This window comes from Vigna umbellata, chromosome 1 (genome assembly GCF_029865625.1).
Source record: "Vigna umbellata cultivar VRB3 chromosome 1, Vumbellata_1.0, whole genome shotgun sequence".
Lineage (NCBI taxonomy): Eukaryota > Viridiplantae > Streptophyta > Magnoliopsida > Fabales > Fabaceae > Vigna > Vigna umbellata.
The window spans coordinates 19,241,483-19,311,830 of NC_142165.1; the positions used below are offsets into that span (position 1 = coordinate 19,241,483).

Here is a 70,348-nt window from a genome sequence, read left to right on the forward strand (position 1 = left end):
TATTTTAAAGGTTAAGCACATGTGTGATCGTACGCATCGTCCTTGTGCTAAAAACCTTTTCTGTTTATTTTATAAAAAAAAACCGAAAAAATATTTTTAAAGGTTAAGTACATGTGTGATCGCTCGCATCGTCCTTGTGCTAAAAAACCTTTTCTCTTTCTTTTATAAAAATACAAAAATATATTTTAAGGCTTAGGCACGTGTGTGATCGCTCGCATCGTCCTCGTGCTAAAAACCTTTTCCCTTTCTTTTATAAAAAAATACAAAAAAATATATTTTAAGGGTTAGGCACGTGTGTGATCGCTCGCATCGTCCTCGTGCTAAAAACCTTTCCTTCGTGCTTTATAAAAAATACAAAAATATATTTTAAAGGTTAGGCACGTGTGTGATCGCTCGATCGTCCTCGTGCTAAAAACATTTTCTCCTTTTTATATAAAATATAAAAAAAATACAAAAATATATTTTGAAGGTTAAGTACATGTGTGATCGCTCGCATCGTCCTTGTGCTAACAACCTTTTTCTTCTTTCTCAAATAAAATTATAAAAATATGTTTTAAAGGTTAAGCACATGTGTGATCGCTCGCATCGTCCTTGTGCTAAAAACCTTTTCTTCTTTCTCAAATAAAATTACAAAAATATGCTTTTAAGGTTAAGCGCATGTGTGATCGCTCGCATCGTCCTTGTGCTAAAAACCTTTTCACCTTTTTCTCAAAAGATACAAAAAACTGTAAAATCTTCAAAAACTAAAAACATCAACACTTTCAAGCAAACAAACAGTCTTTCTGCCAGAACTACGTTATCCTTGATTCTCCATCAAAAGTGGAGATACGTAGGAGCAAGGCTAGTCCTTGTCAGGTTCACTTCCCAAAAATCCAAAATCATTTCAGAACAACTTTTCAAACAACTTCCAAACAAACATCTCAAACAGTTTCAAAAGAACTACGTAACCCTGATTTCTCGTTCTGAATGAGAATACGTAGGAGCAAGGTCAATCCTTGTCGGGCCCAAAAAACTAAAAAATATATTTTGTTTTTTTTATAATTTTATTTTAGGGGATAGTTAAACATTTGGAAAACCACATCATATTCGTGCATTTAGTTAAAGGTACTGCCTTAGGGCAGGCGTTGTGGGGTGCTAACACCTTCCCCACGCGTAACCGACTCCCGAACCCAATCTTTGGTTTTCGTGGACCGTGCTTTATCGTTTTATGGTTTTTCCATAGTTTTCCAGAATAAACTATGGTGGCGACTCCAAAATCTCTTTTCAAAACCCGTTTCCTTATTTGGATCGTCGTCCCGTCGCGATTCCGATTGCGACAGCCACATTCGACAATCAACCATTCGGTCATAAGACCTCTTCCATCCGGCCTCAAGTACTTAGCCAAAACTGGCATCAAGTGTCCAGCCTCACAAATACTCAGCCAACCATTCGGCCCCAATCGTTCGGCCATTCGGCCTCTCTACCATTCAAATACTTAACCAAATTAGTCAATTATACGGCTATTCGGCCTTGTATATGGCCATTCGGCCTTCAATATATGCTCATTCGGCCTCTACCATACGGTCATCCGTCCTCCTTGGCCATCAATCTCTGGTCGTTCGACCTCTACTACTCGGCCTTTGATGGCCTCGAACTTCACGGAATTAGGTATCGAGCGTTCAGTCTCGGCAGTTTGTCCTTAAGGCACGACCCGTTTCATCCTTCTAGCCAGTCATCTTAATCAACGAACAACGAAGACAGAAAAAAGGCCAATAGAAGATCCCTTCCGTAGCAGGAAGGCCGTAAACATAACCCCTTTGCATAATAAAATCATGCTTGGGCTTGTGGGGGCTTATATGTACTGTACGATCCTCCCTACCCCACATGTCGAACGGTCCTTAGGTCGTACGGTCCTCCCTACCCCACATGCCGAACGGTCCTTAGGCCGTACGGTCCTTAGGCCGTACAGTCCTCCCTACCTCATATGTCGAACGATCCTTAGGCCGACCACCAGGCCAACAACCCTGGCCAGCCAACCACCAGGCCGACTGTATGGTTGGATTATAAACAGTAATAACTCATTAAAGCTTCTAATGAAGATTAAGGCGTGATTGGGTCGTCATTAGGCCGGCGAAAGGTAAAAACCTATTACAACAAGTATAATTAAGGCGTCATTGGGTCGTCATTATTTTTATTTTAATTGATTATATTACTTCTTATAGGTTAATTAATTTTTTACTCAAATTTTATTTGGATAAAATACAAAAGTTCTTATAATTTATTTTTTAAAATATAAAATTAATAATACGAATTAAAACACTACATTTTCCAATTCTTACATTTAATAAAGCAATGACACTTTAAATAAAAAATCTAATTATTTAAAAGTAAGAATGCTACGAACGGTTGATATTTACGTATCTTCGTTTCTAAATTGAGGAACTCTGAAGAAACTGTTGAGGGACTTAACAGGTACATTATAAAAAAGAGTAAAAAAAAGTTGGTTTAAGTCTAATCTATTGAAAACTTTCAATTTAAGACTTAATAGATTGAGATATATCAAAACATTATCTTAACTTTACTCATGATAACTAGGGAAAAAAATGTCTTAAAAATATGATCACTTATATCATGATATCATAAGATTTGAGAAATAAGTGACAAAATCAGTACCTCACGTTTCACTTTAGGATCTTCTTAGATAATTACCAACCATTGATTAAATAGGTGCAAGAAAAAGAGAGCCTTATGATATTCGAAAAAAAGAATTTACCGAAAAGATACATCAATAATTAAATTTTATATTTTAATTCATATAAAAGATTAACACTAAGTCTAATTTAAAATTTTGAAACAAAAATGATTTCTCAATAAAAAAATATTTCTTTTATACTATCATTTATATGTATTTATATAAATTGATCAAAACTAATCATCACACTTCTAATATTTTCAATGAGTTTTTTTTATAGAAATAATTAATCAGAAAACACAATAACAATAAAAACCGAACCCAAAATCTTAAAATAGTTTATAAATTTTGATAAAATATTTAACTTTCTTGTATCTATCAAATGTTAGAAGTGCAGTCAAACTTAAATACCAACAGCCCACCTACATGATGTGTTGATAGAATCATTAGATTAAAAGTTCCAGATGAGGAAGAAAAACACCGCTTAAAATCATTTAAAAATAGGTTGAATTATTAAGAAGCAAAACTTTAAACCTAACTTAATCACATAAGATAAATTGATTTTATATCTAATAATCCACGACGTGTGACTTTCAACGTGAATGTAACTCAGTGATTGGTTATAAATGGTTGCAGATATATTTTGGTGTGTTGAATTCCTAATCACGAATAAAAACAAAACATTGATGATGTTATGTCAGAGAGGCTCATCATGCGAAACTTGTTTGAAACATTTTGTGTTGGGGCCACAGCGCAATATCTATCACCTCCAAGAGAAGATAATCATGAGAGAGCCACACCAGAGTGATCCAAAAAACTCAGAAAGAATGCTTAAAACTGAGAATCATTCATGCCCTTCTCATCACCATGAGTTCCATTTCTAGTCCAGCCATAGACACACCAACAACAAAACACATCATGACCTCGGATTCCCATGTAAGTTTTTCATCTAATCACCAAGGTTGGTCCATGTTTTGGAATCGTTAATGATATATCTTAATGTATTTTCTCTTTAAGTTGTCTGAAAAATCTTGTTCTAAATACATTATTTCATTCGTTTTCATTTTGTATATGAGTCACCATTTTCATGGTGGTTGTAACTTGGAATAGGGTTTGTCAGATTCAAGGACAATAGGGGAACGTGTGTGTGCAGCGTTGACGCCATTGATGGTGGCTGTCGCAGGTTGTTTGGGTTATTGCTCAAACAGCGTTGTGCAGGAGAACAAACGTTGTCCCTACACTGCTGAGGATTTCGCAACCCTTGCTGCTTCAACAAGATGTAAATAATTAACCTTTATTTGTATGGCTTTACTAAAAGTTTATCTAAATAGATCGTTCATCGAAAATAGTAAACGTTTTTATTTTAAAAATAATATTTTCACCTGATAATTAATCAATTAGCTAAATGATTAGTACACTCATACATTGAATTGCTTTAGGTTACTCTCTCAAACTAATTTCTCTATTTAAATTCCACTGTATTGGTACATATATTTGTGTGAAGGTTTCCCTCAAAGTTTCAATCACCATTTCATCCCTAATTTTTCTTTTTAATTGTGATACATAACTTTAAACTATATAATTAGTGTTTATTTACTACATGCATTATGATAGGTTTTCCAACAGAAAAAAAAGGTGAAATAACTTTAAATTTTTTAATTTAAAATCAATTTAGATATGCTAATTTTTGAAGAAATAATTAAATAAAATACTTGTCGTAATAATGTTGATAATGCAGTCACAATTAAGGAAGTGGAGGCATTGCATGTGTTGTTTAAAAGGTTAAGCAGCACCCTAATCGATGATGGTTTTATTCACAAGGTAACTTTCATTTTCTATTTTCTTGCTTCTTCTTTCTAATATTTTGCTTCTTTTTCAATAATGTTTCTATTTGAGATACACTGTATTTCATTTATTTTTAACATCAATTTTGCATGGACTTCTTGTGTTTTTGGTATTACTTTGTAGATGGAATGGAGGAAAATTTATCAATGTATTTTTCCAATGATTTTTAAGATAAATAATAAAATTCTAAAATATAATAATGTGAAAAACCTTAGATTATTGTAATTGTACCCCTCCCCAATGGGAACCAAAATTATAATAAATTTATTTCTTACAAAAAATCATTAAATAGGAGGGAGGATATTGCATAAACTATCATCTACCAAACATTTATGTTGAGGATTTCATTTTGGTCAATGATGCAATAATATTGATCTTAGTATGATTTTTCTATTGTAGGAGGAGCTTCAATTGGCATTGTTTCAGACACCAAATGGAAAATATTTTTTCTTTGATCGAGTAAGCAATATCTGTGTTAACAAAAATATGTTTAATCTTATACTTAAATTCTTAACAAAAATAAACATAAGAGAATACTTACATTACTATCGAAACCTCATGCTTAATACTAAAATAAAATATTAACATAATCCAGTTATTGTAACCATGAAATTGTACAATTTAAAATCTTAAATTATGTAATCTGAAATATTACATTACATAATTTTGAATAAAAATTCATTTTTCAGGTTTTTGATGTTTTTGACCAAAAAAGAAATGGTGTAATTGAGTTTGACGAATTTGTCCTTGCTCTCAGTGTTTTCCATCCATATGCCCCCATAGGTGAAAAGATTGATTGTATGTTCAAACTGAAGAGATTTTTTTCATTAAATGAAATTAAATTTTTCTTCACATCTAATCTTTGTCCCTTCATGACTTCTTGTAGTTGCATTTAAGCTCTATGACCTCAACCAAACTGGATTTATCGGAAGAGAGGAAGTAAGTGTACTTTTGTGGTATAAGTTTTATTGTTCATGCATTTCCTTAATTAATATGGTGATCTTTAATTAGAACAAAAAAATAATTTTCTACATAATTTTCCTTGATAAATTTGTTTTTATTAAGAGTAGATTATATTTCTGTCTTTTTTTTATATTATTCACATATTTTTTTAAGGGTGTTAAAGTGAGTCATTTTAATTTATAGGAATTGGTCTACTATAGGTTGAATTCAGTTTTATTTTTTTAGTGAGTTAGAAATTTTGTAATCCAATTTAACCCATCATATGTTATGAATTGACTCACTTGAAATTGTTCATTTAATTTATCTTATATATTTATCATAATATAATCATAGCGTATTAACTTGATTTATTTTATTATATCAGTACAATAGAAGTCTTCACGTATTTTACCAAACATTATTATAAAGATAATGGTTGAAAAATTAAAGTGTCAACCTACCTAATTTGTAAATAAAAAAAATTAAAAGTTTAACTACTATTTTGGTTTCTATATTGTGGGCTTTGATTCATTTTGGTCTCAATATTTGTTTTTTTTTCAAGTCTCATTATGTGTTAAATCAACTCAATGTGATCCTTTCCGTTAAATTGGGTTAACACAAATTGAAAGGCGATCATGTTTCAGTCTAATAAAAAATTTAGTTAATAATTTTGTTCCTATATTCTTTTTTGGACTCAATTGAGTTCTTATATTATTTAAATATAGACAATGTGGTCCCATTTTCTTCATTTTCATCCTTAACAAAATTTGGGAATAAATTCAAAAGCCATAATTAGATTCATGTGTCTATCTTCAACGATGTAGTGGACAAAAATAAAGATATTAGATATAAAATAGTCGATCTTAGATCTAAAGGAGATGATTTTAGTGAGATTGTGTCACTAGAGAAGGAGTTAAAAAGAGAACAAAGAATTTGGACTCATACATGATTACCTCCTAACAACGTTAATGTTAATTTCACAAAAGAGGTCACATTGTCTCCTTTTACTATTTAACCTACAAATTAAGTAAATCAAGATTCAATTTGACCCATATTTAAAAATTTTTGAAATTTTTACTACTTAACACGATTTAAATCTTGTCGGTTGAAACCCATTTTGGAGACTTAAAAAAATTCTTTTATTATTTTGACATCACCCCTTTATAAACTATATTAACCTCTCTTAATTACTTTCAAAAATATTATAATGGTAATTATTATAAACGAGTGTAATCCAAAACCATATACTTTATTAATTATTTATGGTTAGAAATAACTATTGTAACATCTTATAGGAGGTCTTTAACAAATACAAGGTGAGATTAACATATACTACTATTATTATAACTATAACTGAAAACTACATGAAATATAATCAAGAAACTACGTATTGATTGGTTATTTGGTTATATGGTTTCCTTGGTTTTTAGGTGAAGCAAATGGTTGTAGCCATTTTGATTGAATCAGACGTGAATCTTCCTGATGATCTTCTTGATGCTATTGTGGACAAGGTTATTACTTTCTAACCAAACATGAAAAGGTAGCTTCAATATGAAACATGCTCATTATAGGACATTCACAACTCTCTTTTTTTCAGACAATTGCTGATGTGGATAAGGACAGTGATGGTAAAATCAGTAAAGAAGATTGGAAAGCTTTTGTGAGTGAAAATCCATCCCTCTTGATGAACATGACACTTCCTTACTTGAAGTATGATTTATAAAACATTGTGATCCTTCTTTTTTTTGTGATTACTCTCACCTAATTCTTTGGATGTTTTTTGAAAGTGTAACTAACTATGTCACTTTGTTATTTGTCAGGGATATCACCATTGTGTTTCCAAGTTTTCTTTTCAAATAAAGGAGGCAGAAATTTAAAGGCCATGCTTTTGTTATCTTGGCATCAATGTTAATAAATGTTAATTAGAAATAAATTCTACAATAGAAACTGTATGTGGATAATTATATGTATTAGTTATGTATTAGAAAGTGGTTTTTGTATTATAATGTATAGGGAATAAGTTAGTGAAGTAATGTGTTCACATTATAATATGATTTTTAAAAGATACAATAGATATTATAATTATTTAAAAGTGTGATGAAAGATTTTAGAAATTTTCTTGTAATAATTATTTTAGTGTTAGACTTCATTTTACATTGAGATTGACATATCATGATAAGTTCAGAAATATAACTCGGTACAGCTTAACAGTATAGCTTGACAAAGTTTAGTATACAACTCGGCAAAACTTGACAACACAATTTGATTACATATCACTCAGAGCTTTTATAGTCGTTATCCTTGTTTTCTATATTTTCTTCTTGTTCTATATAAGTTTACATAGAATTAGATACTATATACAATATACCCTTTTAGTTTTTTTCAATAATATTCAAGTTTTTTGCTTTCTTCTCCCTTTGTTTCTTTTTTCCTTCTTCACCTTTCGTTTTACCATGGTAGCCTGATACTTCATGATGAACTTAGAGTTCTTATAGAAGAGCTTTGTTACGCTTGCTCTATTTGTTTCTTTTCTTCTTGTCTTCTTTTTCTTGATCGTTGTTCTTTTTCTTTATTTGTCTTAATATCATGGCTATGGAACAAACATAAGTAACTAAAGCTATTGCACCAAGTTACCTACATTTACATCCCAATGAAAACCCAACTATTTCTCTTGTTTCTCATGTTCTTGATACAAGTAACTACCACTATTGGAGTTGTTCCATAGTCATCGCACTCTCAGCAAAGAATAAGGTTGAATTCATTCTTGACATGACCCCCCAACATGACAAAACACATGTTCTTTTTCCTGCTTGGTATTGCTGCAATAACATGGTGATTTGCTGATTCATTCTGTCTCACCTTTGATATGTGAAAGCATTGTATGGATGGACCAAACTCTCAATATATGGAACGACCTCAAGAACAAATTTTCATAGAGAGATCTTGCAAGAATTTTAGACCTTCAGATGGCGACTACCACTCTTTCTTAAGGAGATCTCTTGGTTACATATTACTTCACTCGTTTACAGGTTTTATAAGATGAGATGAACAATTTTTGCCTAGATCCTACGTGTGTATGCAAAAAATGTACATGTAATACTTCCTCAATTGTCACACAATGCAAATGTGAAGATAGAGTTATACAATTGTTAAAAGGATTGAATTATCAATTCTCAAATATTAAGTCTCATGTTCTTCTTCTAAAGCATATCCACCTATTTCAAAGATTTTTTTTCTCTTATTCTTCAACAAGAACGTCAACTCATGGCAGGACACATCTTGACTATTATTTAGCATAATAGTTCTTCCAACTCATGGCAGGACACATCTTGACTATTATTTACTCATGTTGGTCACTCTGAAAATACATGCATTAAAAAGGATGAGTTTTCTAACCAAGAAAACAAATATTTGAAAAGCAACAACACACCTTCTTCCTCACATAAAATTTGCACCTATTGATACAAGATGTTCAAACCAAAGAGAGGATTGATTTGATTAAACCTCAAGGCGACTTATACATATTGTTTTGCATGTTTTATTATATTTGTCAATACTTGCAACAATAATTCTTGTAAATTAATAACCTATGGCATTTTGACCTAGGACATCCCTCTAGCACTAGATTACACATTTTGCAATCTAAATACTCGTACATTACAACTCATCACGTTGATGTTTGTGATGCTTACCATCGTGCAAAACAAAAAAAAACTACCATATTATTTCAGTACATTTAATTCTAAACAACCTCTTGAATTGCTTCATATAGACATATGAGACCTTGTGTTCCTTCTTTGAATGGTTCAAAATATATCTCAAGTATAATTGATGATTTCATTCATTTTACTTGGATGATCCCTGTTCCTAACAAAGCCTTAGTTAAGAAACATCTCATTATTAACAATGTTGAAAATCAATTTGATTCCAATATCAAAATCATACATACTGATAATGGTGTTGAATTCTTAACCTCACAACATGTAAAATTTACGTTTCTTGTAAAATAGTTTTCCATGAACATAATTTCCAATATAAATAAAAACATGATACCAATAACTCTCTATCTCTTATCTCTTCCTGTACCAACTCATTATAACCATAATTATGATGACATTTTTCACCCTTCTAACATCACTGATAACCCTCCTTTGCATGACACATCTAATACTACTACTATTTGTCCTCATGAACAACTTACCTTTAATAATTCGTCAATTAACCCACCTATTGACATTTATAGTGATAACAATTCAAATCCTTTTGTTGATCTACTAGACAATTTAAAACACCTACACACCTTCATGATTTTCACACAAATGTTATTTCTCGATAGCCAATAACAAATTATATATCATATGATAATCTTTTGATCCCTTCAAACATACTATCATGAATATTTCTTCTATCATGGAACCACAAACCTATATTGAAGCATTTATACACCCTAAATAGGTTGCTACTTTGAAAGCCAAGCTTAATGCTTTACATGCCAGCAAAACTTGGATTTTAACAACTCTTTTAGACAACAAGGTTGTTCTAGGATGTCGTTGGATCTATAAAGTTATCAGTTGATGGTTCACTTGACCGATACAAAGCAAGGCACGTAGCCAAAGGCTACAACCAACTTGTAGGAATCAACTTCATAACACCTTTGCCTAAGTTACTAAACTCACCACTATGTGTTTACTTTTAGCTCTTATTACCTCTCAAAATTGGTTCCTTAAGCAACTAGATGTAAATAACGCCTTCTTGCATGGCAATCTTGCCAATGACATATACATGAAACTTCCTCCTGGCATGCGTGCTACTTCACCTAACCAAATTTTCAAGTTAGTGATCTTTCTACGACCTTAAACAAGCAGGACTTCAATTGTACACCAAACTACACCTTTTTTCTTTCTCATAATTATAAATGTTCTTCTATTGATCATTCTCTTTTCCTAAAACATGATGGTCATCTAATTACCACCTTTCTCATCTATGTTGATAATATCATTGTTACGAGCAACAATATTAAGGAACTTCAATGCATCATTACTCTTCTATATTTCGCCTTTCACATAAAGAATCTTGGCGACTTAACGTACTTCCTCGACCTCAAAGTTGCTTGAAACTTAAATGGTATACACCTAAGTCAAGGAAAGTATGTTCTAGACTTGCTTCATGACACTGACATGCTCGATAGTGCTCTTATTAATACTCTTATGGTTCTAAAACCATCATTGTCTTCAACTAACCAACCTTTTGATGATACTGCCTCCATTCCATATCATCGACTCATCGAGAAATTAATTTATCTCACTACTATTTGTCCTGACATCATCTTCATCGTTCACTATCTTAGCCAGTTCATCTCAAATCCAACCACCTTTCATCAACAAGCAGCACACCAAATTTTACTTATCTAAATAGTTGTTCTGGCTCTGACATTTTCTTTCATAGTAAATCAATTCTTCAGTTTAAAACTTTCAATGATTTTGACTGGGCAACATGCCCCGACACTCGCAAATCTATTACAAGTGTTTTTTTGTGACTCTCTTATCTCCAAGAGATCAAAGAAGCAACAAATTATTTCTCAAAGTTCATCTAAGGCTAAATATCGAGCCCTCACAACCACCACCTACGAGCTTCAATGACTGGTCTTTCTTCATCAAGATTTTTTAGTTTATCTTCAAACTCTTGCTCTTCTCTAGTGTGACAATCAATCAACCTTCAAATAGCCTCAAGCTTGGTATTCCACGAACGCATTAAGCATAATAAGATAGATGGTCTCATTGTACGTGATAAAGTCATCAATGGCTTCCTTAAATTACTTCTCATATCATCCACCCTTCAAATTGCCAACATCTTTACAAAACCTCTCCACCATACCACTTTTCACGGTCTTCGTTTCAAACTGGGCATGTATAATATATATATATATATATATATATATATATATATATATATATATATATATATATATATATATATATATATATGCCCAACTTGAGGAGGCTGATAAGCTCATAAACACATATCATCAACATAGTCTAACAAATAGCTAGGCAAAGCTAGATGCACAACTCAACAAAGCTCGACAGCACAACCTGACACAGCTCAACAACTCAACCCGACACAGCTTGACAATACAACCTGACTACGTACTGCTGAAAACTTTTATAATTGTCACCCTCATTTTTCCCATTTATGTTTTTTCTTCCTATTCTATGTTCACATAAAATTAGATATTGTATATACATGCACGCTTTTAATTCTTTTCAAATATTAAAGTTTTTGGCTTTCTCTTTTTTTTTTTTTCTTTTCTCTTCGGTTTTTTTACCATGATAACATGGTACTCATGATACCATTTCATTGTATCAATTTAATAATAAAAAAAATCTCTCAAATAGATTGACATTTTTCAAGTTTGACATTAGAGTTTTGTATATTTTGAAAGATTTGTTTAAGCATTTCTTCATTCTTGTCTTAGTTGTGGTTTTTCATAATTTTAGAATTTTCTTAGGGTGGTCAAAAGTGTACCCAAACTTGCGATTTATAATCATTGTCATAAAACGTTAGCTTAAGATGAAAATATTATTTATAACATATGTCCTACAACATAGTATATAAAATATTTTACTACCATAAAATTATTAAATAAATAAAAAATTAGAGACACTCCTTATATAATAATATAGAGACACCCCTTGCACAATACTCCTTATATAAAAAATGTAGTGAATATTTTCGTATAAAAGTTTTATGCCTTATTTTTTTATAATAAAAACTAAATATATAATAATACAGAGACACTCCTTGCAATACTCATTCCTCATTTCACTTTATTCTCTCTGTGCATCTGATTCCAAAAATTGTGAAGAACTGAGAAGCAGGAGAAACGATGGCAGACAAGCCAAGTCGATCGCTGGTCTTATTCGGCGATGGATTTGCTCGTTTCGTTGATTCATCGCACTCCCACCTTCACTCTCTCGCTTCTGTATCTTCCTGCGGTTTCTTGAGTCTCCCGAATTCTCCACCATCAGGTTCCCTTATTCTCAATCCACACCCTCCATGTGTTTGTTATATGCCCAACATACTTTTCAATTTCTTTTCTCCCATTTTTGCTCCTGCCACATTCAAATTCACTTGGATATGTAGTTTTCAGAAAGCGGGGATGAGAGGGCAGTTAGAGAATTTGCAGTGCTGCTGGATGCATGTCATACTTATTCTAATATGGTGAGACCCATTTGCTCAAGTTTTGGTTTTCTCTTTCATCGTTGTGATATTCTTTCATTCCTTTTTAGAAGGGGGAAATCAGTGATGGTGATAGCCATGAGGATCCACCAAAACAAACCTTGTCTGACAGGTATTTTCTTTATTTGTTTTCTATTTTCAATTTTTTGTTTGTAAATGTTAAATTAATCCATTTTTGTTCTGTGGATAAACTTCCCTATAGTATTTATAATTGCTTGGGTCATGTATGGATTTTTAAAAGAAGAAAATAACAAGGTATTTGAATTAAGTTTTTCCGGTAAGTTAGAATTAGTTCGTGAGCAAGTTAAAATGAGTTTTTGAAAAAAAGTTAAATGAGATAGTTTCTATAAAAGATGAAGTTAATGAGATGGTTTTAGCTTATATGAGAAACTCAGCTTATTTTACCTTTTTTATTTTCTTCTTTTGCAAGTGTTTACTGAGAAGATATCCAAACAGGGTCTTGATCTATAGGTGACACTCATTTAAATATAAAAAAAAGGTTAGAATTTTGTCCTTAGAAGTTAAGGACTAAAAATTTAGTTTTTAAGGGTCTAAGACGTAAGAAACATAAGAACAACAAGGAACCATTTATACTAAATAAGGGACTTGTATTACAGGTACTAAAACTTCAGTTTTTTCAGAGGGACTGATTCTTAAATGTGTCATCTCTAAGAATCAAATGATTGTTTTAAATAGATCAAATAAATGGTTTCTTTTTCCAAATACAGGTTTATGGGAATGAAAGCTGCTATTTTGACCAACAATTCAAGCTTGAAGTCTTTTAGTGCCAAACTTGGATTTAGTGTGCTCCAACTGAACGAGTTACTGGGAGGTCGTTCTGCTGAGGTTGTGGCCCTTGAGCTGCTCAAGTTGCTTGGCCTTGAAGAAGGGAAGGTGCTGGACAATGACCATTATGATCTTGTTTTCTTTCACGTTGGAGCTGGTGAACAGGAAGTGGTTGCTGCTGATGTGGGGTATTTGGATGCTTTGGTTGGAGGGATAATGAGTCAAGCACAGCCCGGATCTGACATCGGTTCACGTCTGCATTTGTCCGCTGTCATGAGCTATGGCAGTGTCTTGGAGGGTGACGATTCTAAGTTTCCTGTTTCAAAGAGGGTTGATGAGAAGAACTCTCATCTTTCCGTGCTTTATCCTCTACAAAGTTACGGTATGAAAGGAGGGATTCCTCGAAAGGATGTAAGGTAATTAAAGCAACATTTAGCACATGGACAGAATGAAATAGATATTTCATTTTTCCTTGGTTCTATGCTTTTAGGTGGAACCAAAATGGATAAATTTTTTACCTTTACTGTGTTCTTTTATATTTTCAAAATATGCTAAACATAAATAGAACTCATCTTATGATATGCACATGTCAACCAAATACTACCTAAGTTATAGTAATTGAAGATTAGGAATATTTGCTTTCTCTTTGGATTGGTTTGATTATTATCTCATATGAAATGATACAGGTCATTTTCTCCCATGTTAATTGCCCAATGGCAATATGCTGTGACTCGCAAGGATAATGCAGAGAGATTTTCTTTTGAAGACTTTATGGAGGTGTGCTTAAAGATTTTTCTTCATGTTTTATTCACAATTGAGGAATGATTTTTCCCTATTAATGTTTCTATTTTTGCTCTGCCTGTTCGTGATCTATTTCTTGATCTTAAAGATGTCCTGTCCTATCTACACAACCTAACAGACTTCAATCTTTAAAACTTTCGTGTTTACTTGAGTGTTCCCTCTAGTATACCATAATTTTTTTTTATTCGGCAAGTGTTTACACTTTTTGTGAAGTATCATGGTTTGAGTTCTAACCATTATGGAATACACTTTTTGTGAAGTATCATGGTTTGAGTTCTATCCATTATGCAATTTTCGTAGGCTTGTCACTCGTTTAAGCTACCATGTAATTCATGTTACTCAATAATGTTTGCTTCACTATTTCTCTCTTTTCTTGCCATGCAGCGGGGTGGAAACCTTACAATACCGGCAGATAGGTTCTTGCATGAGATAGCCTTTAAGCTTTGGAAAGCTCCCAAGTATGGAGCTTGATTTCTTTTTTTGTGTTCCTTTCTAACTTTTTTGTTGCCCACTTGTCACAACAGTATAGCTATTTAAAAGTTCTGATTAACATGTATACTTCGGGCTCTAAAGTCCAGACTCTGTTGCATGATGCAAAAACTAATAAGATCTCGATGATTGAACTATACACATATCCACTCATTATTTTGTTGTGTATGTTTCTTTTTAGTAAATATAAAAAGATTATTGTTGGCAATCTTTTTTTTTTCTAATGAAATGTAGTTTTAAACGTTTTACTGAATGATTTGAATATAAGAGGCAGTGACTTGAGTATAAGTACTGTAGAAGCACTGGTAGAGATGACAATGGATATTGTTTTGATTTGATAATATACAAATAGAATTGCCTTCTTATTGGTGTGATAAAATAGTAGAAAAATAGGTGACATACTGTGGTTTACAATTTTGCCTTCAACTGAATCATCACAAACTTCGCAAAATAATCTAAAAGATGATAATATAAATTTTCTAATGCACCCCTCCAATATTAGGTTGTAATTATTAATTAGGATTGTCAAGATGGTTCATATGAAGAATCTTTCACAATATAGGAGGTCTTGCGGGGTTTATGATATTTTTCATGATTTTCTTTCCTTCTCATTTTCTTGTAATGATAATAGTGAGTCTAATCAAGTTGATTAAACAATTAACTGTAACTTTCTTTTTTGAGTGAAATAATATAAATCTTTGACTATTTTTTTCTTCTCTTTACTATTCACTCTTTAAGTTTGGTTTATAATTATGTTTTGATAAAATGGAAGTGTAAAGAACAATATGTTGTTGACATTTTTAAAATTTTGAATATTTGGTTTTAGTTTTAATGTCTAATTGTGAAAAACTTTTGAAATTCAATTTACTATCTCTTGAAGTCAACCATTCTTTCCAACAAAGATGTCATTCTATATATAATAATATTAGGCATTAAGAATAATATCACTTTAGTAATGGATAAGTACATTAACATTAAGCACTAATGTATATATGGTTTCAACTAAAATTTGTTGTTCCTTTGTCATATTATTTGCTATGGTGTGAGAATAAGTAGATTGATATATAAAAATGTCATGTGAGCTTAATAAGGAAGAAAATTATTCTTTTAGTATTATCACTTCTAAATATTCTAAAATGGAGTTTTGATTTCATTAAGAAAATACATGAAAATAGATAAAAAAAAGATTAATTTGATCGTTTATTGAATAAGTCCAAATACATCTAAAATATTCAATAATTAATGTAACAAAATGGTTGAACCTAAAAGATGAATACGACTTTAATCTCAAATATATAGTAATGAAGATATAACATGTTTTCTTAGTTCACATAATTTGCCTCGTAAGATTTGAAGTTTTTTAAGCTTGTAATAATTTTTTTTTCAAAATTTTGATAAATGTGAGTGTGTAACATCCCACTAAAATAAATATATACAAAATATTAATACATGTTAAGAATATTTAAGTTATTAAGGATAACTTTGCTTAAATGATATAAACTAGATAAATAAATTAGAATGAGACAAATTAGAGGATTAGAATATGAGATAAATTATTTCTAAACAGACAAAAATATTAAAATCATATATTAGATGTGAAAAATCCAATTTGGAAGAGTAATGAGAGACGCAAATTAATAAGCAAAAGGTTATATTAGACTCAATTCTACATTTATATTTTTGACCTAAGAGAAAAGAAGATGATGGAAAAAGGAAAAAAAAAATAAGGTATGGATAGGATCTAAGTAAATCTAACGACAATAATATGTTTTTCTTTCCTCTTCCGTATATTCTATGAATTGTTTCTTCTAATATATTTATACGTCCGTTGAAATTAATCATGAATTCAAAATTTAGAGTGATTTTGGGTTTGTCCTCCAAATTAAAAAGAATATTTTAGTCTGTTAAAATTGATAAAATATAATTTTAATCTCTAAATATTAAATTTGAGTGACTAAAATGAGTTTTTTTAAACTCTATTTTAAAAAAAAATATTGTTTAGGAACTAAATCCATTTTTACTAAATTTGAATTATTAGAATGAACCATTTTTTAACTTGAGGAACAAAAAGGATTTATTTCAATTTTCAGAAACTAAAAATATAATTATACCAAATAAATCTGTGCTAATTTTATAATTATTAATTGATGATTGATTCAGATGATAAATATGTCCTTTGATGATATGAATATGATATGTCTAATAGTTTGATTATTTTTAACCAAATTTATCAAAAGAAACAAAGAAAAAAAAAGACCATGCCCAACTCACTCTTAAAACGGTAAATAAAAGAAAGAACCAGTTTATACTTTATAAAACGTCCCACAATATAGTTTTCATATAATAATTAACATAAAAAACCATTAAGGTTATTGTATGAATATTTTAAAACAATAACCGTAAAATTAATAAACTTAATGCGCACAGTAATACATTATTAGATATTTGTGTTAAAATATTTTACACGAATAGAAGTTCACAACGTGTAAATTATTTATGTATAAAATTTTAAACTATTTAATATCTCGTTAACATATTTTAAGATAAAGATAATATACTTTTTTTTTGTAAATAATAATATGTTTTCTATATCATTTAATTTTTATAGAATCAACACAAACAATTTGGATAATTTATATTTATAATTCAATTATTGAATTAATGAAAATTATGAATGAATTTCTTATAACTTTTATATTAGCATCAATTATCCATCCTAATTGCATAAACATACTTACTCCTCTTTTCATTCTTTAGTTTTAATTTTCCAAACAACAACAAATATTATTAGAATATAATGGTAACACTAGAATTGATATCATGAACTTGAAATCTAATTTAATTTTACAAAATCAATTTATAAAGTGAGATTTACGTTTATTTATATATTCTAAACCGACTTTATACTAATAGACATGAAACTTTAATATAATTTGTTTTTCACAAAAGACATTCCATCTTGCTATAAACAATAAATCTGTCAATACTTAAAAGAGATGAGAATCCGAAACTTGAAACAGCATCCTCATAGGTTGCATAACATCCTCATAGTTTAAAGTCTAACAAACAGCAAATACGCTTTCAAAAACTACTTGATGAACTTTCCAAAAGAGATAACTACTTCTTATTCCAAAATCAGATCTAAAACTGTTACTTGGTGAAGAGAGAACAAGCAAATCATAACCATTTAACAGTGTGATAGGTTTCCAACAACGTAAGTGCCGACCACAAACCAGAACATCAAAAGCAGAGACACCGATAGTAGTCCAAGTAAGAAGGGCCATCCAATCATCACAACTCCTAAGAAAGCAACCATAAAAAAAGGCATGAAAGATCTTACAATTGCCCAGAAACCAACCCAGTGACCTTTCAACATAATCAAAGCTGCTACATTCACGATGTTCCAATCCATTGATCCGCCGTAACAAACACGATTCAGACAGTTAGCCACAAACGAGTGGCAGTTGCAAGTGAAAATATTGTGAGTTTTGGTCTCGTAATCCCGCAGACTGGCTTGTAATGCATCATCCCATGCTATTGCAGTGCCATAATCACCATGTCGGTAACGTTGCTTGCATTTGTGTGCAGATAGGTTAGGAGGGAAGCAACACTGCAACAAAAGATAGTTAACTGAATTTGGTATGATGTTATGTTGCAAAACATGAATATATTTATAAATGAGAACAAACTGTGTAGAATTGGATATTGTATTTAAGAAACTACCTGTTGACGATCGAGTTGCAAGTATCTTGCCACCGAACCAAATGCAAAATTATCGACATGGACTTCGTGTGATCCTGAAAAATCTATAATAACTCCATCCTCCCTACAAATGCCAACGTGACCAAAGAAGGGAGCCAACCATGAGACTACCGGAAATGGATTCCAAACCAAACAACATGGAAATTTTGCATTGGTTGGATCAATTTGATCTAGAGGCCACAACTCATGCTGTGTTCTTTCTTCAATTTGTGAAAGTTCAATGTCGTAACTTGTATTTAACTCCATAGTAAAAGTCTATAGCACAACAAACTAGTCCTCTGCACATCCCAATTCTGCACAGTGAAAAAAGGATAAAGTGAAACAACTCTTTTGTAGTTTGATATACTTAATCCTGTATCAGGAAACCTTATGACACAAATACCTAGATTATAATTGAGTGTATGACTAACTACCTGTTCAAATGTCAAAGGTAAATACAGGAGGGAATCACAAATTTAATTTAGGACTTCCATGTAAAATATTGCAACATCACAGCACAAAAACCAACCACATGTATCCTTGCACAGAATAAATGTTTAAGATTAGTCAGAAGTATTCACAAGGACAAAGTAAATTTGGCTAAACATTTGTAATGGTTAAAAAATGAACTTTAAACCTAAGTTAACTTCACAAAACCAGTTTGTAATGTGAAGTTTGAACCAACTTATATATTATAAATTCGTTTTATCTCCAGTCAATGTGGGATCTCCAACACATCTCCCGAGATATTTACATCTCAAGTCTGAAACTAGACATTAATGAATGGTTCAATAACGAGTGACATAATAGGTCCAACAAATAACAAATCTCGCTTAAATAGGTTTTAACTCATGACTCTGATACCATGCTAAGAAGTGGACCTAACTCAATTATACAAAATTTGGTTTGTAAGTTGAGGTTTGCACCCATTAATATATTATAAACTCGCTTATCTCTAATTGATATAGGATATCCAACAGAGTAACTTGGTCATTCCACCACATTGCACAAGTCACTTGGTTGATCTAGTTTCAACACTTCAACTATCTCCATCTATTTTACCAACCGATTTATCTACTTATTTGTTTATTTAAAGTCTGCAATGAGATGTGATTGCAATATTATATGGTACTACAATATTGCCGATTGCTTTTAGATCAATCAAATTTGCAAGAACCAAATTGCATGCTAGTTCACATGGATCAATTCCCTAATAAACAGCTGTCTACAGCAACCTTCTTATTATGGACCAACAGCCAAGTGAAAAGACAGATAAGATCTTTAAAAATACAGGTGCACTTTACCATATTATCAATTTTGTAATCACTTTACCTTAATAAGCTAAACAATTCTCATGCTTCATGCATTTTTAGGTTATCAGCAGCATATATGATGTCCATCAAATTTTGACACTTCATCTCTAAGATGCACCAAAAAATAATAAATTTGGTTTTCTCATAAATTTAATATTACAATCTTAAAAGAAAACTTTCATCCCTGCACAATGCACATTCCTACATCTGGTTTAAACTTGTTCATATAACATGAAAAATTGACATAATTTTTAGTCCTATTACATAAACAAACCTTACTTGAATAGGTTTCTCTTTCCTTCCCACATTCGATCTAGCAACTCAAGAGTAGACAATGAGTATTGATAACACAGAAAAGTACACAGTTTTTAGAATAGTGCTTTTCTTACACCTATCATTCTCCTAAACAGCACAGAATAATAAACTATTACCATAACCGTAACCAAAGTGTAATTGAGATGAAATGTCTATATATATCAACAATAAAAAAAAAAACATTGGTGTAAATTCCGCCAAATGCTGGAAACCCCACCGAATGGAAAACACAAAACCAACAGTGTGCAATGTCAAACTAAAGACTCAAGCAGAAAGTCAATCATAACACCAACAGAAAAGACCATAGAAAAAGGGACAAAGTCAATCACCCATCTTTACCACAAAATCCCTCAACCATGAAAGCAATCAACTTTAACCCCTCAAAAACAACCCAGAAAAAGAAAACGAAACAGAAAAGCAAAAAAGAGCTTACCTTTCCCTGTGGGAATAGTTCTCCACTGTCCTCATTATATAGGCATGAATCCCCACATTGGAGATATCGATGAACACTTCAAACCGTTCATCAATGTGCATAACATGTCAGAAGAAGGAGAGAAGTTGAGAACAGAACATATGCGGTAAGGAAATCAGGGCTCAAAGGAAAATCACAAAGGGGTGTGATGAAATTGAGCAGGGGAAGTTGTTGGGAGTTATTACACTTTGATATGCGATTTATGTATGTTGGAGATGAAACCAACCACTTATGAAAAAAATCACAACACAGATTCACAAAGTCCACAAGCTATTATTCTCTTTCTAGAAATATAAATTTTAATTTCGATTTAATTATTATTGTTTGTTTCATTTAGGAAAATGTTTCTCGGGTTGTTCTGAAACCGAAGCGAAAGACGATATATGGGAAAGGTGCATGAACCTTTCGTCACTTTTCAAATTTTCTATCTTTCATGGTGGGTCCCTGTGATGTCTACAGAGTTCTTGCGTTTTTCGTTTCAACCCCAAGTTGTAAAAACCGGAACTTTTAGTAGTAATAATTGTGTTTTTTCGATAAAGATGTGTTCTTTAATAACATGGTTAATTTGGTTTTAGTCTTTTAAGATCTTCAATTTTTGAAGTTAACCAGTATTAACCTTTCTTAAAAAATACCTTTCTTTCTTTCAAGTGTGTTACATTATAGCCTAATTTTAATGTTTCACATAAAACTTTATGGGATTAATTGAAGATAAACACTCGTGTGAGAGTTGAGAAATTTACTATCACATAAATAATTTTGAAATATAAAACAAATAAGACAGAAGGTAATATATATATATATATATATATATATATATATATATATATATATATATATATATATATATATATATATATATATATATATATATATATATATATATTATTTAGTATTATTAAGTTTAGGAGATGATAGATGTGAAGTATTAGAAAATTGATCAAGAGTAGAAAATAATTTTATAAATGATACTCATATAATTTATTATTAAAAAGCTAAAGTAATAAATAAATTTGTTTTGAAAGAGTACATTTTATAAAAATATTTATCATTTTAGAATTTTTCTTTTTAAATATTTGTAAGTTTTCTTTCAAGTTTTAACTTCTTCTTTTATATCTTTAAAGATCCAAATACATTTTAGGATGTCAAAGAGCTACAAGTCTACATTATCAATGATTATCAAAATTGTAAGTTCTTTTTAAGTCCAATTCTTGTTTTGTTTGCATGTAACCTATCAAGGGATTGTGTTATTAAATAGTTCTAGGTGTTTCTATACTTTTTTGTGGTCATAAAAATATTATTAAATCATTAATTTGAGCCTTCTATGTGTAGTTAAAGTTAACTTAGGATTTGTGTCTTACGTGGAGCCTTTGTAAGCAAAGAGCTCTTTTTCTAAGGTAAAAGATAACTACTATTAATCTTTGTTTTTTATAATTGCTTGAAATTATTAATGACAAATGATCAAGTTATATGGTGGTTTTGTATGCATTGGGATTATATGTTTGATCTAACAGAGATTCACTGATTTTGAGGTACAGGAGACTTGTGCTGTCTTCAATATGTATGTTAAATTAGCTTGGAATTGCAAAATGATTGAATGAGAGTAATGAAGTTTGAACAATAAGTTTCTAATGGTATCCTTTGAAATGATTAGGCATCAAATGAAATTTAGAAAAGAGAGTAAAAAGTATTAATTAGAGCCAATTGTGAAAGCTAAGATGATGACATTCTTTACTTTTTTGAATTGACACTAATTATATAAGTCAAAGTCAGAGAGCTCTAAGCGCCAAGGTGTCGAATGTCATGTTGCACTGTTGGGCGCTCACTTCATAGTGAGCTCTAGGGGTTTGTGTTGTTGGTCATTGTCTACGTGCCACTGGGTGTCATTTGCTAGGCACCATTGGGCACTCGCTTGATAGTGAGCCCTTATGATGAGCATGTTGAGAACCCTTTTTGTACCATTGGGTGTCACCTTATATTGTATATCTTTTTTGTGCTTTTGATGTTTCTTGTATTTTTTTCTCAGTGTTTTGGGTACTATTATTCTAAATGAAGATGTATATGACTTGAAAGATGAATTCTTAAGGAGGAACGCTACTATCTGTTAGTTCTTTGTGAGGTGTATTGAGATCATCACAATTTTACTAGTTATTAGAATCATATAGACATCAATCATTAGTTGTGAGAGAGAAAACTTTTTATATAAAGTGTCGATAGGAATCAAACTCAAGAGGTATTGAAATTTATCTCATCTTACTTTGTGGATGAGATTATGCATACACTTTATAATTGGAGCTCATGTGCTGCATTGAGTGATGAAACATAGGTAGGTATAGGATCTCAAAATATTAGTCAATACATTACTCTTTCAAAAATCCAATATATAATTATTGATGTATGTTTATATTGAATGAGTTGAGTGTTGTAATGTTAATGGTATTATTGAATAGAATTCAATTATATTAAAGTTCCGAGTATATTCTCCTTTTATTTAAAACTTATAAATTTTAAATCGATTTTATCTTACCCTATTTGTTCTATTTGTGATGTTATCTCTTTGTAGTAATAATACATTTCACGAAAACATAAAATAACTTAAACATTGAAAGCGGTTTAATATTTCATATTTATAGTTTATAACATTAGAGCCACTCTTATAATTTCTTTTGAAATCTTTTAAATTTATTTTGAATAAAGGAAAACTCTATCTAATGAAATATATTTTATAATTTGTTCTTGATATAATAACATAAAGTCCTTTTAATAATATGCTTGGAGTGTTACAATTAAGATGTTACATCATATTTAATACTAACATTTTAAAAATGGATTTTTTCCTTTAATGAATTTTTCTGGTTCTTTGATAACATGCATTATGATTTGTTTCCAAACTAAAAAATAATCAGATAAATTTTTTTTTCAAAATGGATCGAACTGCCTCAAAATAGAATGGATTAAATCTAATATGAATGATAATTTATTAACTGATTTAAAATGATTAAGGTTTGGCTGAATTTGTTTTAAAGTACACACTTTTAAAATAAGAAAATAAATTAATAAGTTTTCTTACAAATTAATAAGTAAATTTGTAGATTTTTTAAGATCAAAATTTGCATTACGTATAAATTAATTTTAACTATAAAAAAAAATTGCTTTTCTAGTTTTATTTGAAAGTAACTATAATGCAAGTTTACACTATTATATACTTTGTAAAAATTTAATTATTAATATTTTAAAAATAATTATTATAAAAATTAACGAAGTTGTGGCCATAATTTATGCCTAAAATACCAACAAAAATCATTTAATCATTACTGATTTAATATAATAAAATATGCATAGTCTTTCTGAGCAACATATATTCACTTATTGTATAGATTTTATTTATAAAAGTAAAAATATATCTGTTTTCATCAAACATAAGTATGTAATATTAGAGATATTATTGGTGTTATTATTATTTAATTCATGTCAACATTCAATCTTTATTTTTATGGTTTAATTTGATAATAATTATTGAAATAAACTGATATTTTAACTGAAGATAATACCTAGAATATACTTTTATTATTGTTTTCATATTGTGAAAAGAACTTTTAATTTATATTATGGGTAAAGTTGAAACGGCAGTGTTCATGGCTGGCTATGGCTCATTCCAACACGTTGAACTGTGGTCGGTGTGAATATACAATCACTTCTTTTCTCCTTCATCCAACTTATATTTTTTCTGAATTTCTTTTGATATTTCATAAAAATAGCTTTCTTCCTAATTTTAATTCTGAATTAAATCATAATTTTATTTCTTGAACTAGTTATTTTCATAATTATTTAATTTTGAAATAGAAAAATGAAATTAATGTGATTTGGTGAGAGGTGAATGGTGGAGTGGAAAATGATGTTGCAACCTCAACTTTCAATAATCCATATTGGATCCAAACACAATCTACAATTAAGTTGACCAAAAGGTCGTATCTCGTGTCATTATTATAGTAATAATTATTATTTATTTTTATTGCTTTTATTATTATTATTATTATTATTATTATTATTATTATTATTATTATTATTATATATTTTATTATTTAGATATCTGATAAAGATCCCATGTGAGAAGTGAATTTGTATCAAAGATTTGTTAACACTTTTGTGTAGAGCCATCGTGAATATTTAATTGGAAAAAGAGATATTTCTTGATATGGTTGTTCTTCCTGAATCTTTGACCAACTATTTTTTTATAGAGTTAAATATTAATTGCTCCATGAAATAATTATATCAATAATGCTATGAAATGATAAAGAGATAATGAAAAGAAAGAGAAATATGTAGTACAGTGTTAACTATTTTGTTACATTTTTTGGTGTAAATATGTATTTTCTTACAACCCATTTGACTGAAATGAAATGAGAATGGGAAGCTCATTTGTACTAAAATTATGTAGCATTTGATCTAATATATTAGACTCACTATGCTAAATTTCACTGGGTTGTATATAGTGTAATAAATTAAATTAAAAAAGTTTAATTTAGGGTAGTTAGATATTCGATTTATAATTACTTGCATGAAATACTGATTAAGAAGAATTTATCTCTTAAATGAATCTAATCTTAACACATTTAAGAAATTTTATAGATTTATCTAATACAACCACAATTCTTTTTTTTTTCTTTGTCAAACAGAGGGAGATAAAATCTCAAAAACTACTTCTAAAACAGAAAAATATTATTTCATGATACCTTTTGAGGTGTATACATTCTTTGAATAGAGAGATGTGAAGGGATGACAAATGTGAGAAATGCAATAGAGATTTAAAGAAAAAAAAAAGAAGATAAATTAAAAAATAAATAGATGTAAAAAATAATATAAGGGAAACAAGAGAAAATTGAAAATATATAGTTATTTTAAAAAATATGACCAATATTATTTTCATTATTAGTATGGGTGACACCATATATGCTCATGTTCTAACTTTCTTGGGCAGCTTTGGAGGTGCTGAATGGCTGCCAATACCAGCAAGATTATATTGCAGGGGAAAACTTTAATTTTTCTTCATACCCTCTCCTTTCTTATTCTAATTTATTTTTCAAATTTTCAATGTAAGTCATTTTTTCTTTGGTGTATGTACTGATTTGAAGGAACATGCAACATGTGGTTAGGACTTTCTCTATTGTGAATTTCTTTCTCTAATAGTTGAAAGTTGTTCCAACTTAAATTTACCAATCACACTTCTCCATATATATACTTCTCTTCAATCAAATTAAAAAAACTCGAGCATTATGCATGCACAATATGTTTACTAGAATTAACTTCAACACAGAAATTATCTGTTCTGAAAAATACTTACGACAGAAAAAGGTTGAGGTTGTCATGAAAGACCATCTGGTATAGCATGATTTGGTAAAGCATACAATGAAAAATTTTAACATTATTTACTGAGGTAAATAATGATGACACAAGAAACTGAATATATAAAAATTAAATTGATCAACAGGAAAATAAAATATATAAAAATGATTACACGAGAAACTGAATATGTATATATGTTCATTTGTATCCAGATTTACAGTATACACATGGTGTGTAAAAGGCAACATAAGATATGTACACCTAACATAGAATTTGATACTAAATAAATGGAGAACTTATTCCTGCCAAATATCTACAATTCATGGAGGGTCCATTGTTGATGTTTTAGTGTATGGTTGGATACACTTTTCCATAAATACTTATGTAAGCAAAAGTAAGTGAAAAGTTGAAATAAACTTTTTCATAATCTAAATTAACTTATGCATGAGTTTAAAATCTGATTTTGAGAACATGCTTATAAATTAACTTCTGCATAAATTAACTTTGGTTTTCTTGAAAAGATTTATTTCATTTTTACTTTTTATCTTTCTGATAAGTGTTTAAGGAAAAATTTATGCAACCATATACTCTTACTATAAATGATAATGTATTATTGAAGTTCAGATTCATCACGAAAAGCATCTGGTTCAAATAATCTTGCAGAATCATCGTTGTAAACTCCAGGTACAACTCGAACTCTAGGTTCTTTTGATGTCAGATTTTGGTTCCCATCAATGTTGATGAGGATAATAACACATACAAGTAAAGAAGTTGCCAGACTTACAAGAGTAATTTTCAATCTGCTCAGCACAGGCTTCACCTTAAACAAAAAAAGTTCGTGGTTAAGTTAATTCATTAGGAAGATTACTTGAGTTTCAATGAAAGTTAAATGTTATTATTTGCAAAAGGCACAAAAGTCAAGATAGATACATGTTGTCTTCCTATTTTCTAAAGTGACTTATACAAATGAACAGCATAAATTTTTTAGAATGTGACTTATAAAAAAGATGAGAAGGAGTGATCATAAAGCTTCAAACAAATTAAGCCCAGGTCATAAAAAGCCTACCTTTTTACAGCATAATAACTTGATTGGATAAACTTTAGATAAATACTTTACAAGAAAAGAATAAAAGAGAAAATAAGAACTTTTTGTGAGGAAAAATTAGTTGTGTAAAACTTAAAAACTATTTTTTAAATAAATTAAAGAAATAACTTCTAGAAATTGATTTATGTATTTATATTATGAAAAAAATCATTTCACTTTCTTTCTTTAAGTCTGTCGTGGAAAAAATCGATCCAATCATATCCTTGAACATACCTAATTCACGAAGCTTGATAAAACAATCATTCTCTGGCATGGCTGTTTAAGCTAGTCACTTAAACATTAAAAAACAATTGTAGTAGGTCCAAAAGAAGAGCAATAATAATGTACATAATATTATGACTAGGGTCAGAGGAATCTCTAGCAATAACACTGAAGTTATGTGTAAAAGTGGCAATGGTTTAGTAGAATGCTTACAGAAAATGATCCGAGGAGTCTATCACGGGCCAAAACTTCAGCAGTCTTCACCCATATCTGTTGAGAAACATGAAGCCTTAAGTGGTAGAATGCAATATTTGTTCATACCACCCAAAACAAAAACAAAGGGAATCCTTGCACGAGACATTGCACCAATTCACATGACAAGGGAATCAGACCCATGTTTTGCAAGAGGAAGAGGCTTAACCGTTCATGTTTTGCACATTTTTTGTAAGGATTATAAAAGGAGCTCAACAAAGAACACCCTAAAAGATCTATGGATCATACTTTAGTATTTAGCATGGATAACTTATTGGACCAAATGAATAGGCACACACAATCAAATCCATCAACTTTTTCATCCATGTATTTTTCACGCAAACATCATTTGCTATATATCACTGCTAATATGTGTTAGTTTCCTTTATGGTAGTGGTGGGTAACATCAATACACACAGTAGTGTATTCTACAAGAATTGTTAGGAGAGCTGGGAATAATACATTTTATGCTTTGAGTTCTTCACTGGGAGAGTCACAAACCACTAAAGAAACAAGCAATTGAGGACCCAAATAACAAAGACCAACAAAGACGACACACTAGAACATTCAAGCTAGCGATGAAATTCATGGAATAGGCACATACAACAAATTATACTGCACCAAGATTTTGCATAAATGAGGCTAAGCATTCAGGGAAAAAAGAGGAAGAACTGAAAAGAACATACCTGACCATCGTACCACCCTGTTTCCTCATCTGTAATGTTAAGAGAAGAATATGATTATGCATCCATTAGCAAAGTTTTCAACACTCTTAATGGTTGAATCTTTAATTTAAGAGAAAACCGTAAGGAAAACAATAAAGTAGCTTATGTTACAAATAATTTCCTAATTTTATAAAATTCAAATTTCTTGTAATTCTTATACTCCACTTTATTTTTTTAGAAAATATTGAATCTTTGAAAAGTATATATAATGTGAAGTAATTAAAATAAAATAAAAAATTAACTTGTTTCAGGAAATTTCAGGAAGAAAATGAATTAATAATGTTACTACACAGATGTTATGGGATGAATTAAGTATTGGGAGTGTAAAGTTCAGTAATTATAAACATTTTTATATTATTAAGTAATAAATAACTATTATAAAATTTAATTAATTTATTATATGTAACTGCATGATTAGATTACCATAAAATAATTTCGTATTATTAGGACATTTTAATTAAATTTAATAATACACAGTTTAACTTTTTTGGATTATCAGTGTAAAATCTATTATCCAAATCAAAAGAAACCATAGTATGTATATAATTATTGTAAAAAAAATAATGAACTTTCGTGTATGAAGATTTGTGGTAGCACAATCATTTTAAAAATTATATTTATAACTTTTTATTGGTTGTAAGGTAAATTTTGTTCCATTGAGAATATTTACATTGTAAAGTAGATTTTTTTATTATTTTAAATTTGTAAACTCTACAATCTTATATAAATTGAAAATTACATGCAAAAAAATCACTAAAACACTAAAGTTGTTATATTGAATGTTTGACTTAATCTACATAAATTTTGTGACACAATGTTTTTTCATTGGTATAAACCCTTTAAACAATGCTGCTTAATTAAACAAGCAGCTTACTTTGGCAATATACTTCAAAACATATGCTTTAATATGCTTTAATGATAAAAATTTGTTAAGCACCATTAGATAATTTATGTTAGTAAAACATTACATATGCTTCAACACTTAATTAGAGAAAACAAAATGCTAAGAGTATAAAATCATAATCTAATCACGTTGGTATGGCTTTTACTTTAGATTTAAAGCTAATTTCACAATTTTTATAATATTTAAGTAATAAGTTATTTTATTTTAAATTAATTTATCTTTTAAATATTTATTGTAATAAAACAATTCAAATTTATTAAATATTAATTCTTACTTTCTTTAAATGAGATTTAAAATTCTTTAACTTTAAATAATTCAGTTATTCTCATAAAATTCAAGAACTTCAATGTAAAACATACATTTCTTTCATAAAAAATTTTAAGTTCTCTTTATTTTTCTTTCATAAAAAATTTTAAGTTCTCTTTATAAATGAATTGCCCACTTAAACACTATTAAAACTTATTTGGTTACACTAACGTACAATAATCAAAGTCTGTAAGGGCAAAATTATGTCATAAATACCTACAAGAGAAGAAAAACTACTAAATTGTTTTTATAAGATAAAATCAACTTATATGTTAGAAAAATTAATGTCAAAGAACTTCTACGAGAATAAAATAATTTTATTTGATTAAAAAATGTATATTCTTAAATAAGACCCAACATTCAGAGTGTTTTATTACAGTTTTCTTACAGCAATGGCTGACTAAAAACTTACGATTCATGTTATGATAGTTTGGGACGGGATCACAGGGTTGCACACTATGCAAAGTGACCTCAGTCTCTTATCATAGTCATAGGATAGTTAGATATGGCTGAAATTAACAAACCCTTCTATAAAATATGTTTCCTAAATGAATTATATTCTTAATTTTTGTATGCTTGTTATGAAGTTTGAACAAAACATGAGCTAAAAATATTTCAAACCTATTCTAATTGGTTTTCCAGTATCAGAATTGAAAGAATTCATGTAGAGTTGAGAAGTTAAGAGAGTAGAGTGAGTGAGGATACATACATTCAACGGTGGCGCTGAGCAATCGGTTCCCGACGTAAGCCCAGCCCAGATACATCCTAACGACGGCGAGCGTGACAGCGAAGAGGCCACTGGAGGCGGCGCAGAGGAGGCGCTTGAGGGGCTCGGCCTGGGCGCCAGCAGAGCCGAACCAGGCGACGGGGAGGCCGATGAGGAGAGCGAAGGAGGTACCGGTGACGAGGAGGCGGGAGGCGTACTCGACGGCGTCGAGGGCGGCCCAGGAAAAGGGGAAGGAGGTGGAGAGAGAGTGGTACTCGTTGATGGGTTGCTGTTCGAGAGGAACGGGACAATCTGTTTGGGGAGTGTTGTTGTTGCTGTTGCTTGTGGAAGAGAAAGATATGAAGGAAGTGGTTAGGGTTGTGGTGGGAATACGAAACAGTGGGATTGGGGAAAGTGTGAGTCTGCTTCTTCTAGATGGTAATGGTGATATGCGCGTGGGTGTTGCTGCCATTGCCATTGCTACTGCACTTTCCTCTGCTTCACTCTTTCTCTTCCTTTCCTTCTATCCATTATCCATTCAAATGGAAAAATATGCTTATTTTTATTTTAAATGCCTAAATTAAATTTTATCGTTATAAAATTAGTAAAATAAGTAAATTTATATAATATATGATATTAGTCATTCTTTATATATATATTTAATATTTTCTTATCCCTACATAATAAAAATTAAGTTCACATATGGTTAAAGTTTGAGTATTAGTTTTTTTAAAAAAATATATATAAAAACTAAAAGTAAATTTAAAGAAAAGGTACGAGAATAAAAAAAAAAATGTATTTAACTCGTTTCCAAATTCGGTCTTGTTGTTTCTAAATATATACTATATTTTTGTCTTTCATTTATTTATTTTTTATTCACGAACAGTATAACGTTTTACTTTTGTAAATATTTTATTATAAAAAATTACTCTAAGAATGCATTTTTAGTGCTTTAAAAATGATCATGACTTAGCACCACATAAATAGTTACCAAATATATAAAACTCTCAGATTATATTATGCTTTCGCAATCTACACTTTTTCCTATATGATAATTTTTGAAAAATGAGTAAACTTATATGATTAATTAATCTCATAATATTTGGTTTTCTTTTATCGAATTTTATGGTTTGAAGCGTTCTCCATTAGATCTTAACTAAGTTTGTAGCAAATCATATATGACATAAAAATTTGACCAACTTCAATCGTTTTTATCCCTTGGCATAAACCTCAAGGACTCATCTTCCAGTAAGCTCTCAACTCTCAAAGAGTATTTTCCTAACATGGAATTGGAATACGAAATCCTTCGTATGTACTATATATGTTAACATCGACCAAATAACACAGTAACGACTATTTTCAAAACGAAAAAGTGAAAACGTTACTGAAGTCCCATAGAAAACTTTGGCAATTTCGATGCTGTAGTCTGTGACAAATATCAAACAAGACATGATAGTCATAAGAGAGGTATACTTACTAAAGACAAACTCGAGCTGAGTAATAGAAAACACAATGTTTTTTTTTTCCTTTTTTTTTCTTTTTTCTGTTCTTTTTCTTCTGTTTACATTTGCTTGAGAACCTGAGAGATCGCATGTTTACAATTCCAAATAAGACCTCTACAGACAAAGAATAATTTTGTACGTTTTTTTTTTTTTTCATTTCAGTTTCTTGTTTTTCTTCCCTCTCGGGATCCTTCATTTGTACCTACTCCAACTAAACCTCCACTGCACTTATGCAGATATTGGGGAGGGACCTGCTCTTTTCTGAAAGGGTTGTGTCCACTGCCAACTTTCAATGTACCTGACTTCCCAGGTCAACAATCTTTTGATGTCAAGATGGACGAAAAAAAAAACTAGCTGTTCTGGTTCTTTGAACCAACAAACAACTTTTGGTATTATTACAGTAACTATGTTATAGACAACTTCGTTTAATGTGTTGAACCCGTTTTTGGGGCAACCATATGTTGAACACGGTAAAGACGAGACATCAGCTGTGAGAAAGATGGCCGCAAGTGTGGCTCCCTGCATCAAAAGCAACCCAAATAAAATCAAACAGCACAAACCAGTAGAATCAGTGTAACTTGAAATCAGATTTTTTTTTTCTTTTGTTTTGTTTTTTCTATGGTGAGGGAAGGGATGATCCTTGCTCTTATACTTTTCTAATTTTAAGAGCATCAATCCTTACGTTTTCTCTTTCAGGTTTTCTTTGTACTTTATTATTTTCTACTTATTTGGGTTCTGATGAATATGATTGCTTTTCACTGAAGATATAGACCCTCTAAGTATCAAATCAACTTATTCTCGTTTTTGTTCTCACGAACACCAATATAAGATGAAAATATGGAACCAAAGTTTTATTTAAACCATCAACAAATAACTAAAATCTAAAGTTTACTGATGCATATTAACATATCATTATATTTTAGTCAAAATCATAATTGTAAAAGAACATGAACATGGCGAAACTTTGACAATAACACCCACTGGAAATGCCCACAAATACACAGCTTTCCAAGAACGGTGGCTCTCATAATCCACATTGTAACAATCAGAAAAGATAAGTAGAGAAATGGAACTTACGTTTGCCAGCAATCACGTATAATCTGTGCTACTACTGGATTGACATCTTCTGGAATTTCAAGCCGTTTGTTTTGGAATCCAACAGCTCCAACAACCTGCATTGGGTTCAAACCTTTCCAGGGAATTCTTGTAGTAATCAACTCCCACAAGATCACACCAAAACTATATACATCACACCTGCATGAAAACTTTAACTATCACTTTGCGAACTTAGACATCATATTTGAATGGAGAATACACAGATACAGATTAAACTTACTTCTCATTGGCTGGCTCATTTCTTAAGACTTCCGGTGCCATCCACTCAGGCTGCAGGCAAAAGATATATTTAGTTTTTTTGGTAAATATTATATATCCCATAAGAAACCAACTACGGTGATAAATTGAGAACTTATATCAATTATGTTTGGTAAATATTATATATCCCATAAGAAACCAACTACGGTGATAAATTGATAATTTATATCAATTATGAATAACGAGAAATAACAAATTACCGTTCCAGCACAAGATTTTGATGACAAAAATGTATGGTGCTTCATTCTTGACAGACCAAAATCACAAACCTGTGAAATGACAAACAAAGAAAGAAATAATAATATATAATTTTAATAGATGTTAAAAAAAGGGCAGGGAAAAGGGTTTTAAGTTGTCATAAATGTGAAAGCATGACAATTCAAAGAAGAAAAAATATCGTCTTTCATCAAGCTTTAATTCGAATTAGTATGAGCAGAGTTAATTTTCGTACAACAGCTCTATGTCTATCACTTCTGGAGTTAAAAAGTGAAAATAAATTATTTACTTAAAATTCTTTAACGATTTTTATACACCAAGCACAAGAATAATTTAGTATCAAATCTACTGACATATTTTCTATATCAGACATAATGTTGGATGCCGGTCTAAAGCCCTATTAATTAAGCACATTTTGAAATCGTTTTAAAATATGCCCGGCATAGCTAAGAAAACTGTCACATGATCACATACCCAAAATTTCCTGGAAAATAATTAATTCAAAGTGCATAAAGATTAGTTAATACTTATATATGATTATATATCAAATGCAGAATAGTTATCAACAGTGCGCAATAGCAGCGCGAAGCAGCAATTCGAACCAACAAGGTTTGAATATTGCTTCAGTTTGGAATAATAGCTGCAATTCGAACCAACAAGGTTTGAATATTGCTTCAGTTTGGAATATATAATTTTGTAAGAATGATTTCTAGAAAAGAATGTCGTGATTACTTTTAAGTGGAAAAGTTATGTAGTTACTTTGAGTTCAGAGGTTGTGTAAATAAATTCAAAAGTTATTTTTATTTGTTAGAAGATAACATTTTCTAATTAAAAAACGACACTAAAAATAGTTAAGGAAAGGTGTATCCCCTTTATATAATGGTATAGATAATGTAGTAGTAATTTAACGTGTGTGTATTAAGCATAAAAATAAATCATTCAAATAATACAACTGTATCAATGAAATTTTATGACCAATTAATTGGACATAAAATAAATTGATACTTTGATATGTGCCTAATCACTAGGGGAAACCACCCTTAAAAACTAGTTGTTAAGGGGGGGGACTACACACGGAAATACTTTATTGAGCATCTTATATTATTTGATGCAGGACAGAGATACCTATAATACCCATATTTCTTCAATTTGCACATTAGTCAGAAGAATAAATTTGTTAATGCCGCAGAACAAAAAAACATCCATTACTCTCTACCAAACAAGCATAATTGTAACTTTTCACTGAATTCTGTTTCTCACATCAAGCAATCTATTGATATTTCTTTCCTTTTTTCAGCTTTTTGAAGTAAACTCCCAAGACAGAATTCATATAAAAATACCTTAACAATCCAATGCCTGTCAACAAGAAGATTTGGAGACTTCAAATCTCGGTGTACAATGGGAGGATGGCTCGTGTGCAAGTAATTCATTCCCTTAGCCTGGTAAGTGCACGATAAATTCACATTAAGTAAAGGAAATAGAGAATGGGATGACTGTCGAACTCCTTATGGTTCAGCATAAAAGCTTTGACAATAATAAAGCTAAGATGTGTCAATAAATATGCTGTTTATACAAATATTGGATAGAGAGAGATGCTCACATCACATTTATAAGAAAATCTCAGAGCCTCTACACTTGCTCCACGATAGAATTATATTCATGGACTCTATTTAGTGTTCAGCCCATGGCCAGTTGATTTTCTATATCTTAGCTGTTTCTAATAAATTCCTTATTTCTACAACCTAAAAGAAAGGGAAATTATTTTCAACTCTTACCACATCTAGAGCCATGCGCAACCTTTTCTTCTCATCAAGCCGAATATTGGGACGATGCAGTAGCCTATATAAACTGCCTCTGTATACCAAAAGACAAATATACTTTAACAAGCAAACAATAATATAGAAAAAATCATAATTAATTGTTTTTATGGGAGGCATAGTTGCAAGTAGACTAATTGCCAGAACAAAACATTAATAAATAAAAAATAAATGTACAAAATCAATAAAAGAAAACATTTCATGTAAACATAATCAAAGAGACCATTCAAGAAAATCACAAAAAGAAGTCCTATCATTTGCATTCCTGATTCAATCTCCCTACTGATAATATTTAACTTAATGCATAAGACAAAACTAACCTTGGAAGAAATTCGGTCAAGATCGAGAAATGTGGGGGCCGAGTAATTGCTCCCATGAAGAGCACAACATTAGGATGTCGCAGCCTTAGCATGATCTCAACCTACAATAAGACATAAAAGGGCATGAGTATTATGTGCGTATGACTGCATTATACATGTCCATATAGAGAAAATGGCTTACTTCAGATTTGAACTGAGCTAGTGCATCACCAGAGAAATCTTGGTCCAGAAACTTCTTTACGGCAACTTCCTGTCATGCAAACCATTCATGCAAAATTACCAAAATCAGTGCACAAAATTACTATTAAGTACTTTTAAGTCAAAGCAACAATGTATAATGAGATCTTCGTCTTTCCATCTATACAAGTAACAAAAGTTTCAAACAAAATCAAGATGACATAAACCAACTGGGAAGTGACATAACGGCCACATATGTCCATTTGCACAAGGAAAAAAAGTCTGCATATTCATATCCATATTTCACAGGCTAACAAAAGCAATTTACTAAACGTCTTGACAACCATATAGAAAGAAAGTGAAAGTTCAAAGACCTGCAACAAAGCCAACTTATCTAAGATAAGATTACTGCTAGACCCCATCTCACCCTGATCCCTCTTGGAATCTTAATATTGATAGATATTGATTTCAAGAATAGTTAACAGAAAAGAATTGGTAACTTGGCGGTGCCTTAGACAAGCACTTTCACTTCATAAAATACTATTGCATTTGTATACTTTTTGAATGCTTTTATGAGGATGTACACCCAGGTCAAGAGCATGGAATTACAACTTTCTGCACAGGTGAGACTTTCATGGACATTCTAGATTCTTTCTTCACAAAACTACTCAAAGAATAGACCCAATTGTAAGTAAGTGAAAACATTGCAAGTTAAAATATAACCATAATCCAAATGTGACATGAAACTAGAAATGGGCACAACAAATATTAATGAGCATTTTATCAAGGAGCTAAATGAACATTTTCAGATTATGTAATTTTAAGAACTTATATAGACAAAAACATTAGAAAGGACTTTGTTGATGTACTCAAGGAAACAAAAATGTGAGCAGACTTACAGTGCCATTGCAATCGGCACGATAAACTTCACCATACGAACCTACAAAGGCATGAGTGAACAGGGTTACGGACACAAGAATACATCTAAGATGAGCATATTTCCAATCAGCTTGTACTAGGTCTCCATTAATGAAATCTATCATATTAAATAATATATTAACAATATCTAAAATTCTAATTCTGTGTATATTAACAATTAAGCTATTATAAATTGCCAATTATCTTACTAATGGATGTTTTGTTTAAGCTTTAAGAAATTGTTTCATGATGCAATTTGTTTCAGACCTATTTTCACAAAAATAATAGTTTTAGCAAGTAAAACAACTTTTTAAGAGGCATTTACCTTTTTTATGAAAAAAAATTACATAATTATTATGAGAATTTAAAAGATAGACCTTTTATCAATCAAAACATGCCAAAAGTGTTGTTTTATTTTAAAAAAAGGTGAAAAAAGAGCCCATAAAAGATATATTTATACATGTAAACCCTTATGTCTTTATATAACAATTGTATCTAAAATATAACATTTGAAGCAAGGAAATACACTTACCAATACCAATACGCTCACCAATATCAAGATCCTCCCATTGAATTTCCCATTCTGAGCCTTCACCAAGCACTTGGTTAACTTCCTTGTTTCTACCATCATAGCATTCTCCATTAACCTCCATCTCATTTCTCTGAACAGCTGAATCTTTGCCCAACCCTCTGTTATTAAAAGAAACTCCTACATTCTTTCCATAGCCATTTTCATCATCTTCACAGAAACAACCAATTCCATTATCCACTTTACAGGAAAGAGCTGCCTTGGGCAAAGAAGATCCAGTACACTTTTCTTTACATAACTTATTATGTGAGTGTATAGAAGCCAAAACAACATTCATTGCGTTAGATTTCTCTAAATCAATATCCCTATCAGAAGCATGTAAAAACCCGTTCCTTATATTATCACTCTGTGAAGAATTGCAAAATTCAACATCTGTGTGCAATTCTTTTTGTTGTTCAGCTAAGCAGTCAGCTGATTGACATAACCTAGTATCACTGGCAGAGCCCAACCCATGTGAGGGCATGTGAGATTTTTCATACCTTAATAATAATAATCTATTTGTGTCATCTTGAACAGAATCAACATTTTTTTCATTAACTTTATCTACACCCCTATCCTGGGAATTTATATTTGAAAAAAGATCAGGCGGAGGTAAGGCACCACTCTCTAGTAGAACATTATGTAATTTTTGGGCAAATTCTGGGTCCTTTGCTGCACTGAGAACATACTTAGAGACATTTTTTACATGCATATTCTCTGCAGGTGATGGTCCTGTATGTGATGAGCATTCGTATGCTTCTGTATGTTCAAATCTCCTTGTCTCATTTACTTTAACATGATTAATTTCATCAGGCTCTGTTTGACTGCCCATAACTAATAATTCTTCTGTCCGGACTCTCCCCACTGTTGAAATTCTACCACAATCAGAAAAGACTCCTGGCGCACCAGTTCCATCATCTACAATTGAACCTGTCTTCTCTGGTAATCCAACAATCTCTGCACAACCCCTAACAGAAAAACTGGTGCTTTCGAGCTGGCTGCTGGGTACCTCAGCAGGAATAAGAGTTCCAGGGGCACCCATCATATCAATGATGTACTCACTGCATCAGTACAAAAATTAATAACAGTACTTGAAATTGTTTTGACATAAAGTAAGATCTGTACTGTTTGTGTTATTAAAAGTTCATTGCCATATGTGAGGAGAATAATACTTTGTGACCCAATTCCTTGAAAAAAGTAAGTTCAAACACACTAGTTGAAGTATCTAAATCACAAAAGTAACAATAAACTGCAGTTACTGTACTTCAATGATCTACTAGTCTGCAATAAATTAAAAAACCACTCTTACAAACTCAAACACAGTCACTTCAATATTCTATGCTTCATTTAATAATGTTTTATACTAATTAATTACACAGGTGGTGCCTCTTCCTCATTACATAAGGGAGGTAGAGTTTTACAAAGCACCAAAAGTACAGAACGAAAAGAGTGAAATAAAATTGTTTTTGGAAACCTGCCTCTGGTGTCTGGACTGCCCTAACAAAAAGTAAACATGCAATATAGAGTTTCTAAATAAAACATACAATGGTCATCATTTACATCAGAGGATAACTTAATGTGTCATGGAACTAAGCTACCTTAAAAGCAATATAATAAAAAGGGAAACAACTTTCTACCATATGGTAAATACCTTCCATCATCAGCTTTAATCATATTCACAGCCCCATCATCAGTTCCTGTATAATAGCTCCCTTTTACCAGCATGCAGGGAATGTTAATCCTATCAGCAAGTACCTAAGAGCACGAGAAGTCAAGTTAGCGTTAGTTGAAATCAAATAAATTGATGTGCTTTCCTGACTTTGAAATTGAAAGTAATATAACTAAATCTTTCCGCTAAAGAGAGTCAAAAGTAACTCACTTTAATTTTGCAGATATTACTTTTTTAATAAACAGAATAACAAGGGCCGTATAACTCCACAATAGAGAAAAAAAATGCCTTTCCTCATACTGTTGGATGATGAATAAAAATTGCACGAAAGCATTTAGTCGGATAAAATCTAAATTGTTCAAATTTGAAAGTCTCACACAGATCTCTTCAATCAATAAATGGAGAAAAATCTCACCTTAAAAAGTAGGGCTCGGTGACGTGAAAGTCCAACATCAAGACAGCCAAGGGGAAGAACAATGGTTTGCATAGAATCCCGTAACTCACGACTCCTCATAGCCCAACTCTTAGTAAGTTTCTCAGCATTAGTAACAGGTCCACCCATTCTATTAACAACAACATCCGCGAGCTTCTGAAGCAAGCCACTCAAAATCAGCCCCAGTTCAGAAACACAACACTCCTCAACCAAACTACACGCCTTCCTCTCAAGCTGATTAAGCTCAAGATCTACAACATGGTTCACCAAAATCACCTCACAATCGACATCTCCTGAGACAGGAGCCGTCTGCAGATCCACCAACAATGGCATCTTCCCTCGATCAACCAAATTCGAGGTAACCCCAAACACATCATAAAACCCATCCATCACTTTCTCATCATAACCAATCACATTGTAGTTCTGCCACAGTAACAACACCACAGCAAACTCTCAAAAACCACACTTTCAAAAAAAATTCATCCTACAGTTTCATTTTATTTTTCCTTTAACACTTATCAATAAGTTCAAAATGTCTATCTATAAATAGCAACAACAAACCAAACTTACTCCAATTATACAAAAAAAATGCAAAATTAATAATTTAAAAAAAAAAACTACCATTTACAGGCACCTAATTGGCTAATACCAGTTACGAGAAATAGAAAACGAGAAAATGCCTCGAATGGAAACGCTACTAGAAATAATTATAATCACCGTAATAATAATAACTAAATTATTACCCAATAACGAAGCGATTGAAACTGAACTAGGGCATGAGTGTCAGTGAACGAAGCAGAGTAACCGAGGCTGATCTGTTTTGCGGCGTCGATCTGCGCAGATTCCGCGGTGTCACGGCGATCGGAATCGGAAGCGCTGATTGCGAGCGCTAGTTGCATCTGAAACTCCTCCTCCTGCAACAAGTTGAACTCCACCACGTCGTTCTGCGCCTCCACAACGGGGCTCCGAGTCGGCGTCGGATCCGAAACTATGGTGGGCGAAGAGAGCGTGGAAGTGGAGGGAGCGTGATGCTCGTGCGAGGACAATGCGTTATGATTGTGATTGTGATTGATGGTGGCAGCGCCACCACCGATGTGAAGCTTTCTGAGAAGGTGCTTCATCTTTGGCATGGATCATCGACCGTAACAGCAGATAACGACGATGAAGAAAACGATGACTATGCAGATTGAGATTCGCTTAACCGCTTCTATCCACCCTTTCGCGTTTGCGTTTGCGTTTGCGTTTGCGTTTGCGTTTGCGTTTCGCGTTTTACCCTTAAACCGTTCCTTATTCAGGGTTTCATTCCCTCCACTTTCTCTTTACTTTCTCTTCCTCTTCTCTGTTTTCTTTTCTCTCTCTTTTTTTAATTTCGAAATTAATTATTATTTATCATTAATACTTAATAATTAATAATTGGTGATAGTTTAAATCCAATTAAATTCTGGCCTTGTAACTCCCACCACCCTCTGATGGGTTTTATAATTACAGTTGTAGTTGCTTCTGCGTTGGAGGTGTGATTGGCTGCGACAGCTCTCAGCCGTTGGATTCATTGACCGAGAAAGTGTTTCACATCGTACGGCTGTAAGAGAAGAAAAAGTCAAAGCGTGTGATCACCGGCAGAAACTATAGCCACGAAATGAGTATTCGGATTGAAATTTTGAGACTTCGATTCAATCGTCTTATCCAATCGTGTGAAAATACGGAAATATATAAATGTTTAATTTAAGATTAAGGATTTTAATTTTATTTAATGTTTTCTTCATAAAAAGTATAAGAGAAAATATATCACTAGTCACGAATTTAATCATCATGCATTAACAATACAAAGTACTTTTATACTACAAGTTAATTAAAAATCATCATGGTAAGTTGTTTGGCTCTACAATAATTAAATCAAAAGTCAAAGCTTATTCATTCTATAATGATTATCTTAAGGAGTGTTTGATATAAAATAAAATTTTAGTTTCATAAAAATAAAAAATATTTTCAAATATGTTATATAAAAAAAATAATAAAATGATTAAAATATATTTAGTTCATTACTATTTTAATTTAACATCGTTTTTACATGACTCAATAGACCTATTAAATATATTATAACTAATCTTATCAATTTAGTATTATAATTATTATTTATCATTATGTTATTATTTATTAGATAAGAATTACTTTCATAGAAATATAAACTCATGATACATGTTAGATTCAATAAATACCATTATATTTTCTGAGGAATATTTATAGATCTTAATTTTTTTTTACTACCTTAAGGTGAATTTTCTCTTTCCAATAACAAGGAATCGCTTTCTATATGTTCAAAACCACTGTTAGAATATTCTCATTTATCCATCAATTCACGCTCAAAATCCTGGTAACATAAAACATCATTTTATAATTTTATTAAAGAAAAGACGAGCAAGGTAAAATGGTGTTAAAAAATGAAGTGTAATTTATCCTAATGTTCGATGAGGTGAGAAGCTACTAAATGACTTTTGGACATAGAAATTGTCCTTTGACGAGCTTTAATAGCAAGTAATTGGAGAGATGGGTTAAAAAAAAAGAAAAGAAAATTATGATTTCAAAAAATTCTATTATAAAACATTTTTATATTATTCATTTATCTCTTTCTGTTGGTTTTTTTCTCATTCATTTATCTACCAAAAGAGCATATTCTTTCCATGTTATTCTTAGCATCGCGTCAAAGGTGTCTCTAGTAGTAATTAAAAATATGTTTTGACCATGCGAGCAATGCTTCTTTATTATTTGTAAAAATTGTCTGATATGACTAAGGAATGAGTCATTTTTTATTCTTTTGCTCACTGCATTGTATATAAAGTTCATGTCTCAATTCAATGCACCACGGAATTTTGCAGTTTACCAGGGTGCAGTGGTTAATATAATTATTTAATTATTTTGTAAGGTTAACATCTCTATAATTATAAGATAAACTTTTGACAAGCTTGAAAAGTGAAAATTATCTTCTTGTCTAAGTCATTAAACGTCTGCGTTAAAATCTAATTTTTAATTCTAACTCTGGTATAAGCTAATTTTAGTTTATAATTATGGAATAGTTTCTTCCAACCAGCTCTCACTTATATAATTGAATAACACAACATAATTTGATGTTGATGTTGCTATGCAAATTCTAGCAACAACTGATATTTTTAGAAAGGGACCTGGTTTGTACATACAACAAAATGTTGGCTATTTTTGACTACCAAAATGTGATGCAATCTCAGACCAAACCAATCTGATTGCAGCTATGAACATGTTAGTATATGGCTTACTGAGATGGTAAGCTAAACCCCATCATCACCATTCACTCCATCTTATGTTTTGTTAAGAAGAGAAGCCAGATTGCGAAGCTCCTCAAATGCATGCATTGTTTCTGCATCAAATCCTCCAGCAAACTGCATTCACAAAATTTACTAACATGTTACTAAATGCAGTTATGTTTAGAAAAAGAGAATAATGATTCTAGAAAGAGTGTTGTTACTTTAGTTACAAATTACAGTACAGTAATATATATATATATATATATATATATATATATATATATATATATATATACAGCTTCAGCAGGATGTACTGAGATACTGAAATAGATTGGACTACAAACCTGATGGATTCGAAAAGCAAATCTCACTCCTTGGAGAAGCATGTAATCCATTGCAGGATCTTTTTCTAATGCTGACTTTACCTGAAGTTCCATAGCTACCCTTTTCATATACTTTTTAGCCAATTTAACTGAGCTTAGCTTTATCTGCAAAAGTTGATTGTAGAATTAAATGTTATGTGGACTTGGTTAAAAAGCTCTAAAAGAAAGAAGCAATGTCAGATAGAACTTTACAATAATCTTGGTAGAAGGTTGTTGAAAAAGACCTATTTGCCAGCCTAATCCTTAATTTATGGCTCACACATCAATTCCTTGTATGCTTAATTTCATATTAATAAAATGGATTCTGGCACATTGTTTTTTCTGTTCTGCAGAACCAATTGCTCAAGAATACTAATATATCTTGAGCTCTTGTATGTTATAAATTTTTTACATTTTGCAAGATTGATGCACATTGCAGAGTATGTGTACCTTGCCAATAGTTCCATTGTCAAGCATCCATTCTATGGGAATTTGAAACTCCTTGCAGTGACGCATTAGTGACTCTCTTGTGCGAAGAAGGTTATGAACTGTACGCTCCATCCTGACAATGTAACACAAATGCGTGTGTTATTGCAAAGACAACTAAATTTAGGACTTCAAACACTTTTTTCTCTTTTTGCAGGGGTGATGCAGAATGCTTTTGTGATATTTAAGTAGCTTACTTTTCAGACAATGCAACCATTTTCTTTAGAGCAATATCACAAGGTAGACGAGGATCATCCTTGTAGGAGTAAACTTCAGATTCTAATTTCTTCAAATCTTGATACCCAAATGCTGCTTCTCTTAATGTGTCGGCTTTCTTCTCTGGCCAATCAAAATGCTTAAGGACCGCTCTCTCATCCACCTTTGAAAGCACACAATCATATTTCTATCAGATGGCAAATTTAAGCATAAAATTCAGAAATAGATTAATTCTGTGATGAACAATAATAACAATCACAAATTTCAATTCTGTGATGGATAATTTGGACCTGTTTACAAGGCATAATTTCAAGATGCACAGGTCATAAGAAAAAAGAAACTTACAAGGAAACACAGTTCATCATCTAGCCACTTCACAAATGCCACCACATCTTCTATGTTCTGATAAACTGCGTTCTTCACCTCTCTAATCAATGAATTCACAAATTCTCCCTGAGTCTCAATATCTGCCTTTATCTGCATATCAAGGGAAAGTTATAAGTCATGTTGATGTGAGGCAAAAAATTCAATTAATTATCATAAAAGAATTTCTCATGTAAGCAGTCTGAATTATGTGCATAAAGTGGAAAGGTACTCACAGCAAGCAAGTGTGATGAACGGTTTTCAATTTCTCCAATCATGCTGCTACGAACATCAGCAACATCCGGTGCATCAGATAGTCCTCCATTTGAAGAATCCTTTCTAGAGTCTCTCTTCATAAGTGAATGATACAATTCCACCACTTGTGGGGCTCTTTTCACAGTTGCTGTGTTACTTTTTGATGCAAAATTCATAGGAGGTGGGGGAGGAGGTGGAGGTGGGGGAGGTAGAACTTGAGCAGAACTTTCTTGTTTTATTTTGCTTGAAATAGAACATGAAGGTCTTGGAGGAGGATTAGGAATGCGTAGGGCCCTTTTCTCAACATCTGAAGAAACCAAAAGCTTGTTAGTTTCTTGGCAATTTCCAAAATATTGTGGTCTTTGGACAACCTCCACACCAGATTGTTGAAAAGACAATGACACTGATTCCTTTTCCATTTCCTTTGAACATACAAAATAATCAGACTGTCTTCTCTTACTCAAAACAACCTCTTCCTCTGAGTAGTTTGATCCACTGATAGAGTGCCTTCTTCTGGGGCTTCCCCCTGCAACATCTGATTCAATACAATTTTTCTCAATGAGACTGCCTTGAAACTCTTCTTGTGATGTTATGGGCCACTTTTTTGGCTTCTTCATCATGTTGAACCTATTTGCACTGCCACAATTTAAGTACCTATTGGCTTGATCAGAGAAAGAACTTACACAATCTCCACTACTGCTCACAACCGTGTGAGGACTAGATGGCTTATCAGAATCCAATGCTGAGCATGTGTTCTTCAACTCGTTTCTTAAACATGAATTCACCCACCTCAAGTAGGCAAGCTCTTCAACCTCATTCAATCTGCTTATCTGCAAACCTTCCACTTGTTTGCATAGGTCTTCATTGGTGACCCTCAGCAATGATGCCTCGGCTTTAATTTTGGCAACAACGTCACTCTGATCACAAAAAAGAAAAGGGCAATCAGCAAAACTCAAGCAATTTCACCAAGCAGCATTATATGTACAACTTTAACTTAGTTGAAGTTGGATGTTATGGCCTAGCATCCAGCTATTCACGTCTAACTATGATAATGTTTTGTTAACAGTGTCTAGCTTAAATAAGTTATCGTAATGTTGGTTTATATATATATAGATTTTGCTGCTTGTCGTTTTTGAAATGTAATTGAGCCAAAATGGTTACCAAAACATACGAATACCCTCTCCAAAGCTCTAATACTAGGTAGAGGATCCTATTAAATAAACATGCATAATAATTTATGCTTTGTTTGTTGGAATGTTGCATAATATTAATCTAGCTTTGTTTGTTAAGAAAACTACCAATGCTTCTACTGAAAAAGCCCTCTACTCGTAAGTCTCCTAATAATAAATAGATATTGTCTTTTATACATCAACCGTTAGATTTTCCTTTTTCTTTTATTTATGTTAGTTTTTTTGGGGTAAGATTACATTTATAGCTTTAACTTAGCTAAAGTTTGATGTTGTACCTAGCATGTGATCTTGTGTTGTTGTGGTCACCATTCATGTCTACGACAATGCTTTGGTAACAATGACTCGCTGTATTAAGCTATTGTAAGTTTAGTTTAGGTTTTGCGATAGATTTTTGAAACTAAAGTTACATGGTTGTTTAGGGTGCTAACATGTTAATTGACAAAGTTTGGGCTTTTTAATGTACTTGAGCCAAAACGGTTGCAAAACATAGCAATACTCTCTAAATATCTAAATATCACAACCGAAGAAATATCTGATGCCCTATACTAGGTAAAGGATCCTATTTTATAAGCATGCATAATAATTTATGCTTTTTATTGGTAGTATAAGTCATTGGCCTCTTCATCAATTAGATATAAAAAAAATGTTTTCTTTCGTGATGATCTAGAAGAGGAGATTTATATGGTTGGTTTGTAAGTTATATCAGTCTTTCTATGGTCTAAAGCAATTTCTTCGTGTTTGGTTTGGAAAAATTCATTCACATTGTTCAAACTTTTGTAAGTGGGGGAAATCATTCAGTTTTGTATTCCATAGTCGTTACATGAAATGATGCTACTAGAATCTCTCAGCTACACTTATGTGATCACTTCTAAACCAAAGATCTTGGAAACCTCAATACATTTTAGGCATTGAAATGGCTCAGTGAAAGGAATGTATTGTGGTTTCTCCAAGGAAATATGCTTTAGACATCTTGAAAGAAACTGGCATGACTAACTACATAACAGTAGATATCATATGGATCCAAATAAAAAATTAACATTAATCTAGATGAACCTCTCTTATTCAGAAATAGAGAGATATAGAACTTGTTCGGAACTTATTTATCTCATTATTACTATCTCTAGTATCATCTAAAAAAGTGAACTTTAAGTTTAACTCAAATGTACACAAATGACATGTATGGTGCATGCTATAAATTTGTTGTATATCTAGTCCTAGGCTTGAGACGTATATATCTTAACTTGAGATAAAACAAATTTGCAATATATAAATGGATGAGTTAAATGCAAGACACTAGGGAAAGATATACTACATCTTAGTAGCTCGTATTCAAAGTAGAGAAAAATATGCAAAACAAATCAATGAGCAACTGAAATTTGATTAATGAAATACTTCAAAATTTCCATCATCTTGTAGCGAATATGAGTGAATTAGCTAATGAAGCGTTGATTGTATAATTTAAATTCAAATTAATTGTTTCAGACTAAAGGTCTTATTATTTCAATAAAAAATTTCAGAAAAATAACATATCACTCCAGAAACACTCATAAGGGGTAAGATTCCCTCACAAATTGAATTTAACTTATGTACTTTAATTTTAATTGAAATTCTTTCATCTAACTTCAAAACTTGAGTTGTATTTAATCCATTTTTGGTGAATGTTAATTCATTTTACCTTCTTCTCATCACAAGTGAAAATTTATCCTAGCATGACCACACTCACAAGTAATGAAGCACCGTGTCTTCTAACAGTTCCTACCCAACAATTCACCAAATGAAACATAAAACATATAAGATGTTTTAGTATCTTATAAATTTCAAATAAGTGAAATTGAGAAATGAACCTCAGAAGATTTATCAGGACAATGTGATTGAGCCTCAATAGAAGAAAGCCTGCAAGTGAGGTTCCGTTTCTGCATCTGCAGCTCCTTATTCAGCCTCCTCAACTCCACAACTTCCAGCTCAAGATTCTGCACTTTCACTTCCTTGTGCTGTTCTACTTCCCCTTTCACTTCCTCACAAGTCAATGCAGCCAATTGCTCAGTGAGAGTGACCTTCTCCTGTTCCAACAACCCAACCCTCTTCACAATCTCATCCACCTCACTCACCCTCTTCCTACACTCTGCCAGCTCAGCATTCAGCTTGCACTCCCTCTCCTTAGACTCTTGCAACAACCCCCTCATGTGGTCCAACTCAGTGAACAAATCAGTGGAAGACTGTCTCCTGTGAGTTGGGAATGCATGTGGATGAACCTGAGCAGGGTTGATTGAACATGACAAGTCACCTATGAGAGACCTCTTCACTCTGGAATGAGAAGGTACAAAAGGGTTGCTGCCGTTGCTCTTCTGGTTTGCAACAACGACATTCTCCGAGGTTGCTGTTGAAGATGTTAGTGTTTGTTTTTTGGTGGCAAAGGGCTTTGCTTTTTTGTCAGCAGAGAAACCCTTCACAATGTGAGCACCCCACAACCTGGTTTTGGAGCCGTTGTTGTTGGGGTTGGTTCCCTTGGTGGTTTGAGGCTTTGGGGGTTGGTTTTGATCAGATAATTTTGAAACTTTGGACCTGTTCTCTGAAGGGTTTTCTTTTTCTTCCCTCATGATTTCTACAAAAGAGTGCACAACCAACAACAACACAACAACAAATTTATTTCAGCTAATAGAAAGAACGTATATCACCGAAGATGCTTTGGTTTATTAGAAGCAAGTGAAAGGCGATGCATTTGCATAGAGCTAATAGAAAGAACATGATAACATACATAACAATGGGGTAAGGATGTAATGATAATGTTTATAAAGAAAGGCGAAGCTTTGTTCAGTGATTTTGAAAGTTTGAATTTTGAAATGTGTAAGAGAGAGAGAGAGTACAACATTGGAGTGTGTGAGAACTACGAGGACGAGCCTGAGAACAGGGAAATCTAACGGTCGATTTTTGGCTTCTTTGGCCCCACATTGTTTGGCCTTTTGCCTGTGTACGCTTCACATTTTGTACGTGCAATAAAAGTTGACTTTCTTTTAAAAGAAAGTTACCACTTAATTAAGAATAGGAGTATTTAATTATACGTTTTAATTGTAATTATTATTATAATTACGGCTGTGGAGATAAGTTTTGAATTTAATTGAAGTGTATTTATTGTAGTCAAACAAATTATTATCTATAATCTATAATATAACACATATGACACCCAACATTTAAACTTTTACTTTTTATCATATGCATACCATAAGTGCTAATTTTATTGCATTTATTTTATTCAATTTTGATTTTTCTTAAATTGAAGAAATAGAGAAGTCAAATTAAAATTAAAATATATCTTAAAATATTCATTTTTATAACATTTTAATTACAATATTTAATAATAAGATTTAAAAAGTTTGAAGTCATTTATTTTGATATCTTGTGCTCTTAATTTTTATAGTTTTGTAGTTTAATTTTTTTACTTATTCTTATCATCTGGTCATCTTACATATTTCTCTCTTAAGATTAATAAATGTGAAAGATTTTATGATTAATATAAAATTATTTACATGTCATATCTTGCTCGTTTATAAAATTTGAATATTATTGACGAATAATCATTATTTTTTTAGTTTAAATTATTGAAAAGTTTTTTATCAGTCATATCTTAGTATTTATCGTTCTTAACTAATTTTTACCGTATTTAGATTAAGTTTTTCATAAATTTACACATATGGATCACATTTTAAATTTATTACCAAAAGAGTTAAGTGGTATAACGTGTTGGACTTTATTGTGAAGAAATTGTGAAATGCATACACTATTTTTTTAATAATATTGAAATCGTGCTTATTTTTTACAACTTTAATGAAATTAAATTTAATTAATTTAAAATGTGACCTAGATATTTAATTTGTTTTTCAAGAACCTTCTTAAATTGTCTTTTTGTGATAATCAATCAAATCTCTTTATTTTTTAAAACTCGATTTTTCATTAAAAAAAACAAAACATTTCATAATTAATTGACAAATAAGATTATTAATAAAAATATCAAATTAACTTGGATTTTAACTCTTAAATGATTAAGCGACTTTTTACTAAGACTATTGGTACATTACATTTTTTTCTTAATGACCAAATTAGACTGTTTTATAAAATATTATTGAAAATATCTATATAATTTTTGAATCAAAGGGTAACATGTTATTTTTAACAAAAGTTTTAATTCAGTATCGCATTATATAATTTAAGAAGAATAATATGTATTTTTTATTAATTTTTATTATAGCTCTGAGAAGTTGGATTCTCATATCCCATGACAATTTTTTTGTGAAAAGCTTTGACTAAAAATTATTCTAGATAAACATGGTTTATTAAGAATGTTATCTTTTAAAAAAAAAAATCAAATGTGAAAAACGTACTCTTTTAATATTAAATTACTGAGAAACTATTTTTTCACTATAGGAAGTGTTCATAAAAATAACTTTTAAATAACAGAAAAAAGCTAGACAAACAGTAATGTTACTAACATTTAACAAATGTAAAAGTGATAAGTAAAACTAAATTTTATTATACTCATTGTATAATGTGTAACAGGTAACAAATTTAATTTTACTTATTACCTGTTACATTTGTAAAATATTAATGAAAGCAGACTTAAAATTTCTTAAAAACATAAATAGTGAAATAAAATTTATACCATCTAAGATAAATTGTTAAAGCAAATTTATAATCTCCTACTTATGCATATGTACCGAAGATAAATTGTTAAAGTAATTTTATAATCTCCTACTTATGCTTATATGAGTTGTATAGTAATTTAAGGTTAAATTCGTTTTTATTTTTATAGAAAAATCTTAAATAAGTCTTTGTATTTTTATTTGTCTTAATTTGATTTTTAAATTAGAAAAATTGATACAATCATATTATTATCGTTAAATTGGTTCTAGTGATTATGTTTACTAATGGAGAGTTTTAAAATTATGTGGTTTAATAAAGAAATTTGTGATGTGTAATTTTTATTTTTTTTAAAATAGAAAATGGTGACTATTTAATAAAACATATTTTGTGGTCAAATTAGATATTTAAGTTGTGGATCCATTTACCAAGTTTGGAGATTGAAAAAGCAATTAGCATAACTAGGGTTCAGAGAGTCATACATGTACGTTGTCAATCTAAGTTATCTTTTAGATGAATCGGTCGATTTAATGAACTGAGAGTTTCGAGAGTTGGAGGTCACATTGAACCTGACAAGCTTCATTTGTATCCTAGGTATTCTCAGCTTGGGAAGAACTAACTATCTAGTTTGTGAAGCTACCTAACATGAACACGCTTTCGACTAGTCCCACAACACAAAGAAGAGGTCCTTAGGAAACAAGGAAGTGAGACTTCTTCCACACCAACAATAATAGGTGCCAATTACAACTTTACCCTAAAATAAGGAAGGAAAAATGCTAAAATTGTTCAAGGAGAGAGATTGGATATGAGAAGCACCTAATTTTCTTTGTGGATCACATAGAATTGTCATCCAACATAGCTCTTGGTGGTAAATACATTTGTGGCTTACTAAAGACAAGGTGAAAACAATTCCTTACTCAAGGAACAAGTGAATTAAAGGGTTTAAAAGATGGACTTTTATTTTTCTTCTTATTGTAAGCTTAATCTTCATTTTAACTTGTGAATCATTCCCTCCCTCGTACTCAAATGCAATCATTCCCTCCTTGACATGTATTTGCAACAAATTCTAACTAAGACCAGTAATCTCCAACCATTCTCGACATCTTCACTAATAGTCCTTCTTTTTTCCCAAAAATCTAGGACTTCAACAAAAGAGGAGAATTATTTGACACCTATTGACATGTTTGTTGAATTGTATTTCAAAATCAAATTTGATGTATTCATTATGGATGTCTACCCCCATTATCTCCAAACATCGTTTGAGCTAATTTAACAGCAAGAGTCTAACTATATCATTTTTTTTCAAATTAAGGACCAAAAAAACATAAAAATACGAAGACCAATTTAATATTTTTCTAAAAAATAAGAACGAAGGGAATGGTTTAACCTAATTTCAAAAAGTAACATTATCCCTTGTTGGTTAAAATTGTTTGAATTCACCGTAATTATCACTTGGTTGGTTAAAAATCATTTATAGTTATGATCTCCCATTTAGATAGTTAAAATTGTATTGAGATTTTATCTAGAAAGTAATTTTTTTTTTTTGATTGTTCAGTATAATTGATTTAAAAAATCTATTAAACATTTAGATTTTGATGTTTATAATTTTTGTTTTCCAAATTCTAACACCCCTTATTATTTATTTCCAAAGTGCATCAAGCGAACAATAATCACAGACATATATTTTACTATGATAATAGATAATTTTTTTATACTTATTTTCATTTTGTTAAATCACTTCCCCTTTAGCTTTCTTTTCTTTAGAACATAGTAGTGAAAAATATTTTTTGTCTTCTCTCATATCGAGAAAAGTTGTCCAAAGAAAATGACAATTTGAGTGGTAAAGTGACCCAATTTTTTTAATTGGCCCAACACCAGGAATGTTATTTGACAGCAAATTTAATATACGGGATCGATTTATCATCGATATTAATATCATTACAAATGTTATTTAATTTTCTAACTAAAAATAAGATAATAATATTTGACAACATTTTAACATCATCTACGTATCATTATGTGATTAGTACAAAATTACTCCATAATCAATAATAATAATAATAATAATAATAATAATAATAATAATAATAATCATAAACACCAATATGAACCAATCACAGAATAATACTTAGAGAGTGTTAAAATGTTGTTAAAAAAATGTTTTAAAAATATCATTATCCTTAAAAATAGTACCAAGATGTCTTGATGTGACGTCAAACTCATAATCTCCTTGAACAAAATAAGATGAGAAAAACTTGATTATATTAGGAAGGGTTAAATATGTTTTTAGTCCCTAAACTATTGACCGTTTCTGATTTTCGTCCCTCTTCCAAAGTAAGGTACAATTTAGTCCTCAATCTTTAAAAAACGTTCGTTTTAGTCGAAAAAACAAACGTTTTGAGGACTAAAACGAGGACTAAAAACAAAATTTTGAGGACTAAAACGAACGTTTTTCTAAAGAATGAAGACCAAATTGTACCTTACTTTGGAAGAGGGACGAAAACCAGAAACGGCCAATAGTTTAGGGACTAAAAACATATTTAACCCTATTAGGAAACTCTTCACTAAATATATTCAACAATGAAAACTATCCAGCTATAAAATTGTTGGTTAAGAGGAGGACAACAGAATACAGGATTTTTTTTTTATTGATTTCAGAATTTGGGCATTTGATTTTTATTCATTTAATTTTGCATTAATTCACAATTCAGGTTATAATTGAAACAAGTGATTCAACTTAAAAAAACTCAAGAAACGGGGTAAAGATGCCTTCAATACCTCTACATAATATATAAGGAAAAAAAAACATTTTAGAGTTTTGCCAATAATCTAATAAAAAAAGGAATAATTCACACTAGAAGAAACAAGATAAAAAGTACATCATTTTTATGTTCTACACTTTTATCTCTAAACCAAGAACTCCAGATTCAGACATTTTTCGACCCAGTGCAATTAAAATCAGTGTACAATTAGTCACATTTGCAACAATGGCAAGAATAACATGCAAACACCATACTTACTCAATAGCTATGATGCCTGGATACATTACCTCTATCAGACATGATGCATAGATGATAAGGTAATACATTTATTTTAAAAATAATAGAATACAATATATAATATGCATATTAAGAAATATACACAAATTCTTAAAAATATGATAAATATATAATTTTAATTGAATAAATACAAACTAAAATCACATGCATTATTATAAATTATTATCATAAAAATATAAGTATATAAATTAGATGTTTCATTGATACATACATGCTATGGATTCGTGACACCAATTGAAGTATTGGTTGTATTGATGCATCGTAGCTCAGTAAGTTTCAGAATGGCTTTTGAGGTACCTAGCAAAAATTCTGCAGCACTCAGTGAATTGCTTCATATCTGGATTTCAAATGACACAATAAATATTTCTTCTCCAATAAATAAAAAATAGTAACCTTGAGGATATGTAAACTACAAGAGCCGATGATCCCCGGTGAGTGGTGATTGATCTACACAGTCTACAATGAATTTAGTATCACCAATAGCTGATAATTGCAATCAATGTTTTGAATGCAGCAACATTTGTTTAAGACTAAATAGAAGTATTGTAGTTCAAAAACTGATACTACAAACAATACAAGTGCAAATCTCCTCAACAATTTGAAAAAGGATTAACAAACTATAAAGTTTGTAAAACACCTAAGTTTTATTATCACCACTGTGTTTCCTTTTCATTTTCTTCTTACTCAAACCCCCACTTGGATGTTCTGGTTTGTCTTCCACATCATCACTTTTCCTATTCTTGCTCCGTTCCAACTTTCCCTCTTCAGCATATAATGTATTCTCCTTTCCTTTCTCATATTTCTTTTTTTTCTTGATTTGTGAGTCCTGGGAGCCACCGAGCCCTCCATTTTCTCTATCTATACCGTTGGATAGTTTTTCTTCTATATCTTTATCTTTCTGTTGCTCTATTCCTTTTTCATTCTCAACCTCATCCTCATAACTTGTCTTGTCCTTCTTCTTTGCACTTTTCTGTTTTCTTCCCTCTTCCATCTCTGGTTTAAAATCACCATCATTGCCCTGTTCTCTGCCTGACGCAATTGCAACTTGCGCCCCATTAGGCAGCTTGCTATCATCTATCCCATCTTCAAATTTAACAGCGCTATCTCCGTTTTGCAGGGACTCAACTTCCAGCTTCTTCTTTTTCTTCTTCTTAAGCATCTCACTCCCACCCAAATTTTCTGTCTCATAGCCAACAGAACCATTAAGTTCTTGATTACTTTTAACCATTGTCTGATTTGATTTGTCATCATCTAGATCAGTATTCTCATTGCCAGTCTGCTGTCTTCTCAATTCAATAGATTTTACATGTTCAAGGCTGAGCTCCTGGTTAATATTAACACTCCGAACGGAATTTTCCACTACCCTCCCGCTGTCAGTACCAGTCTCAGTTCTGTGCTTTTTGTGCTTCTTACGAGAGTGTGAGGGATCAAGCTCCTTGTGGATCTGGTTGAGCTCGCTGAAAGAAGCACATGCTCGATGGAGATATGCACTGATGATATGTGAAGCACCATTATCAGCAGAGACAAACTTTGTCAGAATTTTCGCCGCTTTGGATAGTGATACGTCTTTCACCGAGGCACAATGCCCAGAAATTGTCCTCATCTTCCTCCCCTTTAGTCTTTACGCATATATCTAAATTTCAAAAGGAATACAACGGGGATTAGAGGGGCACATTTCGAAAAAACACTCAAAATCTCAACTTCAAAATTCACTCACGGCATTTGGGAAAACCTAACAAAAAGAATCAACTCATTCACATCACAATTCAAAGGAAGCACAAAATGACTGATTGTAATCCCTACCACACATTTACTAAAAACACCACGTAAAACTGTAGAATATGAAATCGTAAGCTAACTGTAATTGCCAAAGATTAACGTTAACAACCAAATAGCATTAAAAGATGCGCGGATTTGTGGAAGCTACAGAGCCTAGGCTTAGAAAGAAACAAAACTCACTCTAATCGTATTAAATATCAATCTAAAGCGAAATTTTTTGCAACGGTAATCACATTTCCCAATTGAAAGGAGGCAAATTGAATCACTTCAATAATCATAAGTATACTATGAAAGTAGATTGAGAAAGAAGAAATACGAGAAAGAAAACCCTAATACCTTTAAGCCTTGTCTGGGTTTTGGAATTTGGATGAAGGTGAGAACCATGATAATGGAGTTTGCCGCCACTACTTTTCTCAGTGAAACTAGGTTTTTGTTACCAATGGAATTGGGTTTGATTGGGCTTGACCCAAACACAATGGGCCCACTTCAGAATTCGCATGTGGTTTACATTTCCTGCACCCCATCATTGTTAAGTGCACTCCATTTAAATTTCAAAAAGGCTAAAATATCCTTTATTAGGGCACAACACTCCAGCTGCCTCCCACAACCACGAAGAAGAGAGAACATAATACAATGTAAAAAAAAAAAGTTAAATATATTTTTAGTTTTTTAATTTGGATATGAAATTAAAATGTCATTTTTTAAATTAGTCATCCTATATAAAGTTAAATCGTTACTTTTAAATTAGATCGAATATGTGTTTGGTCCTCTAAAATTAAAATTTTGATAATTTACTTTTAATTCTTGAAAAAGTTATATATTTTTTTGTCTCTGCAAAGCTAAAATATACTAAATTTGTTTCCTACATCTTTTATTTTAAATATTTGCACTTCCAACTTTATTTGTGACACGTAGGTGTTGAATAAAAAATTAATTTTGATGCATTATTTCTGTAAAAATAAAAATATATTAAAAATTCTGGACAGAGGAAAAGCACATTACTAATTTTAGAGAAATCAATCGTTTTTTTTCATATTGTTTGATTAAAAATGTCGTTACAGAGTAATTTAATCTATATTTATATTCATATCTACATTTATATTTTTTCATATTTTTCATATTTTCTTTTTTTCCCCATTTATCCTTTGAATATTTTTTAAATTAAATAATTATTTTATTAATTTTATGATTTCTTTAAATTTAACCGTTTTTCCTCATTTTTCAAAATTTAACAAATTTTTAATTATAAAATTATCTGAACTATATAAAAAGTATTTACAATAAAATTATAAAAGTTATTTATATTTAATTTCATAATAATAATGATAATTTTATTAATTTTTAATATCATAATTAGAACTACAAGATTATCTTTAAATAAATGTCTCATGTGTCTATATTTAATTTTGTTTCTACATCTTCAATTTAATTTAAATTATCACTAATTGTTTTAATCTTTATTCACTCTAAAGTGTCCTACTTAACAAAAATGTATCATATTAAAAAATATTTATGATATAGTGTAGATATATTATGTAAAGACTTAAAAAATGATATTTTAAAAGTGATAGTAGTTTAAGAATAATTAGATTTGACTATTTTAATATTAAACAATTTTGTTATGAATGAGTTCACTAAGCATATCATACTATCCTTTTAGAAATCACCTTTTAAAGTTCTCTTCTTTTTAGGACTTTTCATCCCTATTCATCTGATTGAAGAACTGAGACAATAAGATTGATCCTAGTAGCGAACTCTTCAATTTGGATCCACTAGTTTCTTAGATAGAGTAAGTTGGTTTTATGCTCCTCTTTTTGGTTTGTTTTGTCTTTCTTTGCATGCGAGCTAATTGGGATTGCATGTGACGTTTGAGTCTTCTATAAAACTCTCTTGATAAGTGGTCCTAATGGTGTTTCCTGATTGTGTTTCTGTTGTTCGTAGGAGTATATATGACCTCTTGTGCGTTTGGATCTATTTTAGGCTTTCTAAAACGATTTGATTATCTATCATGTAAGGGAAGCTAATTACATTGATTTTAACTAATAGGCAACTTATAATTGTTGTTTGTATGCTTGTATGATAGTTGGTTTGTGTAATTGAGTTGTCTAATGAAATATGACATGTTAAATTAAGTTAGGGGTTTTGAATTGTCTTTAGTAATTCTATGTTGAAATGTTGATATATGTGTATTTGAGATTGCATTTTAGATAAATTGAGTTATTGAATTATGTATAATTTGATGGATGGTTGATTTGTCATCTAAGGTTAGTGCTAGATTGATTTTGCTAGGTTGGAATGACATAAATATGCAGAATTCTGTTATGCAAAATTATGCAGACTCGTTGGATGAGCATTACTTGTTGGGCAAAGTCAAAGTCAGAGAGTTATTGACTTAGCATTAGGCGAGGCCAAAATCATAGAGTTCACTGACTTGAAAGTCGTTAAACGAGAATATACTCGCTGAACGACTTTTAAGAGAATTTAAATATGTAAGTTTTAGTGGTATTCTCGCTAAGCGAGCTATTTGGTCGTTGAGGGAGTGTGCAGTCAAACACTACGCTGAGCGAGCATATCTGGTGGCTGAGCGAGTGTGCAGTCAAACACTACGTTGAGCAAGCAGATCTGGTGGTTGAGCGAGTGTGCAGTCAAATACTACTTGTTGAGCAGCATATCTAGTGGCTGAGAAAGTGCACTGTCAAACACTTCTCGTTGACCGAGTATACTGTCAAACACTAAATTTTCTTATGAAAATATAAGGATTTTAACTAAGTTTTCTTATGTCTTTTATGATGTGTTTAATGTGTGTGTTTATGTGAATGTTAATGTGATGGTTAGTTTGTGATGTTCATATGAGAATGGTTGGAACTGATCCAAGGAGGAATAGGTTGTGGTTTTGTTTAAGTGTACGCTTTAACATACGAGAGTTCTGAAAATTGGTATCTAGCTATTCAAATCGTATAAAGATAAATAGGGTGGAGGAGAGAATGACAAAAGGTATTTTCTCTAGACTTTAGTTTAGGCATGAAAATATTAACCTCGTGAGTAGTAGAGTGATAACAACTGTGTTTAGGATTCTGTAGAATATAAATACTACTACGAGTGCACACCTACATTAAATACATATGTCAAAGGCATGCATCCAGATAATTGAGTCTAGTGTCAATTGTTTGTGTGTTGATACGAGTTATTATATTTTATAAATGTTTAGTTTAGATTTGATATGGTTTAATTGTTTTAAAAAACCTTTTTGTACATTACCTTACCTTGTCGTTTTCTTTTGGTAATTCCTTGTGTCTTTGTGTTTTTATTTATTTTTCAATGATCATCTAATTAATGTGAGTAGATGAAAGGTATGTGTTAAAGCATATGTGGAGGAAGATAGTGATCCAACTGAACTTTCCTTTGGGGACATCTAGTAGTTTTTCATAGTAATTATATATATATATATATATATATATATATATATATATATATATATATAAAATATTTAATTTGATAACTGTATTAATAATTTATATTTATTTGTTGAGATAATCGTTTTATTTTTCAATTTTATGAAGTCTTATTTTATTAATTAAACCGACTAAAATTGGAGATGCTACATATTTAAGCTTATTCTAATTCTAATCATTTAACTAAGATAGATAATTAAAATATATAATTGTATATTATACAAATCAAATAAAAAAAACTGAGGGAAATTAAATAAATGAGACCTTACTTGGTATGAATAGAAGGAGATAATTTTCATACGGAAAAGATTTTCATTTTCTTTATCAGACCCATGTCAAACTAGAAATAACTATTTTTTATATGTTTTTTTTTTCTTCTCCTTATTTATGAAGATATTCATAATGAAAAACAATACAAAGTCGGAATTTAAACTGGTACTCAGTCAATATACCATGACATATCGAATTAAAAATTAACCAAAAGGAAGATTGAGACTATCCATTCCTATTTATCACATGCAAGATATTGAACTTTAAAGTCTAAACTATTAAATAATTTATGAGAAGTTCTAGAAAAATATAATAAATATATTTTGATATTTTAAAATAAAAATTGTTAAAAAATAAACTCTATGTGGTCGAGAGTCCCTCGACCCTGCTAACTGCATTCTTTGAGTTATTTAAAACAATGACATGATACTGTATACAGGATACTATTGTCGGGTATACTTAGCCGACCATCGAATACTGGATATATCTACTTTGATAACAATGCCGCTCATTAAACCAGGGTGTCACTTACGGGTATCTTCTCATGTCTATCGAGGACACTCTCTCTTATGAGGTAACTTAGTCAAAAATCACTTCAATTTTTCACAGGTAAGTTGGCAATTGGATCTTTGACCTAATGGACCCATAACTGTGACTCATTAGATTGGGTCATGGTCAACAAGTACATCTATAAATAGTATTTGGGTGTTACTCCCTCCACCCCCACACGTCTCTTCCTCCACCTCCCCAATTTTCTAAAATGCCAATTATATCCTTCTAAAATGACAATTATATCCTCAAAAGTTAAAAATTTTTTATTTTTATTATTTTAATATTTTAATTTATTTAAAACTTCTGATTTACTTTCCTCTGCACCTCTTCCTCTCTTCCATTTTCGTTTACCTTTCTCTCTTCCGTTAAGCTTCTTCTCCACCTATAACAAATTCATATTTTAACAAATTCATATTTTAACAAAATTATTACGTTTAAAAACTAACCATATATAACATTTAAAATTATAAATTTAAATATAAATTACTGTAAATAAAATAAACAAATAAAATAAAAACGAAACGTAAAAGGAACACTGCCTATGGACGGATGACATCCTTTAACGGATGTCAACATCCGTTGAAGGCAAAACGGATGTCGACATCCGTTTTGCCTTAAACGGATGTTGACATCCGTTGAAGGATGTCATCCGTCCATAGGCAGTGTTCCTTTTACGTTTCGTTTTTATTTTACTACGTTTTGCGGCTCATGCAAGGATTATAGGCTTGGATATTAAAAGGATTATTGGAAGTATGGGAAGGATTTAGGGTTTAGGATTATTGGAAGGATTATGACTACGTACCTGGAGAGGAACCACGACAAGGACACTACACCATAAACGCACTGCACCGAGAACAAGAAGAAGATTGTTTGATAATTCTTTTCACGATCACCAAGCTTTGTAGAAAAATATTTTACTCATACAAGAAACTACGTAGGTTATCAGTGAAATATGTTATAAATGAATAAAATTAAAAAACAACAATTTTAAAAATAAAATTTTACTGAGGGGCAAAATAGTAAAGGAAAGGTGGAGGAAGGGGCAAAATAGTAAAGGGGAGGTGGAGGAAGAGATGTGTGGGGGTGGAGGGAGCAACACCCATAGTATTTTAATCTTGATTTCACTTTTGCATCTAATTCACCAAGTAGTAACTTGAGGTTTGGAGAATCTTCTCTAGGCGTTCCACGTTACGGAGAATTCATGGGAGTAGCAAACGACTTCACTCAGTAGGTTTGGTTCAGCAAGAATAATAACTATTTTATTGTAGAAGATACAAACCATTAAATAAAAAACACCATAGCATGTTAGAGCATGTTTGCATGTCCGTGCTTTTAAGAACTATATTTACTCTCAAAATAGCAAATTCTTTGTTTTTCACTGTCTCTTGAGATTGGCATATATACATTGAAAAACTCAACAGTATACTCTCAAATTTTATCCAAATATGGTCTTTACTATGACGCAGTAAGTCATAGTTGGTGACGAGGGGCAAATGAAATAACACAACAGTATAAAATCTATACGAACAGATTACGGCAAATGCATTTTTTATTAAAAGGAACTACTACTGATTTTTTTTTTCCTTTTTTACACTTGTGTTATATGAATGAAATTTATTTTTCACATTACTTTGATACATAGGCCTAAAATACATTTCTAAAACCTAATAGCAGCAGAAATTATGTGAATGATTTTTCTTTTCAACTTAAGAGGAGATGATTATCATCATTATCACATATGATGAAGCAATATTCAAGAGGTGAAAGCACTGTATGAATAGGAAGAGTTTTATGTACAACATGAAATGGAAATAGTTGTCAATAGAGCAGTCTAGGCTGTGGCTGCAGCTTCTTCTTCAACAGCCTGTGATGCTGGGAGAAGGGTGCAAATGAGGTTGCGGTCACCATACACATTATCAACACGTCCTGATACACATGTTACATTTGTTAGTCTAAGCATTTACATTTGTTACATTCAGCTATTACATTCAGTAGCACAAAATATTAAACAAGGGATGATAATGGTGGTAAGGTCAATCATGAGAAGGATGTCATAAGAATATATTAAGAGGTAGATTTTAAATCTAACCTAACTCTACAAAATCAGTCCATCTTATATCGAGACATATACATCTCAAGCGTGTGACTAGATATTTATGAGTGTTTCGATAACAGAGCACGAGAAGTAGATTTTAAATCTAACCTAACTCTAGTCCGTCTTACATCGAGACATATACATAAGCGTGTGACTAGATATTTATGAGTGTTTCGATAACAGAGCACGATAAGCCCAACAGAAAACAAATCTTATTATGATAGATATTTTTAAATGACTTCGATACGATCTAAAAAAGTGGATTCTAAGTCTAACTTAGTCCTATAAAACCAACTTTAAAGTGAAGTTTGTACTTATTTATATATTGTAAATTTGTCTTATCACTGGTTGAAGTGAGATTTCAAACAGAAAACATAGTTATATAAACAAACAACTGCATGATTACCTGTGGTAGGCCAGAACTTTGAAGCACGGAGCCATGGAGCTGGGAAGGCTGCATATTCCCTTGAGTAAGGTTTTGTCCATGCATCAGCCATGAGCAATGATGGTGGATGAGGAGCTCCCTGCAGAACATTTTAGATAATCAGTCAAAGTGCATGAAGTAAGTTGAAATTGTGAATGAAATGCACAGCCAATGGCAAAGAAATTGTTACATGAGGGAGTAAATAAGTGACTCTCAAAATTTTGTGATTTCCAACAAGTTTTAATCAGTAGTAGAGTGTTGAAAAGTGTTAGTTACAATTTAAAAGACAGCCTTGAAATTTCTTGTGTACTGTAAATAATCAAAACTGAAACAAGCATTCCTCTTTTTCTGTAACATCATATCAATGAAGAACAAATTTTTTACCTTAAGCACATTGTTGTTTATGTCAGCCTTTCCTTTCTCTATTTCAGCAATTTCTTCTCTAATTGAAATAAGAGTATCACAGAACCTGTCCAACTCGGCCTGCAATGATGATTAGTTGAATTAGAGAAGAAATTACTCAAAAAAATGGTTCAAAGGTCGAATTTTCCAAGGTTAGTATCAACCTTGCTTTCACTCTCTGTAGGCTCAATCATGAGTGTGCCAGGCACAGGCCATGACATTGTTGGTGCATGAAAACCATAGTCCATGAGGCGTTTTGCAACATCTTCAGGCTCAATTCCAGCAGTATTCTACAAGGGAAAAAGCTTACAAGTAGTCAGAGAAAGAATAATTCTAAATGATTGAAAAACATCTGCAATCATGGAATGGACTTACCTTGAAGCCTCTCAAGTCAATAATGAACTCATGAGCAACTGTTCCATTGACTCCGCGGAAAAGAACTGGGTAATAGTTCTGTAAGAATAAACGTATAAGTAAAACCAGGGATCATATACAGATTCATAATAATAGGAAACTAACTAGAAAAGGAAAGAATACATATAATCTATGAAAAGGGTCAAACCTCCAATCGTTTGGCCATGTAGTTTGCATTCAAAATGGCTATCTTTGATGCATCAGTGAGTCCTTTAGAACCCATCATAGCGATGTAAGTGTAAGAGATTGGCAATATGAGTGCTGATCCCCATGGTGCAGCAGAGATGGTACCAAGTGGTTGAGGATTTTCAGGGGCAGGAATTCCACCAGTTGATATCTTCATTTTGAAAACAGAAAATAAACGAGCAAGAACAAAGTCACACAAATGATTTACCTTCACAGGAGTTTAAGTTCTACCTATGAAATAAAAAGGAACAATGCTATCCAATCTAGAAAATTAAACTAAAGACTAGTTGCTTTTTTCTGTGAAAGCAATGCACTTTTTAATCAATGTAATAAAAAACATAAATTCATAACTATACACAATACCATCCACAAGAATGAGAGAAGTGCTTACCACAGGGTGGGAAGGTAAAAATGGTGCCAAGTGTTTCTTTACACCAATAGGACCCATGCCAGGGCCACCTCCTCCATGAGGGATGCAGAATGTCTTGTGGAGATTGAGATGACAAACGTCTGCTCCTATCCAACCAGGGCTTGTGAGCCCCACCTGTAAACATGACCAAATATAATTTGATAATTGAACACATATTTTTGGAAAATTAAGCTCAAATTGATAAATTCTGGGTCACTATGAAATGAAGAATCTGACAACAGAACAATTTGTTGTGAAGAGTATGAAAAGACCTTACTAAGGATTTTGGATCTATTCACATTTTGGAGAAGACTAACAAATGGAGAGAAATTGGTTTCTTGAACTCTTAGGCTTTGTTCACTTGAATGGAATTGGGAGAGAGTAATTGAGTGGATTTGAGAGGATTTGAAGATAAATTTTTGTTGTTTATTTGAGTGAATTTGGAGGTAAGGGAGAGTGGATTTGGAAGTAAGTTTTTTTAATCTGTCACATCAATCAAATCTTACACTAATTCTCACAAATTTGCTTCTAAATTCACTCTCATTTACCTCTAAATTCACTCAAATAAACAACCAAAACATTTATCTTCAAATCCTCTCAAATCCACTCAATTACTCTCCCGCAAATCCATTCAAGTGAACAAAGGGTTAGTGAATTTCATCGTGAACATACACTTGGTCCAACACTAATTACATGAATGTAAAGATACATATATAAAAACAAACCTGTGCATTCATGTTGGCACCATCCATGTATACTTGGCCACCATTATCATGAATAATCTTGCAGATCTCATCAATACCTTCCTCATAGACACCGTGGGTTGAAGGATATGTTACCTGCAATTAAATCAAAATCAAACTACTGTAAACAATGCCCAGGTTTGACAATACCTCAATTAGCTTGTATAAAGACAATATTGAGTAACATTCTAAAGGACTCAATTTGTACCATAAGTGCAGATAAGTTGTCCTTGTGTTTTTCAGCAGCCTTTCTCAACTCTTCTATATTAATGTTTCCCTTGGCATCAGTTCCAACTGAGACGATTTTCATTCCACACATTGCAGCGCTAGCAGGATTTGTACCATGTGCTGAGACAGGTATAATGCAAACATCGCGGTGATGGTCACCTCTTGCCTACAGTTTCGAATGGCCAAAAGATGTAAGAACCATCACAGGTATTTAAGAACATTTATTGGATATGATAATGTAGGAAAATCATTGCATCTCTTGTAGATACTTAGCAATAGAAAATGGCATATCTAAGACTATGTACAATTTGGCTGCAATGAAAATACAATGTTACATTCAATAGTAATCACAGAAATACTTATATATCCTAAGACTAAATCAGAAGAACCATAAATTTCTGATAAGTTATCATAATAATCCAAGTATGGTCCATACCAGATGATATGCACGGATAACCATAAGTCCAGCATATTCTCCAGCAGCACCGGCATTTGGTTGCAAGGAGAAGGAGTCAAACCCGGTGATGGTACACAACAAGTCACCCAAATTGTCGAACATTTCCTGATATCAAAATTGCTTGTTCAGACAGAAAAAACAATATTTATCTAATACATTCAAGGATGAAAAAGTATGTATATGAATTTCTTTGAGTGATTAGTGTTGTAAGATTATTTGAACATCGGATTACCTGATAACCTCCAGCCTGGTTAACTGGTGCAAAAGGGTGAATATCACTAAAGTTGGGCCATGTCACAGGCATCATTTCTGTCGTTGCATTCAGCTTCATTGTACAGGATCCCAATGGAATCATACTGTGGCATAGTGAGAGATCTTTTGATTGTAGCCTATACATGTACCTAAGCAACTCATGCTCAGTTTGGTACCTGTGAAGAGAAAATAAAATTGATGTAAGCTTCCATAATATAATTGCATTAATTGCATGAATTCAAAGTTCATGAAAAGGGACATACGTGTTAAAGATAGGGTGTGTCAGAAAAGGGCTATTCCTAGTTAATCCAGAAGGAATTGCACTTTGAACTTCTGATGCAATAGATGCAGCTGTGAAGGGGACCTGTATATAAATTAACATAAAAATCATGAGTAATGATAAAACTGTTAATTTTGAAATGAATATAATGTGTAATCATACTTACTGGCTTTCCACCAGCAAAGACTTTGAACAGCTTATCAACATCCTCTAATGTGGTTGTTTCATCAAAAGCAACAGTGATCTGAAAAGCCACAAAGCTCCATTATCCGAAGGCATGCAAACACAATTAACCAATTTTAGTGCAACAAAAAGCAATACTTACAGTGTTTCCATCTACAACTCGCAAATTTATTTCGCTTTTGATAGCTGCATCAGCAATTGCATGTGCATTGGAAGTCTTAACCTTCACAGTGTCAAAGAAAGGAAGGTCTTGAACTTCCACAGTTCCAAGTTTCTTTAATCCAAGAGCAAATGCCCCAGCAAGACCATGAACACGGTTTGCAATGTTCTTAAGGCCTTCAGGTCCATGATACACAGCATACATAGCAGCCATGTTTGCAAGAAGTGCCTAAACAAATCACCCCAGTATTTAATAAAATCCTCAGCCAACTCAAACGAAATCACAACATACCTCCAGGAATACACTAACACAAGGCTTCATGATAATCCTTAACAGAAAGTTCCCTCCCAAAAAATAGGATTCGAAACATGAATATATATTTAAAAATATAGTTTGATTCTGATACGTAAGTCCGCACACAAATTTATACACTATAAACTAATAAGAAATCACTCTCAATATGACTTTTAAACCAGATATTTCAATAGTCACCCATGTTATCATACATTGCAAACTATGATTAAATGATAGTGTAAAAAACCTTTCCATAGATGGTGAATAAGTCAACAATTTTATGATATGGTAATCTATAATAAAAAGACAGCATTAAAACCATTTACACAGTCAGTAAGTTCTAATTGATTTCTAAAAACAACGTAGAAATAGTAAAACTATCAATAGCTTTGCAAATGAAAATAACTAAAAATTATTGAAGGAACCAAATGAGCAAGTTACCTGGGCAGTGCAAATGTTGCTGGTAGCCTTGTCCCTCCTGATATGCTGCTCCCTAGTTTGCATTGCCATCCTCAGAGCAGTCTTTCCTGTAGAATCAACACTGACTCCAATGATTCTCCCTGGCATCATCCTCTTGTACTCTTGTGATGTGGCCAAGAAAGCTGCATGAGGACCTCCATAGCCCATTGGAACTCCAAACCTCTGAGCTGATCCAACAACAATATCTGCCCCCAACTCCCCAGGAGGCTTCAACACAGTCAGTGCCAACAGATCACTTGCCATAACAACCTTCACCTCATGAGCATGAGCCTTCTTGATGAACTCCCCATAGTCCAACACCTCACCCTCAGTCCCAGGGTACTGCACAAGCACACCACACACATCCCCAGATTTGTAATCAATATCCTTAAGATCTGCTGTCACAACCTTGAGATCAAATCCAGCAGCTCTTGTCTTGCAAATATCAATGGTCTGAGGGTGGCAGTTACTTGCGATGATGAAGGTCTTCTTCTTCCCCTTTTGGATGTTATTGCACATGGACATTGCCTCAGCTGCAGCAGTGCCCTCATCAAGCAATGAGGCATTGGACATGGGCAAGCCAGTGAGGTCAGTGATCATGGTCTGGTAATTCAGCAGTGACTCAAGCCTCCCCTGAGATATCTCAGCCTGGTAAGGGGTGTACTGAGTGTACCAAGCAGGGTTCTCCATTATGTTCCTCAAGATCACTGGTGGAACATGAGTGTTGTAGTACCCCATCCCAATGTAGGACTTGAAAACCTTGTTCTTTGAGGCCAAATCCTTCATGTGCTCAATCATCTGGCTCTCTGTCAAACCTCCATCGAATTTCCCGAACTTCATCTCCTTCAAGCGGATCGACTTAGGAACGGTGGCATCCACCAGAGAATCGAGGCTCTCAAAGCCAATTGACTCTGCCATCTTGCTCTGTTCCTCTGGGGTGGCAGAGTTATGGCGCCTGGGGAAAGTGTCACTCCGTTGAAGCGCTTCAACAGAGATGGATCGGGTTGAACCGACACCAAGGAGGCCACCAACAACGCCGCGTGACATGGTGGCGATGTTCATGCTCCTTCCCAGAAGGGTCTCTGTTTTGAATCCTCTGTTTCTCACTGCAGCGGAGGAAACAGAGGACATGCACCTAGAGGAAGAGTACAGCAACATGGGGGTGGTGGAAGAGTGCAGTAAGGATTCATTCTTCTGGTGCTGCTTTGCCTCTGAAACCAGACGCTTCAGAATGGCGCGGTTCGCAAGCCTGCGAGCACGTTCCATGAGTGCTGCTACAGAGAGAAAGAGAGAGAAAACAGAGGGAACAGTGTCTTGTGTTGAAATTGCGAGGTTTCGGAGTTGTGAGGTGTTTTTGTTTTTCTCGTTATGATTCCATTGGAGTTTGTGAGTGAGGATGGGGTGTAAAGTAATGCTGATGATAATAGAGTCGTTTGAAGGCTATATAATTATATAAAATATCAACGTAAGTTCTACTTGCATATATATAAAATATAAAAAATAAAACGATGATAATACAATTGATGTGTAATTATGTCACTTAAAAACTTGATTTTGAATTTAATTATGGGTTTGTGTGCATGAAAAAGAGTCATTAAGAAAATTGGGTCCTTTAAATATGTCTTTTATGATAAAAAGATTGGTTTTTGACTTGTAATTGAAAATGGTACGAACATTAAAAAAACAGAGATTAAGATAGGAAAAGGTTCGATTTTTCCGAAATGAATGGGTAAAAATGGATGATTTTTTTGTGGGGGTGATAAAATATGGTTTTTGAGATCTGGTGGAAATGGTAGGTGGTTGGTGAGTGAGAGTCCACCAATGAAGGAAAATGACAGATTGAAGGTTATCACTGTCTCAGAAGAAAACACCACAAACTGTGGAAGGGAGGAATGGATGGAAGGCATTGAAGCTGGGAAGATTGAGTTTCAATGGAAGACAATTAAGGTTGTTTTACTTGGAGAGGGAAAAAAAGATGTTTTGTTTTTCTTTTTAATTTTGTGAGGTTTGAAAATGGTAAGATTCTGATGAGTAGTTTGTGGCAGATCCTTCACAGAATCAGCAGGCTTATCCTTTGTGTCTGACAAAGCAAAAATAAGTAAAAGGGTAATTTGGGGTTTTGAAAATTTGGGGCTATGTTTTTGGTTGAGATAGATGTAGTGAATGGTGTGAAAAAGGACACATTTTGATGCTTAAAGGAACAATCACAATCTGAAGTGAGATTTTTGATTCAGGTTGGAACTTCCTTTATTTTAGGTGTGACACTCAAAGAATTTGATAAACGGGGTTGTTGAGGAAATTTAAGGATTCATTAGTCCATGAATCAAAGGTTGCAATGAATGAAACAATCTTTGCAGTTTTTCAGCAAATTCAGAAAATCTTGTCAGTAGAAACATGCATTGTTATAGAAAGTTGGTACAATAAATACTACACAGATAAGTTTACATTGTAATTGTACTTTTTGATTAATATTTACTTTTATCAAGAACTAATTTTTATAAAAAAAATATCGATATAACTATTTTTATATTCACAAAATTCAAATATTGAATTTAAAAGAAAAGGAAAAGTTGCTAATTAGATAAAAAGAAATTATTGGTAAAATTCAGCAAAAGGGTGGTAGGTGAGGGGAAAAAAATGCATGCTTTATAAGCACATTATTAAAGCATAATCAATGGTTTGGTTTGTAGTATTTATCAGTATTGTACTACCACCATGTGGCAATAATCAAGGGTTTAATTATTTTATTTATTTTTTCTCTTCTAAGTTTTCTAATGCAAAAAATACAATAAAATCAAAAGGATTGAATGAGTGAAGACCAACTACAACTACAGATTCAACATAAGAACAACTTTTATTTCAAAGCACGTCATTTTTTTAATTCTTTTACTGTCAATATCTAAATATTAGGTATTAAACATTTAACTATTTTAATTTAAAGAGAATAAAATTGATAAAATTTATTTCAGTTATTGCATAAAAAGGTTTTATATTTTAAAATGAGATTTCTATAGTTGTTTTTAAGGCATGTAAGTTAGAAATATAATTAGATAGTGGGGATTACAGGAATGAAATGAGAGATTGAGAGAATCGATGGTTTACGGACATGGAAAAGGGAATCTATTTTATTTTAAATTTTTTTCATAATAATAAGATTTAGAAAATTATAAATTCTGTATCAATACTTGAAATCTCAAATTAAATTTTCTTTAATTATACTTTGACTAATTTTTACTGTATTTTTAAATTGTACTTGATGGGTGATGGGTTTGGTGGACTTCCAATTCAAAACATTATGAATTGAATATTAATATATTATTTGTATTTATATTTGAATTTAGAACGACAAGTTTATAGCTTATTAATTTAATTAGTCAGTCAAATTAACTTTTATTTAAGAGGTAGGAATTTATTTATTTTTTATTTACAAATAAAGAGACCAAACTCTAAAACTAAATTTGCATTAAAATATTTTGAAATTTAAAAAGTAACTATGAATTATTTTGACAGCACAGGAAAAATATTTCTTATGTTTGTTTGTTTTTTTACATATTGTGATCTTATAAAATTTCATTTTATTCTCGTATTATGTTTATGATATAAAATTGAATTAAATTTAAAATCTATTTTTTAATATATATCATTTATAAATAAAAAAGAGATCAAATTTAGTTTTATATAGTTTATATCATGCATGGTCTGTGAAATTGAGTCCAAAAACAATGAAAACAAAAATGAAGAACAAAATAGAAATTATAAAGTTATAAATTAACATTGTGTTATGGTTCAGAATTGAATTATTAGAAAACACATATAATCAGAAACTCAAAATTATTAGAAGTTAATTAAAACAGAAAATTACTTCATCACATACCTACTTCTAACTATGTTTATTTCAATATTTGAAATTAGTATAATCACTCTATTTCAAAAGTTGATATTAAGAAAAAAACTACATAGTATAACTATGTTGCAGGATTTCTTCTAAGTTACATAATAAACTTTTACACAAAAATAACCGTAATTCAAACTAGAGAAAATTTGTAAAAGCATAAAATAAGAAAATTTATATATATATATATATATATATATATATATATATATATGCAATTCCTTTCAATATATATCACTTTTTGAGCTATTTCAATAATAAAGACTATCCATGCTCTATACAGATGTACAATTATAAGAAAAAGAAATACAATCACAAACTAGAGTAAGTTAATATATTTAGAAAAAAATTATAAATATTTTAAAGGATTAAAAACAAGTAATTACTCAAATAATTTCATTCAAATATTCATATTCATTTAGACAAATTATA

At 31.6% G+C, this 70,348-nt stretch overlaps 8 protein-coding genes across 14 annotated transcripts; 2 read left to right on the top strand and 6 right to left on the bottom strand.

The window, feature by feature from the left end:
- Window positions 1–3,342: 3,342 nt before the first annotated feature.
- LOC124828998 (calcineurin B-like protein 7) lies at window positions 3,343–7,507 on the top strand. Of its 2 annotated transcripts, none has more exons than XM_047302408.2 (9): window positions 3,343–3,607; window positions 3,782–3,950; window positions 4,410–4,492; window positions 4,916–4,975; window positions 5,206–5,314; window positions 5,403–5,455; window positions 6,889–6,969; window positions 7,056–7,118; window positions 7,279–7,507. In XM_047302408.2, the coding sequence occupies exons 1-9, from the start codon at window positions 3,539–3,541 to the stop codon at window positions 7,333–7,335; spliced, it is 744 nt and encodes a 247-aa protein (XP_047158364.1). In that variant the 5' UTR covers window positions 3,343–3,538; the 3' UTR covers window positions 7,336–7,507. The 2 variants fall into 2 exon arrangements, with proteins under 2 accessions (XP_047158364.1, XP_047158363.1); XM_047302407.2 differs by having other exon boundaries at window positions 3,352–3,607; window positions 7,056–7,168.
- Window positions 7,508–12,253: 4,746 nt separating this feature from the next.
- On the top strand, window positions 12,254–14,910 carry LOC124828992 (rhomboid family protein). 2 transcript variants are annotated; one of them, XM_047302399.2, is made up of 6 exons: window positions 12,254–12,486; window positions 12,609–12,679; window positions 12,748–12,809; window positions 13,426–13,899; window positions 14,170–14,260; window positions 14,669–14,910. In XM_047302399.2, the coding sequence occupies exons 1-6, from the start codon at window positions 12,345–12,347 to the stop codon at window positions 14,753–14,755; spliced, it is 927 nt and encodes a 308-aa protein (XP_047158355.1). In that variant the 5' UTR covers window positions 12,254–12,344; the 3' UTR covers window positions 14,756–14,910. The 2 variants fall into 2 exon arrangements, with proteins under 2 accessions (XP_047158355.1, XP_047158356.1); XM_047302400.2 differs by having other exon boundaries at window positions 12,751–12,809.
- Window positions 14,911–17,732: 2,822 nt separating this feature from the next.
- On the bottom strand, window positions 17,733–20,909 carry RTE1 (protein REVERSION-TO-ETHYLENE SENSITIVITY-like protein (DUF778)). 2 transcript variants are annotated; one of them, XM_088099415.1, is made up of 4 exons: window positions 20,576–20,909; window positions 18,949–19,053; window positions 18,497–18,828; window positions 17,733–18,383 (listed from the first exon to the last, which is right to left on the bottom strand). In XM_088099415.1, exons 3-4 carry the CDS (start codon window positions 18,779–18,781, stop codon window positions 17,961–17,963), a joined length of 708 nt encoding a protein of 235 aa, XP_087955541.1. In that variant the 5' UTR covers window positions 18,782–18,828; window positions 18,949–19,053; window positions 20,576–20,909; the 3' UTR covers window positions 17,733–17,960. The 2 variants fall into 2 exon arrangements, with proteins under 2 accessions (XP_087955541.1, XP_047158357.1); XM_047302401.2 differs by lacking the exon at window positions 18,949–19,053 and having other exon boundaries at window positions 20,576–20,906.
- A 5,213-nt stretch (window positions 20,910–26,122) lies between these two features.
- LOC124828995 (YCF36, putative (DUF1230)) lies at window positions 26,123–30,703 on the bottom strand. Of its 2 annotated transcripts, none has more exons than XM_088099425.1 (4): window positions 30,157–30,703; window positions 28,199–28,227; window positions 27,474–27,530; window positions 26,123–26,768 (listed from the first exon to the last, which is right to left on the bottom strand). In XM_088099425.1, the coding sequence occupies exons 1-4, from the start codon at window positions 30,629–30,631 to the stop codon at window positions 26,565–26,567; spliced, it is 765 nt and encodes a 254-aa protein (XP_087955551.1). In that variant the 5' UTR covers window positions 30,632–30,703; the 3' UTR covers window positions 26,123–26,564. The 2 variants fall into 2 exon arrangements, with proteins under 2 accessions (XP_087955551.1, XP_047158360.1); XM_047302404.2 differs by having other exon boundaries at window positions 26,123–26,774; window positions 30,157–30,699.
- An 835-nt stretch (window positions 30,704–31,538) lies between these two features.
- Window positions 31,539–40,569, bottom strand: LOC124828994 (Protein kinase superfamily protein). Its single transcript, XM_047302403.2, has 13 exons — window positions 39,891–40,569; window positions 39,130–39,570; window positions 38,697–38,800; window positions 37,010–38,106; window positions 36,459–36,499; window positions 35,564–35,632; window positions 35,383–35,483; window positions 35,021–35,099; window positions 34,586–34,684; window positions 33,230–33,298; window positions 32,992–33,041; window positions 32,733–32,909; window positions 31,539–32,174 (listed from the first exon to the last, which is right to left on the bottom strand). Exons 1-13 carry the CDS (start codon window positions 40,275–40,277, stop codon window positions 32,081–32,083), a joined length of 2,808 nt encoding a protein of 935 aa, XP_047158359.1. The 5' UTR covers window positions 40,278–40,569; the 3' UTR covers window positions 31,539–32,080.
- Window positions 40,570–42,223: 1,654 nt separating this feature from the next.
- Window positions 42,224–48,061, bottom strand: LOC124828996 (protein CHUP1, chloroplastic-like). Its single transcript, XM_047302405.2, has 7 exons — window positions 47,139–48,061; window positions 44,086–45,021; window positions 43,832–43,963; window positions 43,468–43,649; window positions 43,235–43,346; window positions 42,767–42,910; window positions 42,224–42,557 (listed from the first exon to the last, which is right to left on the bottom strand). Exons 1-7 carry the CDS (start codon window positions 47,889–47,891, stop codon window positions 42,477–42,479), a joined length of 2,340 nt encoding a protein of 779 aa, XP_047158361.1. The 5' UTR covers window positions 47,892–48,061; the 3' UTR covers window positions 42,224–42,476.
- A 5,052-nt stretch (window positions 48,062–53,113) lies between these two features.
- LOC124839481 (uncharacterized) lies at window positions 53,114–55,254 on the bottom strand. Of its 3 annotated transcripts, none has more exons than XR_015782298.1 (3): window positions 55,101–55,254; window positions 53,379–54,618; window positions 53,114–53,282 (listed from the first exon to the last, which is right to left on the bottom strand). XR_015782298.1 is itself a non-coding variant. In XM_088099435.1 (2 exons), exon 2 carries the CDS (start codon window positions 54,586–54,588, stop codon window positions 53,623–53,625), a length of 966 nt encoding a protein of 321 aa, XP_087955561.1. In that variant the 5' UTR covers window positions 54,589–54,618; window positions 55,101–55,254; the 3' UTR covers window positions 53,114–53,622. The 3 variants fall into 3 exon arrangements, 1 of the variants encoding a protein (XP_087955561.1); XR_015782299.1 differs by having other exon boundaries at window positions 53,114–53,294; XM_088099435.1 differs by having other exon boundaries at window positions 53,114–54,618.
- A 5,315-nt stretch (window positions 55,255–60,569) lies between these two features.
- LOC124839478 (glycine dehydrogenase (decarboxylating), mitochondrial) lies at window positions 60,570–67,439 on the bottom strand. Its single transcript, XM_047315298.2, has 15 exons — window positions 66,007–67,439; window positions 65,254–65,499; window positions 65,095–65,172; window positions 64,912–65,012; window positions 64,629–64,824; window positions 64,376–64,501; window positions 63,920–64,105; window positions 63,694–63,807; window positions 62,951–63,103; window positions 62,522–62,710; window positions 62,335–62,412; window positions 62,124–62,249; window positions 61,942–62,040; window positions 61,540–61,657; window positions 60,570–60,964 (listed from the first exon to the last, which is right to left on the bottom strand). The coding sequence occupies exons 1-15, from the start codon at window positions 67,288–67,290 to the stop codon at window positions 60,870–60,872; spliced, it is 3,189 nt and encodes a 1,062-aa protein (XP_047171254.1). The 5' UTR covers window positions 67,291–67,439; the 3' UTR covers window positions 60,570–60,869.
- Window positions 67,440–70,348: the final 2,909 nt, after the last annotated feature.

Bases quoted from the DNA above. Each gene is read 5' to 3' on its own strand.
- LOC124828994 (XM_047302403.2), bottom strand. From the start codon at position 40,277: ATGCCAAAGATGAAGCACCTTCTCAGAAAGCTTCACATCGGTGGTGGC. The intron at 38,801-39,129 runs GTGAGATTTTTC...TCGTGCTCTTAG, and splicing joins ACCGAGCCCTACTTTTTAAG to GTACTTGCTGATAGGATTAA. The intron at 32,175-32,732 runs GTAAGTTCCATT...CTTTTGATGCAG, and splicing joins ATACGTGATTGCTGGCAAAC to GGAGCCACACTTGCGGCCAT.
- LOC124828995 (XM_047302404.2), bottom strand. From the start codon at position 30,631: ATGGCAATGGCAGCAACACCCACGCGCATATCACCATTACCATCTAGA. The intron at 27,531-28,198 runs GTATGTTCTTTT...GTTTCTCAACAG, and splicing joins CAGGGTGGTACGATGGTCAG to ATATGGGTGAAGACTGCTGA. The intron at 26,775-27,473 runs GTAAGCATTCTA...TTTTTGTTTAAG, and splicing joins GACTCCTCGGATCATTTTCT to GTGAAGCCTGTGCTGAGCAG.
- LOC124839481 (XM_088099435.1), bottom strand. From the start codon at position 54,588: ATGAGGACAATTTCTGGGCATTGTGCCTCGGTGAAAGACGTATCACTA.
- LOC124839478 (XM_047315298.2), bottom strand. From the start codon at position 67,290: ATGGAACGTGCTCGCAGGCTTGCGAACCGCGCCATTCTGAAGCGTCTG. The intron at 65,013-65,094 runs GTAAGTATGATT...ATTTATATACAG, and splicing joins TCTTTGCTGGTGGAAAGCCA to GTCCCCTTCACAGCTGCATC. The intron at 61,658-61,941 runs GTAAAAAATTTG...AATGTTCTGCAG, and splicing joins TAAACAACAATGTGCTTAAG to GGAGCTCCTCATCCACCATC.
- LOC124828992 (XM_047302399.2), top strand. From the start codon at position 12,345: ATGGCAGACAAGCCAAGTCGATCGCTGGTCTTATTCGGCGATGGATTT. The intron at 12,487-12,608 runs GTTCCCTTATTC...TGTAGTTTTCAG, and splicing joins CCCGAATTCTCCACCATCAG to AAAGCGGGGATGAGAGGGCA. The intron at 13,900-14,169 runs GTAATTAAAGCA...GAAATGATACAG, and splicing joins ATTCCTCGAAAGGATGTAAG to GTCATTTTCTCCCATGTTAA.
- RTE1 (XM_088099415.1), bottom strand. From the start codon at position 18,781: ATGGAGTTAAATACAAGTTACGACATTGAACTTTCACAAATTGAAGAA. The intron at 18,384-18,496 runs GTAGTTTCTTAA...CTTTTGTTGCAG, and splicing joins TGCAACTCGATCGTCAACAG to TGTTGCTTCCCTCCTAACCT.
- LOC124828998 (XM_047302407.2), top strand. From the start codon at position 3,539: ATGAGTTCCATTTCTAGTCCAGCCATAGACACACCAACAACAAAACAC. The intron at 4,976-5,205 runs GTAAGCAATATC...TTCATTTTTCAG, and splicing joins AATATTTTTTCTTTGATCGA to GTTTTTGATGTTTTTGACCA. The intron at 7,169-7,278 runs GTATGATTTATA...GTTATTTGTCAG, and splicing joins ATGACACTTCCTTACTTGAA to GGATATCACCATTGTGTTTC.
- LOC124828996 (XM_047302405.2), bottom strand. From the start codon at position 47,891: ATGAGGGAAGAAAAAGAAAACCCTTCAGAGAACAGGTCCAAAGTTTCA. The intron at 42,911-43,234 runs GTACACATACTC...CAACTTTTGCAG, and splicing joins ACAATGGAACTATTGGCAAG to ATAAAGCTAAGCTCAGTTAA. The intron at 42,558-42,766 runs GTTTGTAGTCCA...TTGTGAATGCAG, and splicing joins TTGCTTTTCGAATCCATCAG to TTTGCTGGAGGATTTGATGC.